Source organism: Rhododendron vialii, chromosome 9a, assembly GCF_030253575.1.
Source record: "Rhododendron vialii isolate Sample 1 chromosome 9a, ASM3025357v1".
Taxonomy (NCBI): Eukaryota; Viridiplantae; Streptophyta; class Magnoliopsida; order Ericales; family Ericaceae; genus Rhododendron; species Rhododendron vialii.
Window position 1 is genome coordinate 40,228,042 of NC_080565.1, and position 54,839 is coordinate 40,282,880.

General features: G+C 38.6%; 6 protein-coding genes, 1 long non-coding RNA gene and 1 other non-coding gene across 15 annotated transcripts; 2 read left to right on the top strand and 6 right to left on the bottom strand.

The window, feature by feature from the left end:
• Positions 1 to 922: 922 nt before the first annotated feature.
• On the bottom strand, positions 923 to 12,527 carry LOC131300962 (4-coumarate--CoA ligase 2). The gene is made up of 6 exons (XM_058327038.1): positions 11,165 to 12,527; positions 2,651 to 2,849; positions 2,362 to 2,507; positions 2,079 to 2,146; positions 1,581 to 1,683; positions 923 to 1,343 (listed from the first exon to the last, which is right to left on the bottom strand). The coding sequence occupies exons 1-6, from the start codon at positions 12,260 to 12,262 to the stop codon at positions 1,209 to 1,211; spliced, it is 1,749 nt and encodes a 582-aa protein (XP_058183021.1). The 5' UTR covers positions 12,263 to 12,527; the 3' UTR covers positions 923 to 1,208.
• A 5,932-nt stretch (positions 12,528 to 18,459) lies between these two features.
• LOC131300963 (FAS1 domain-containing protein SELMODRAFT_448915-like) lies at positions 18,460 to 19,428 on the bottom strand. Its single transcript, XM_058327039.1, has one exon. The coding sequence runs from the start codon at positions 19,373 to 19,375 to the stop codon at positions 18,572 to 18,574; it is 804 nt and encodes a 267-aa protein (XP_058183022.1). The 5' UTR covers positions 19,376 to 19,428; the 3' UTR covers positions 18,460 to 18,571.
• Positions 19,429 to 20,104: 676 nt separating this feature from the next.
• Positions 20,105 to 23,752, bottom strand: LOC131300964 (TOM1-like protein 1). Its single transcript, XM_058327040.1, has 3 exons — positions 23,012 to 23,752; positions 22,562 to 22,807; positions 20,105 to 20,721 (listed from the first exon to the last, which is right to left on the bottom strand). The coding sequence occupies exons 1-3, from the start codon at positions 23,531 to 23,533 to the stop codon at positions 20,296 to 20,298; spliced, it is 1,194 nt and encodes a 397-aa protein (XP_058183023.1). The 5' UTR covers positions 23,534 to 23,752; the 3' UTR covers positions 20,105 to 20,295.
• Positions 23,753 to 25,527: 1,775 nt separating this feature from the next.
• LOC131300966 (uncharacterized) lies at positions 25,528 to 31,456 on the top strand. 2 transcript variants are annotated; one of them, XM_058327044.1, is made up of 8 exons: positions 25,528 to 25,782; positions 28,332 to 28,562; positions 28,662 to 28,720; positions 29,152 to 29,211; positions 29,303 to 29,372; positions 30,500 to 30,569; positions 30,912 to 30,938; positions 31,171 to 31,456. In XM_058327044.1, exons 2-8 carry the CDS (start codon positions 28,353 to 28,355, stop codon positions 31,218 to 31,220), a joined length of 546 nt encoding a protein of 181 aa, XP_058183027.1. In that variant the 5' UTR covers positions 25,528 to 25,782; positions 28,332 to 28,352; the 3' UTR covers positions 31,221 to 31,456. The 2 variants fall into 2 exon arrangements, with proteins under 2 accessions (XP_058183027.1, XP_058183028.1); XM_058327045.1 differs by having other exon boundaries at positions 25,547 to 25,795; positions 28,344 to 28,562.
• Positions 31,457 to 32,812: 1,356 nt separating this feature from the next.
• TRNAY-GUA (transfer RNA tyrosine (anticodon GUA)) lies at positions 32,813 to 32,907 on the bottom strand. The gene is made up of 2 exons: positions 32,871 to 32,907; positions 32,813 to 32,848 (listed from the first exon to the last, which is right to left on the bottom strand). It is a non-coding gene; the product is annotated as a tRNA-Tyr (tRNA).
• A 2,715-nt stretch (positions 32,908 to 35,622) lies between these two features.
• On the bottom strand, positions 35,623 to 40,641 carry LOC131300965 (heat stress transcription factor A-1b-like). 3 transcript variants are annotated; one of them, XM_058327043.1, is made up of 3 exons: positions 40,205 to 40,641; positions 36,479 to 37,851; positions 35,623 to 35,938 (listed from the first exon to the last, which is right to left on the bottom strand). In XM_058327043.1, the coding sequence occupies exons 1-2, from the start codon at positions 40,604 to 40,606 to the stop codon at positions 36,520 to 36,522; spliced, it is 1,734 nt and encodes a 577-aa protein (XP_058183026.1). In that variant the 5' UTR covers positions 40,607 to 40,641; the 3' UTR covers positions 35,623 to 35,938; positions 36,479 to 36,519. The 3 variants fall into 3 exon arrangements, with proteins under 3 accessions (XP_058183026.1, XP_058183025.1, XP_058183024.1); XM_058327042.1 differs by having other exon boundaries at positions 35,623 to 36,080; XM_058327041.1 differs by lacking the exon at positions 35,623 to 35,938 and having other exon boundaries at positions 36,082 to 37,851.
• A 2,207-nt stretch (positions 40,642 to 42,848) lies between these two features.
• LOC131301493 (uncharacterized) lies at positions 42,849 to 52,090 on the top strand. 5 transcript variants are annotated; one of them, XR_009191301.1, is made up of 5 exons: positions 43,145 to 43,260; positions 44,670 to 44,830; positions 48,943 to 49,196; positions 49,287 to 49,440; positions 50,960 to 52,090. It is a non-coding gene; the product is annotated as an uncharacterized LOC131301493 (long non-coding RNA). The 5 variants fall into 5 exon arrangements; XR_009191300.1 differs by having other exon boundaries at positions 42,849 to 43,260; positions 44,670 to 49,196; XR_009191302.1 differs by lacking the exon at positions 44,670 to 44,830.
• On the bottom strand, positions 51,700 to 52,653 carry LOC131301492 (norbelladine synthase-like). Its single transcript, XM_058327833.1, is given in 3 exon segments — positions 51,700 to 52,020; positions 52,023 to 52,085; positions 52,177 to 52,653. Coding segments are annotated over 3 exon segments (468 nt in total). The 5' UTR covers positions 52,361 to 52,653; the 3' UTR covers positions 51,700 to 51,799.
• Positions 52,654 to 54,839: the final 2,186 nt, after the last annotated feature.

Sequence of the window (54,839 nt, forward strand, 5' to 3'; positions counted from 1 at the left end):
TTGAGCGTATATTTTGTCAAAAAGTGATGTCTTGGTGAAAATTTGGAGTTGTCAAGTATCGAACTTGGGTCTTAGAGAACACAAAAACATGCAAAAAAAAAAAACCATTGCACCTAAGCAAGTTCTTTGTTCAGTGTGGACTAAAACTTATATGCTCGTATAAAGAAACTATTTTATTAATCCACTAAACGATTTGGCCTAAGACCACCAAATACATTGGGCCGGCCATGTAGGTATTCGTTGTTTGTGGCAGCGAGGAATGAGGGTTTCTCTCTACTCCACGGACCGGCTGGCCTTCGGCTTTAGATACCAGATCTTTGGAGGAGGTGTCCATTGGCGTTTTGTCGTGAGCTTTGATTTGGTTGTCTACGCCACCTTGAGGTGGCGGATAAAAAAAAAAAAACCTGAGGCGACTTATTGTCTAGATTTCTAACTCCACTATGTCGGATTTTGTTGTCTATTGTGCAGAGAATTTTGAGGCTTGTGTTTAGGATTTAGACATAAGCTCCTCCCTTGTGTTTATTGTATATATCATTAGTGTATCGGGCTTGATTGTAACTCTTTATCTCTGCATTCGGATGAAAACCTTGTAAGTGTCGGATAACGTTTATTGAATGAAATCTATGCTCTGGATTAAAAAAAATTATAGACTCCTTCAGTACTCCATTGAGGAGTGCAGTGCGTGCTGTAAGATTTCGCAAATTAATTACTGTACTTGATCACACACACCCAGGTACTGTCATATTCCAAACTAAAAAATAACCATGCATGATGCATGGGCCACCTGTTTGGCCTAATTACAAGGGACATCTGAATTATGCCTGCAGTACTTGGTGAATGATATGTTCCTTAATTACCTTCAGTAGTTACACGGCACTTCCACAATTAAATCATAGGAGAATTTCAAAAACGATCGAACGGCTCAAGTAATTTTGGTATATGACATTTCGCGAGCTTCCACTATTCCAAAATATAAAATGGCATGATGATGATATACATCAAAACTTGATGATTCAAACAAATTAATGGTGAAACACAGAGAAGAAGATCATCAACACGAATTGACACAACGTTACAAATAATGGTTGGCAATGAATGTGTTTAATTACCCCTTGAGTATCCATCCATTTGAAGCCAAGTCAACTAAGACTGGAGGGCTTGTGCTTGCCCAACAGTAAAAATCGAACAATGAAGTACTACAGTAATTTCTAGGAGGGAATGTCGTGGGAACCAGCAGCTGTGGCAAGTTTAGCTCTGAGATCTTTTCTCAAAATCTTTCCAGAAGGAGACTTTGGAATAGCGTGGACGAAGTAGACCCTGTGCAGTCTCTTGTAAAACACCACCTGGCCGGTAGCAGAAACAAAAAAAAACAAAAAAAAGGACTTTCATTACATTACTCACTCCATCAATTAAGATGCATGTTCATGACACAAAAGGATTTGTGTTTTAGGTAAAATATATAACAACCATTAATTACTTAATTCCCTGTGCTCCAATTGGTAATATATCTTTCCGTGGGAGCTAGGAAATTGAAGAATATAGATAGAGATTTAATCAATTAATGATATATGCAGACATACTTGTTTGGCTATGAATTCTTTAACAGCCTCTTCTGTAAGCTCAAACCCACGCGACCGAACCACAAATGCAACAGGAAGTTCACCAGCAACCTCATCTTTTTGCCTGCGCGTTTAAATCAATCCACACGTACATGCATATAGGCTCTTAGTTTAATCAATTTGTAGCAGCATGATGGTTACATCAGTGTATAAGTTGCACTACTTGTTGATGAATGAAGACTAAAGTGTTCTTTTACATCGATCTTAAAATTGTTAATGAGGTATCTAAGAACAGTATTACCCCGGGTACTTAAGCATACCAGACGCACTCACATAGATGATCAATCACATGTGTTCAAACCAGGGCCGGCCTGATTAATTTTGAAGTTTGGCTACATATACATGATTGACATGCAAGTTGAGGGTAGATTGAGTTATATAGTTACATCTTAGATTTACATGCATTTGATGGTTATATATGAGTTGTTAATTTAATGATTTGCATTTAGTAATACTTACGAGACAACAGCGGCATCTGCAATAGATGGGTGGCTAACAAGAAGGGCCTCGAGCTCGGCTGGCGGCACCTGTAAACGTGACATGCAAAAAGATCAGTCTGATCAATGGAGCAAGCAAACTCACGAAATTGATTAGCTAGCCATGCCAGGCAGTTAGCTAGCTAGCATTCACATGCATATTAATTTGCAATAAAACAAGATATTGTAATGCCGCAATGTGAGTGAAACAAAAAATTAACAAAACGGAAGAGCGAGTGTTAGGGAACTAAAACAAAATAACATGCCTGGAAGCCTTTGAATTTGATGAGCTCCTTAACTCTATCAACAATAAAAACTTCATCATCGTCGTCGACGTAGCCTATATCCCCGGTGTGGAGCCAACCATCCGCATCAATGGTGGTAGCCGTGGCATCATCATCATTTAAGTATCCTATAGTTCATTTAGAAAACACGATGTTCATATTAATAATTTATCCCAAATATATATTAATTGCCATTTACTATAATTAGTTGGCATTTGACATCATAACATCGAGATATGGAAGACAAAGAAATTACTGAGTACTATAAAACCTTTCATAATTTGGAGACCACGTATGCAAATCTCTCCTGGTTGGTTGTGGGGAAGGGAGGAACCAGTTTCCGGGTCAATGACTTTGAGCTCGGCGTTCCTTACTACAGTCCCGCAAGACCCAGATTTTGTTTGGAAAGGTTGCTTCGCAAATGCTAGGCTCATTGATAATACTGGTCCTGCCTCTGTCATTCCATAACCCTATTGTGTGACATTGGAAAAGATGCATGCATGCACATTAATAAATAAATAAATAAATAAAAAGTTAGTTAATTAGCTTAATAAGGTTAATAATTACAGTAGTATCGATCGGCCAATGCAAGAGGATCATCAAGTTAAGCAACTCCCAATATTCAACCAATTAAACAAACAAAAATACACATAGTAAGAGCTGGTGTTGCATGGATGCACGAAATTCTAGCTTTTTTTTGATATAACAACTGGTTTGAGGATTGTAAATATAATTGTAATTCATTAGTTAAATTCCCACCTTCGATTCCATTTCATAGTAAGGTAGCAGTATTACTAGTCTACTCCCCTGATTAATTAACAACATATTAGTCCAAAATCTAAATGAAACAATCTCATAGGAGCTTTAGTTGTGTCTGAAGAAGTCTATCAGATTAGATTGAGGTCCAAGAGAAAAGGAAGTAAGAATCAAACAGACTAGAAGAAAATTAAGAATGAAAGACAAACAAATTAAAAGAAACGAAAAATAAAAGAAGGGGCATGCAATTGGTTGTTCCCCGGCCTTTGGTTCAGGACTCCCATGCAGGGCTCAAGTACACTACTACAATACTATATCGTGTCCGTGTGGGTTTTAGTTACCAACTCAACAGCTAGCTACGGAGTATTACACCCCCTCTAGCTCTATCTTTCTCAGTAGTCATACTACTGATTTTACTACCGAGACAGTACTGATAAACAGGGGAGAGAGAGCGCTCTTGGTCTCATAAAAATGATAAAATGACAAAAGTAGTACTCCAGTTCACCCAGTAAAGCCAGCCTATCAGTACTCACCAAATTACTACTAACCATTCGATCTTAATTCTTAACTATGGCCGGGTGTCATTTAACCCCGTGCCTAAAAAGTCAATTTCAAGTTCAAAAATCATGTGTTTATGCAAATAATTTTTTTATCAATATGGATCTTGTTTGATATATCTCATTGAGACCTTTTATATGGTGCAAAAAAAATTGAAAAATTATTTTTTATTTAAATTATTTTTGAATTTGAAAATATAAAATAAACATTTATTTATTAAAAATGTGTTCTGAAATGGGGTAATTTCTCTTGCAAATCAGTTGGCACTCATTTCAAAAGTACCCCTCCCTCAGCCACCTTTAATTTCGGAGACATTGCAATGCAGGGCCACCACACAATTCAATTCATTTACACTGCTGCTGCTGCTGCTGCTGTGTTTGTTTGCAATACGTACCCACAAGGCAAGGCAGCCAGGCCACAATAGATTAGATACCCACTGCACTGTGTACTGGTACTGGTACGTACGTCCCAAGTCCACATAGTTTCTCCTAGTTGACCTATCTCAATACGCTTGACTGACTAAAAGTCTAACACATGAGATCATAATCCATTTAATTAATTGGAGGATTTCACCCCCGCACATACGAGCAAGTGGAATCACAATCACATAATAGATAATTGCACTTTATGCCACAATGAATGTAGAATATCATATCATCTTCTAATGGGTCCCAGCATTTTTTTTTTTTTTTTTTACACGGTAGGATAGTAGTTTGTTAATAAGTTTGATTACTAAGTGGGGTTCTATTGAACCCGCAATCTCACCCTCAGGACTCTAACCCAAGGGAAAAGACCAACCAGGCACAAGGTTGTGGGCCGTAGCATTAGCCATGCCCAAATGTTGGAATTTTTTCCACTTTTTGGTCAATGAACTGAACAGCGGGGACCAAAAGAAAAAAATGAACTCTACTGGACTGAACAGCACATGTGAACAATTTATACTGGAGTATAAAATAGGAGCAATATAGAACGATAATTACTTCATGGAGGATATTAGCTCAAGGGACACAAAAATAAGCTATCAAAATTTCATTGATAATTTGACAATGTGATGTAGAACACGTGGAGGCCCAATTTCATAATCAATTGGACCGGTCGAAGTCTCGGAAGCCCAAACATTGTTTAATTGCAAATTACCCGATTGGGCAACTTTCGGACGAGCTCGGATCGGGCCTAAACTTAGTGAGCTGACTTATTTTCGCGCTGCGATCAATACTCATCAACCTAGGTTGATGATCAATGGTATTTTCTGGCCTAATTTCTTCGTTTAGGCTTCCAATTGGACATTTTTGCAGTTTTAGAAAATATTTGTTTCGTTAATACTACCTCCGTCCCAGTTTGTTTGTCTTATTTCGACATGCGTGCCTTTTAAAAATTTATCTATATCTCATAATCTATAATGTTTTACATAATTTTGAAAACATCATATTTTAGATCTAATTGAGATCTATCAAATAAGATCCATATTGCACATAAAAAATATTATACATTAAAACATATAGATAATTTTGTAAGAGGTCCCAAATAGTGAAATGGGACAAACAAATCGGGACGGAGGGAAATTTTAGCGTATAATTCCGTAGAAGTTGATTCTTTTTGAAAAAGTCATGTTTTTCTTTCCTTTTTCCAATTTTATTAGTATTTTTTTCCAAATTTTGGGAATTTTCGTTTTTGAGTTAAAGTTTTGTTAAGGTTACGCCTTTTTTCTATAAAGGGGTTGTAACCTAATGTTTATGCAGTTTTTTATCAATAATATTCAGAGTTTGTCTCTTTCTCTCGTGGACTCGAGTTTATCATTTGTTCGATTAGTACGCAACTACTCTCTTTGTCAATTCTGTTGCGTCAAGTGATATCAGAGCCACGCTTTGCCTGGTTTGATGGCACCAAACATAAAAGAAGACACACGCATTGACGTTGGTCATGGGCTTACTGGCCTAAGAAGGATGGTGGAGGATCAACAGGCACAATTGACCGAGATCCGTTAGGATACTCACACTCAGTTCGCTAAGATCCGTGAGTTGCTGCAGGAGTTGACTCTACAAAATCGCCGAAGGCAAGAAAGGGTTGAGAAGGAATGCGCGGTCAACCTCGTAACCAGGATCGGGAGTGCACCAAAGGATTTGCCCGAGGCCCACCCAGTGATCGACGGGTTGCAAGGCATCTTCGTCATTGTGCTGATACCGAAGATTCTGAACCTGAAGATGAAGAAGAGGCACATGGAGCGCCATTCAGCACGGCAATAACAGTGGTTTGATGATTACAAAGTGAAGGTGGATCTTCCCACGTTCAATGGTAATCTGCATATTGAGGACTTTCTTAACTGGCTTTCTGAGGTTGAGAGATTTCTTAATATGATGGAGGTTTTTGAGACTAAACTGGTGAAGTTGGTCGCCGATAAGTTGAAGGGCGGCGCTACAGTTTGGTGGGATCAGTTACAAACGAAACGATACAGGCAGGGAAAAGAGCCAGTAAGGACATGGTGCTGGATGAAGCAACTGATGATGGAGAGATTATTGCCGCCTGATTATGATCAACATCTATTTTGGTCATATCAAAACTGTTCACAGGGATCTAAGTCTGTGTTTGACTACACAACTGAATTTAGTCGACTTTCAGACTGTAATAATCTGAATAAGACCGAAGGTCAGCGCGTAGCCAGATATATGAATGGATTGAAGCCTTCAATTCAGGAGAGAATTGGGTTACAAGTTGTGTGGGATGTCAAGGAAGCCTATAATCTAGCTTTGAAGGCCGAGCAGTTTGAGCGTAAACTGACCAGTTTGGGATTTTGCCGTGGTCCGGGGGAGTCGTTTGTTCTTTCTTTTGAAAAGGGGAAGGAAAAGCAGCCAGCGGTTCCAGCGTTTCAATCAAAGGGTGTTGCTAGTGGTGGAACGAAGTTTGGAGGACCTAATCAGACGGGTAGCTCTAATAATAGAAACGTGGCCAAGGATCCGAACCCTTACGCCAAACCGAGGGGTGACAAGTGCTTTCGGTGTAACAAACCTGATCACTTGTCTAATGCATGCCCAGATAGGAAGGTGGGCCAAGTAGAAGAAGGCGGGCCTGTTGAAGAAGGTTCTGAGGATGATCTTGATGATGTGGATTATGCTGAAGAAGATGGGGAACGGGTCAATTATGTGTTTCAACGGGTGCTGTTCGCGCCAAAATCAGAGGGTTCTAGCCAACGTCACAACATATTTCGGTCGCGTTGTTCAATCAACCAGAAAGTTTGTGATTTAATTGTGAACAATGGGAGTTGTGAGAATTTTGTGGCAAGGAGACTAGTGGAGCATCTAAGGTTGCCAACAGAATCCCATCCCGCGCCTTATAACATTGGATGAATCAAAAAGGGCTTTACGGTGAAGGTAACTCAAATTTATAAACTTCTTCTTTCAATTGGGAAATTTTATAGAGCAGAAGTTACTTGTGATGTTATTGAGATGGAAGCTAGTCATGTATTGTAAGGTAGGCCCTGGCAGTTTGATGTAGACGTTGTTTATAAGGGTTGTGACAACACTTACTGTTTTACTTGGGAGTCCCATAAGGTTGTTATGGTATCCACCAATCATAAGGTGTCTGTCAAGCCTTCTAAAGTAGACGGGTCCTCGTTTTTAACCATTGCTAGTTCTGAAGCTGAGTTTGTTGCAGGTTTGAAAGAGTCTGAACAGGTTTATACAATGCAATGGTGGTAAAATCGTTGGTTGTGCACGGAATGAATGGGGCAATGATTTGAATGCCTAAATAGATACAACCATTACTGGAAGAGTTTGAGGAGCTGGTTGTTGATGATGTGCCTAATGAGCTCCCTCCCATGAGGGATATTCAGCATCAGATTGATTTGGTGCCTGGGGTAAGTTTATCCAATTTACCACATTATCGTATGAGTTAAGAGAATGAGATCTTGAGAGAAAAGGTAGAAGAGCTTTTGCAGAAAGAGCATATCCAAGAGAGTCTGAGTCCTTGTGGTGTTCTAGCTTTGTTAATGCCAAAGAAGGATGGTAGTTGGCATATGTGTGTTGATAGTCAAGCTATTAACAAGATTACCATCAAGTACAGGTTTCCTATTCCGCATTTGGATGATATGCTGGATATGTTGTATGGGTCGAAGTGGTTTTCAAAAATCAATATGCGAAATGGGTACCATTAGATTCGTATTCTACTGGGCGATGAGTGGAAGACATCGTTCAAAACCAAGGATGGCTTTTACGAGTGGCTGGTTATGCCATTTGGCATTTTCTAATGCGCCAAGTACTTTTATGCAGATTGTGAATCAAATTTTACGGCCTTTCATTGGAAAGTTTGTCATCATTTATTTCGACGACATACTAATCTATAGTAAGTCCGAGGAGGAGCACGTGCGCCAAGTGTTGATGGTGCTGCAAGAAAATAAGTTGTATATTCACCTCAAGAAGTGCAGTTTCTTGACTAACAGCTTATTGTTCTTAGATTATGTGGTTAGTTCTGATGGGATTCATATGGATGAAGATAAGGTTCGAGCCATTCGTGACTGGCCGACGCCGAAATTTGTTACCGAGGTTCGAAGCTTCCATGGGTTGGCCACTTTCTATCGGTGTTTTATTCGGAATTTCAGTTCTATTGTGGCACCAATCACTAAGTGTTTGAAGAAAGAGAAGTTCTTATGAGGAGAGGAAGCGCTTCATGGTGATTAAGGAGAAGTTGTGCACAGCGCCGGTTTTGGGACTACCTAGCTTTGAATAGATTTTTGAAGTTGAGTGCGATGCTATTGGGATTGGTATTGGGGCTGTTCTGTCCCAAGAAAAAAGATCGGTGGCTTTCTTTAGTGAGAAGTTAAGTGAAGCAAGGCAGAAGTGGAGTACGTATGATCAGGAATTCTATGTTGTGGTGCGCGCTTTCAAACATTGGGAGCATTATCTGATTCAAAGGGGGTTTGTTTTGTATACTGATCATTAAGTGCTGAAATTTATCAATAGTCAGAAGAAGCTAGATAGTATGCACGTGCGTTGGGTGACGTTTTTGCAGAAATTTCCTTTTACTATTCGGCATAGTCTGGGGTAACAAATCGTGTGGCTGATGCTTTGAGTCATCAAGTTGATCTATTGGTGACTTTGGCCTATGAGATTGTGGGCTTTGAATTTTTGAAGAAGCTGTACCCAGAGGATGATGACTTTAAAAGGATTTGGGATGTATGTGTGCAAAATCAACCTATGAGTGATTTCCATATTACTTATGGGTATTTGTTTCGAGCCAATCTTTTGTGTATTCCAAAGCCTTCCTTAAGGGAAACCTTAATCCGAGACTTTTACATGGCGGATGATTAAGTGGTCACTTAGGGAGGGATAAAATTGTGGCCAGTTTGGAGGAACGGTATTATTGGCTTCAGTTGAAGCGAGATGCTGTGAATTTTTTGAGGAAGTGCTACATTTGTCAGGTGTCTAAAGGTCAGTCCTAAAACACTGGTCTTTACACGCCTTAGCCTGTTCCTAATAGCATCCGGAAGGACTTGTCGATGGATTTCGTGTTGGGTCTACCTTGTACTCAACGAGGAGTAGATTTTGTGTTTATGGTAGTGGACATGTTTTCGAAGAAGGTGCACTTTATTGCTTGCCGAAAAACATCTGATGCTTCTCATGTGGCACGTTTGTTTTTCCATGAGGTGGTCCGTTTGCATGGGGTGCCGCAGTCCATTTCTTTTGACCGTGATGTGAAGTTTCTTAGCCATTTTGGGTAACTTGTGGAAGATGTTCGGTCGTCGCTAAAAAGGAGCTTCACTGCACATCTACAAACGGATGGCCAAACTGAGGTGACTAATCGGAGTTTAGGAAATTTGATTCGTAGTATTTATGGGGACAACTCGAAATAGTGGGATTTTGCTTTACTGTAAGCAGAGTTTGCTTTCAATAGTACAGTTCACAATGCCACGGAAAAATCACCTTTTTCTTTGGTATATGTGACCCCTCCAAAGCATGTGGTGGATTTGGTTCAGTTTTCACGAGGGCCTGGAATTAGTGTTGCAACTGAAGCAATGGGTAAGGAGGCTCAAGAGGTGCAAGAGTATGTGAAACAGAAGTTGGCTGAGACGAATGTGAAGTACAAACGGGTTGCTGATAAACGCAGGCGTGAGAAATTGTTTCAGGAAGGTGATTCTGTTATGGTCTTTTTACGAAAGGAGAGGTTTCCAGTGTGAACCTACAATAAGTTGAAACCAAGGAAGTATGGTCCGTACAAGGTTTTGAAAAAAATTGGTGACAATGCTTATGTGATTGATCTGCCTGAGACTATGAAGATTTCTAAGGTTTTCAATGTTGTTGATCTATATGAGTATCATGCTGAGGAGCCACTTTATCCAGATTTGAACTCAGGGTTGAGTTCTTTCGAAGTAGAGGAGATTGATGTAAAATATGTGGAGGCCCAATTTCACGATCAATTGGACCGGTCGAAACCTCAGAAGCCCAAACGTTATTTAATTGCAAATTACCCGATTAGGCAACTTTCAGATGAGCTCAGATCGGACTCAAACTTGATGGGCTGACTTATTTTCGCGTTGCGGTCAATCTAGGTTGATGATTAATGGTGTTTTCTAGCTTAATTCCTTCGTTTAAGCCTCCAATTGGACGTTTTTGCCGTTTTAGAAAATATTTGTTTTGTTAATAACTTTTAGCGTATAATTCCGTATAAGTTGATTCTTTTTGGGAAAGTTATGTTTTTCTTTCCTTTTTCCAATTTTATTATTTTCCCCAAATTTTGAAAATTTTCATTTTTGAGTTAGGGTTTTGTAGGGGTAGGCCTTTTTCCTGTTAAATGGGTTGTGTTTATGCAACTTTTTATTAATAATATTCAGACTTTGTCTCTTTCTTTTGTGGATTCAAGTTTATCATTTGTTCGATTAGTATGCAACTAATCTCTCCTTATTAATTCCGCTGCGTCACAATGCATGCATGAGATAATAATAGTTAAAGACAACGGATAATCAAAATTTGATTACTTAGAGCATCCGCAATGGTAATAATCAAAATCAATAATCAAAATGTGCCACGTCAGGATTTGATTATCCATTTAGTTCATAATCAAACTTAACAACCTCTACCTTCACATTGGTTATTTTTGCATCCCTAACCAAAAAAAACCCCACAATACAAAATGCACATTTGTCCAATCACAAACAAATTTCAATTACGCACCCGACCACACCAAATTATTCGTCTCGATGAGACGATTCCAATGTGGGGTGTTTTTGAGTTATTGAGTTTTAAGTTTGGTTATTGAGTTTTTTGGTTATTGATAAAAGTTGTTAAGTTTGGTTATGGAATAGATGAAATTTGATTATTTACTAAAAGACTTATAACTTTGCTTATTACAATGTGGGGTGTTTTTTTGAACATTATTGTTAAGTTTGATTATTCAAACTCATTTGCTTATTACAATGTGGATGCTCTTATAGGAGTACGTAACCAGAGTATCAAGTGGATACTGAGTTAGTGCGATTGGTTACCTGACCAAAAACGGCTTGGGGCACTCTGCTCCGGAGAGCCTGTTCCAGCTCCTTACCTAGCGGTGCCGCTCCCGACAACACCGTCCTGATGGAGCTCAAATCGAAGCCCTCCACCATTGGATTCTTCGCCAACGCCAGAACTAGCGGCGGCACCACCGCGGCTACCGACACCCGGTACCTCTGTATCAGCTCCAGCAGTGCCCCTATCTCAAACTTCTGCATCAAAAGCACTCCGGACCCTGTTCTCAGCGAACACAACAGCACCGAATTCAACGAGAATATGTGAAACAGGGGAAGCACGCACAACACCACATCCTCTGTTTTCAAAAACAAATTGGGGTTCTCTCCGTCTACTTGTTGAGCCACGCTCGTAATCAAACTCTTGTGAGTCAAGACCACGCCCTTTGGTAACCCCGTGGTCCCCGATGAAAAAGGAAGAGCCACGGCGTCGTTTGAATCTATGGAAACCGTTGGGATTTCGGTTTCGTTTGCCTCGGATAGAACAGAGAAGTGGAGGCAGTTCTCCGGGGGGTCATCGATCGTGATCACAGTGAATTCCTCGCCGAGTTTTGGGAAATTATCACCTGCGTCCCGGAGCTTATCGACATATTGGGAGTGGGTAATGATGAGTTTGGCCTTGGATGCGTAGAATTGCTTGAAAACCTCAGCTGGGGTGTAAAAAGGGTTGGCGGTGGTGGTAACTGCTCCAATCATTGAAGCGCCCATGAAGGAGAAGACGAATTCGGCGCAGTTTTGGAGAAGGAGCATAATTACGTCGCCTTTTTGAAGGCCGAGGTTGGATAATCCGGCAGCGACTTTTTGGGAAATGAGATGGGTTTCGGCGAAGGAGTAGGTCTTATTAGTGGAGCCTAGTATGAGGCAGGCCCTGTCCGAGAATTGGGAGATATTCTCGAAACAGTAAGTGTGCAGAGGGAGGTGATTGGAGATGGGTATGTCGGGAAGCTTTGATCTGAAAACATAATTATGGATTTCAGAAGAAGATGATGATGAGGATTGGTTTTGGTGAGAATTAGTGATTTCTAAATTAGCCGGGGAGAGCTCTGGTTTTTGGGTTTCAACAGAGGCGACTTGTAACATTGTTGCCGTGATTTTGTGTATCTCACCACCTGTGTTTCAAGCTCTAACTGATGATAGTATTATGGAGTACCAATGAAGAAGAGCAAGAGAGAGATAGAGAGAGAGAGAGAGAGTAATGGGGTAATCAAGGAAAAGTTAAATAAATAGTTAGAAGGGTTGTGTTGGGGGGAAGATGGCGGGTAGGTAGAGTAGGGAGGGGATATGTGTGGAAGGTGAGAAAGAAAGGAGGGGTAGCTTGGCCTTCTATTTTAGTTAGTAAGTAGTAAATATGGAGAGTGGAGAGGGAGAGATGAGAAGAGTAGAGTGAAGCACGCCGATCTCGCGCTCAATAACCAATTGTTTTTTTTCCCTTCCTCGTCAACGCTCTTACCTACCTACCTCTCTCTCTCTCTCTCTCTCTCTCTCTCTCTCGCTCTCTCCATTACTACAACAAAAAAAAAAACCTGTCGAGTCCACAAATTGAGTGTTAGGCGGCAATTAGAGTTTGTTTTTTTGGGTCTGGGGTGATAGGGTTTTGTTGGTCTTTAATCAACGTTTGGGTCTCGGGTATTTTTAGAGATTAAGTAATTTTAATTTCTTTGTACTCCTGCCATTTTAATTTTTGTAATTTTCGAATTCAAAGATTAATAAAAAAAATTGCTGATAAAAAAAAAATTGAGGACTTCAAAAAAGTAGGAGTACATTTTTGTCAAAAGATTAAAACTTTTTTTTTCACAAATTAGAAGATATCGATGAATTCTTTCAATTTGTGGAAGATAATTTCAAATTTATTTGACCCAAAAAATTATTATTTTGAAGTTTGCGTTTTGCCCCACGGCCTCTATTTTTAAAACGGACGTACGTAAGTATGAAACTACTGGTATATGGGTTCTCTACTATCCTTTTCAGGACTGGAGCTAGGATGCATTAGATGCATTCTGCATTGATGCCCCGCAAAATTCTCATCTTAGTTAACAACTGTCTTAAACAACCAAAAAATTATGGAATGATCTCTCTCTCTCTCTCTCTCGTTGTCCCCATACATCTTCTCAAGACGAATGTTATACCATTGAATGGTTAAAGTGATTTAAAATGCGTAATGTGTTATGCATGATATGGCGAAAACGCTATGTCTTATTTTGCTAAATGTTATACTATTTTTGTGGTTTCAAAACGTCAAGCCATTTTGTGATTTTTGTTACTCTATTTGGGAAATATTTTTTTTTTTTTTGCTTTCTTATGGTTAATGTTATGCTATTAAGTGATTAATATTATAAGAGGACTAGTGCTTGCCCGTGCCTACAGCACTACTCACTCCGATTGGAATTGAAATACTCTTTAAATCTTGATAGTGGCTCAAAACATTATTTCAATTTTTAGGTAGCTATAAATTGCTGAAAATTAACCTCTCTTTTTTTGAACGGTGAAGTTTTTTTTTATTATCGATATGTAGTAAGCGAATACGCAAACAGTGTAGTGAAGAAATTAGCAACTCATGAAATTATGCAGAACGCTGTTCAAAAGGGGGAAAAAAACCCCCCACAAAATCTCTATAGCTCTACAAAATAGAAAATAGCATTTATATAACAAATACGTGGTGGGCAACAGAAAATACCTCTCCAGATTTTGGGACCCACACACACTTGCACCTCAAGTGTGTGTGGGTCCTACCACTCATGTGAGTGTGAGTGTGTGTTTGGGTGTGTAAGTGTATGTGGTGCTAGCAAGATTGTTTTAACAAATACATGGTGGGCAACAAAAAATACCTCTCCCGATTTGATTTCTCCCGAGGGATTTGACTGTCGAGGAGGAGTGGACGGTGGACGGTCCTAGTGCTCGGTAGTCCAAGGGGGGAGCCCCTTCCCCAAAGATAGTCAACCCATAGGGGAGGAAAGGTCTCGTAGAAAGGAAGCAATGAGAATTGCTTTCCCCCTTTTTTGTTTTCACACACACGGAGAGAGAGAGAGAGAGAGAGCTGTGAAATTTGAATTCTGATTTTTTTTCCCTCTTAGACAACAGATGTCATTTATGTAATATGATGGGTAAATGTGGATGCTTTCATAAAATGTGAAAAAATGTATCTCAACTCTTGGATCAAACAAATCTGAACCATTACAACAACTTATCCCCACACCCTTCTGTTTTATAATAGAGATACAGTATATCCCAAACGAGAGTGGTACCATGCATAGATTCTCCAAAAATCGTTATGTCTGATTGTTCAATTTCTTAACAAAAGTTTATGCGCAGATTTCCGTGCAATGGAGGTTTTTTTTTCTGTTTTGGGGGGGGGGCGGGGGGGGGGGGTTGGTGTGGCCTTTGACAGTGAGAGGTGTTTGGGTCAACTTACGCGCATCTCATTAATGTCTTTTTCGGATCAATCAAAAGCAGATCATCCAAGCCGGAACTAGTTAATTTACAAGAAATTACTTTTTTTGGCGGTTTGGCCGGCCCCAAGAATCATGCACTGGTCGATTGTGTGGAGAACAAATCTATCAACCAATTGGACTAATCTTTGGGCCATGGAGATGATTTTTAATAGGGAATGACTTCGGTGTCTCAACCTATTTTGGAGACACCGTAATTTTTGGTATAACAATATCATTGTGAGTATAACCAAAACCTCAAACATAACCAAAACCATAACAAGGCGGTTGATTTTTGGTTATACCTTGTTATGGTTCTGTTATTCTGATAATGGTTGAAGCAAATGTAGTTGAATTACTCATTGATGTCTAGTGAAGATAAGATAATACATCATACACGTGATATTTCAAAACAAAAGTACTCCTGTTTTGATTACGTTGCCATTTACTTCTAGTGAAGATAACCTTCAATATGTACGATTTAGTAGGAAGTTCTATAGTAGTAAATGGTTCTCACTCCAGTATCCAAGGATAGCTCATGCACCATTATAAAGTGCATTATGCTTCAAAGTATGTACCCGACGGAATATAATCTCAAGGCGTGCTCAAGTGACAACAAAAATGAGCAGTCTAGATATTCTGAGTTCAAAACTTGGCAACTGCTTGGGGCTAGGCTGGCGTGGATGGCCCGCCTGCCTTTTGCTGAGGACGGGGATGAGTTGCCTTTTGCCTACCTTTTTCCTAGTCTCAATGTAGGTGGCCTGTCTTTTGCCGAGGAGGGAAATAGTCGAGATATGCGTAAATTGGCCAGGACACTCCTGATCGTCGAATAAAAATACAAAATCCCAACAAAATATCGTATAGTAATGCCGATCAATCTATAGACGCGCGAATAGACATATGGTTTTGTTTGTTCAGCACGAAATAATGTACAACGTCAATAAGCGTAGATGGCATTGGCAACCTGAGTTTGAGGAGTAGTGCATTGTGCATTTTTAACAACTACATTCATATATTAGGAGGGCCAGGATTTGATTTCGATTTTAGTTTATTAATATTATTATTATATAATGGGTTGGTTTTTTCTCCCACGTAACGGGCACTTTTGATTAATGTATATCGTATACTTTTTGGTAATTATGTTTGTTTTCATGATCATTTTCCCCCGGCCCTTTCTATACCGTACGACTGTGTTTTTCTTTCCTTGCTGGATTTGCATGTTAAATATTAACGATACACTATTTACCGGACGGGCCAGCTGACCAGTAGAAATTTCAGTCTATTTGGAGAATATGAGCCATATTTGTCTCTTCAAGATGTTTTTCATTTTTATCCCATTAACTTGTGGCAGCTTCCTAGCTCCTACCTTCTAGGAAATATGAAGACGTACATGCAGTAATTCATTCTTTCATGCTTAGGAAGAAAAGTGGGATCTAATCATGCATGCTTAGAGTATTTGAAAAGGACCCCACACACACATATATGAGGAAAATGATCTGCCTAGAAATCCATAAAAATACGAGATTTAGTCTATCTAGTCCATTTAGTTTAGCGGAAATGCACCCTAAATATTCACGAGGCAATGTGAATATATATATATATATATATATATATATATATCGGAATGGTTCAAGGGACACCCTAAAAAAACTTAATATATATACACATACACCAACTAAAATACTATTTAGCATAAACAACTTAATTCACTATTATCATTGGCCTATAGTGACTCCATTTAGTTTAGCGAAAACACACCCTCACATCATCTGAAGTGGAACATGCAACTTGTGTCTCTGTATATATATATATATATATACATACACACACACCCCCTGATGGTCAAGATGCAGTGGGGATGTATGCAGATTGTGGGGGGGCGCTAATAAGTACGTTGGAAAGTTTGGTGGTGGAGGAGCATGCGTGGAAGGTTGGCAGACATGCATTGCAGATTGGTTGCGGGGGTAGACGGGCAAATCTTCATACAAGTTACAACCACCACTGATCGATCGATATATATATATATATATATAACACTCCAGTACTAGTTTGTAATTCCAATTAGTCAAAGCATTTGAGTCCATATATATATATGTGACCCCAAAAAAATACTCCCTATATATATTACATGCTGCCTGCATGCCTGTCTCGGTTTATTTGCGAATCCTTTGTGCTTGTCAATTAATGTGATGTCTACAAACCAAGTTTAATTTCGTTAGTCGTTTTAAAGTTTCTTAAGAAATATTTGAGAAAGAATTAATTTGTTCGGGTTCAAAAATCAACTTAATTGCAACTTTAAAGAAAACGAGTTGTTTCAGGCTTTCAGCTAAAGTCGTCTGCCAATCCAATTGTTTGTCATTCTCTATTTTTGGTTGTTAGATTATCTCTTCTTCAAAGGCCCTATTTGTCTACCAGTCCAATACAATTATTAGACTTATTTTGACGTACGTGTTCAGCCTTAACCTCAACATATTGTGAGTCGCTATTTCATAGAAGGGTTCAACCCATGCTTGCTCTGAGCTAGCCTCTGACCCAACTAATTAATTACTCTCTCTCTCTCTCTCTCTCTCTCTCTCTCTCTCTCTCTCTCTCTCAGAAGGGTTCAACCCATGCTTGCTCTGAGCTAGCCTCTGACCCAACTAATTAATTACTCTCTCTCTCTCTCTCTCTCTCTCTCTCTCTCTCTCTCTTCAAACCCAGACTAACCGATGCGTGAACTTCGACATAATGTTTACAACCCATTTAATAGGGTGCTTTTTTCTCTCTTCCTTCCCTCTGTTGAAAAGAAACTCCTGGAATGCCCTCACAATTCATATTTAAGAAATAATAGTACTCCGTACTAGTTAGCATCTATCTGCTTAGTTTAGTTGGAGTTTTTGAACTACAGCGGCTCTACATTGTTGAATCAATAGTCACATGAACACCCTTTTTTTTTCCTTTGCTATAATACATGTAAAATTTTCAAATTAGCCCACCTTTGAACACCCAGCACACATGAAAATGCGGGATTAGCCCACCTTTAAACACCCTGTTCACATGAAAATGATACCTAGTCCACGTGTAAATGAACACCCACCCACAAACCATTATTTACTCCATTACTTTTTACATCCCATTACTTTACTACTAGGAATAACAAAATAAAAAAATCAAAATAAAGGGGTGGTAAAAAGAAAAATGGGGAATTGCTAGATCTATGTGGAGATGAGTGAATGAATGATTGCTTGGTTACATTGAGAGTGATGCATGTATTTGATATCATAGATGATGAAGCTATTATGCAACGATTTCTAAACATGAAAAATCGTCGAGCACAATTGTAATAGCTCATATACTTTGCTATTTTTTTGTTGCATTGTGGATATTAATTTATAATCTTTTGCTTATATATAGTTGTGATTTTTTGAGGTAGTATAGTGCAATTTGTGAACATCCTTCGAAGATTCCCTGGAGCCGCCACTTACTACAAATACATGCTTATAAACTGAACCGGGCTTAGAAACTTGATCGCGACATATATATAGAGAGAGAGTATTGATTTTCGAACTAAAAAAATCTCACGTAACATCAAGCATCTACGATTAATAAGGAAGTTCTCGTTCGGTTTGGATGAGGCAATGCAACACGCCATCATACTGGTAGCTAGAAATGCGACCCAAATAGGAATAAGTTTCGAATTATATTGCAACTTATGTATACTCTTACTAGTATCTTTTATGAGAAAAAAAAAATTTAACATTTGAAGGACTTCCTCGTTGAGTCTGCGTTCCAACAATTCAACAAAAGCGCGTGCGCAGTGTGAACCTCATTACATTGCTTATATGAGTGCCCCTCTTTTTATGTTTTACTATATATATTGAGAACTCATCATCATGTTAATTCTTGACCAACGTACAGTTTACTACCCACGCTTAATTCAATTAGAGCACAAATACAAGTTTTCCAAACCCAAAAGTTCCTTCATTCATATAGATAACCCTATCGCTAACAAAACCAGACATCCCGTCATTGTCAAATCCAAAGTTGAAAATCCTCCAAGAAGCAGCCGCTTGCAAGATCCTGATTTTTGTGTACTACTGCCGCCGTCATCAAGATCAGATGGCGGCAGGGCCTCCAAAGGTTTCAAATTAACTCCACCCAGTGGTGGTGCAGGAAGAGGTGATGGCAACAACGGGGCAGGACTCGAACTACTAGAGCACGTTGGCAAAGGAAGTGTGCTAGTGTTGTGGTTTTCTGGTGTCATTGTGGCTTCTACTACCCCATCTATGCCATGACATCTTATGGAAGATCCAGCAGTGCATACATTGGGCCTAACGATCCGGACGTTGTTTAGATAGAAATTCCCCCAACCATTGTTGGAAACCTTGAGCATCAACTCGGGCTTTCCTGTTGGAATAAGGGAACTCGTCGGGAAATGACGAAGCTGGTCGAAAAGAAGAGGCGATGGGATGGAATGGAGGAGCAAGAAATCGGAAACAGCATTCTCCGGCATTAGGGTTTTGGCTAGTGCCCAGTCGTTGGGCATCAAGAAGGTGACGTTCCCTTGGATTAGGTTTGCAGGGGCCATGTTGATTAGCATGACAAAGGTGAAGTAGTTGGCATTCTGCATCTCTTCAGTGGCCAAAAAAAGGTCTTGGTTTCTAGACGGAATAGTGTTTGTAGGGGCCGATGATGAGACGAGTGCCGTGAGAAGAGCTAACAAGGATATGGAAGTGGTCGCCATCCGGATGTGGGAGGTCTTGCAAAGGGATAACATTATCGGTAGCATGTTGTCTCTGTACTTGATCTTCTTAAGAGTGATTGTTAAGAGGTTTAGGGGTCGTGAATTGCGGGGTTAGCTTTAAAATGCATTCCTGCTGATTCAACAAACTTTGGTCATGTTTCTTGCATGAGTACCAGTTTAAAAAAACAGAAAAAAGGGTGAACCTCAAAATGCCACATGAATTTGGGCAAAACAAATTTAGTACATAAAGCATATGATCCTCATCCTCAGGGATTTGTAGACACTTCCGGCTACTTCTCACTTTCTTTTGTAAAGATATTGATACCTTTACCAGGAGAGCAAATTGAAACTTGATATCGTAGTTAGAACATTTCATGATTTATTAAGAATCGACTTATGTGATGAAAGTGGTTCGGATAAAGTTCAAATATTTTCTCAGATAATTAAAGCACCCCATAGCTATAGAATCATCGTTCAACCACCATGCATGGTTCGTTTCTCAAACTACACGAAGTGCCTCTTTCTCAGTTTGTTAATTAGTTTGCAGTAATTCTCAATCAATGCAGGATGGTTGCACAGTATCGTTGTTCTTTCTCGCTTTCCTCTTGGAAACGGTAATAACAAGAGAGGGAGGCAAAGGCACCCAGCCTCCTTGAAACCTAGTGGGTTGTCTTGTTTCTATCAACTAGGTCAAGGGGTCAGGGCCTGGTAAGTCAATACGAAGAGCCGCAAAAAAGGAAGAAAGAAAGAGAGAGAATGAGTTGAAGGGTAAGATTGCAGAAATTCCATCACATATAAAACTTCAATATAGTCATTTCTTCTATGGCTCCGCAGCTAATTTATCTCGCCAAATCCAGACATCAATTACTTACAAAAATAAGCATGAAAAAAATAGTAGCGAACTCCCAAAATTGTACGATGACAAAGGGAAAAAGGAATCACCAATTCTGTCTATGGAAAGAAACTCAAAATGAGATCAGATCATCTTTTGGAGGTTGCTGTTTCTTTGTATCCTGCCTGGATTCAGATGTACCGCCAGTTTTTTTGCCAAAAACCATCTCATCAAAATCATCCATCATGTCATCCTTGTTTCCTACCTGGACTCCACCAGCTCGAGAACTTGATGATTTTCTGATTAGACCATCTTCTGTCCCCACACTGGGTGAATCTTCAGGCTCAACAGCTACTGGTATCATTGCAGGTTCTGGTTCCCTTGGAACTGCAGAAGGTTTCTTCAAATCTTCATATTTCGAAAGGACTTTCTGGATTTCATCATTGATGTTCAAGGCCTCGAAGAGCACGGCCTCATCATCTCCGGAAGTCTCAATGATTCTCTGGACAGTATATTTTGACTGATGACACTGGTCTACAAGTGCGATGGTCAAGTCATCCTGCCAAAAAAAATCGGCAGTGAACAAATCATTGAAGCTGTGACACTATTGATCTCCAAATTTGTCCCAAAAAAACACACTATTGACGGTTCATGCATTAAACAAAATCATTTGTTATGCTTTGTTAACCACATGCACACTGAACGCTAAGTCAATTAATAAACTGGCCACAACCCAACAACTTGCAGTTTAAAAACGTGTAGAGGGACATATGGTGAAGCACTGGCAAAGGCCCTAGAATAAGATCAAGAACAAAATCATTAGCTTTCTCTAATAAGAATGAGGGATGCACGATGATATGGCCAATAATTGCAGAGAAAAAGGGAATATGAATTGATTGGTGTGATTTTAACTTTTCTGCTCTTTTGATTCATGCATTGCCTGGTTAAGAGAGAGAGGTTAAGTCATGAAGCCTTATTGTACACGTATCTCGTGGGCCCGCTCACTAGAGAGAAGACAAGGATTGAACTATTAACGGAAATACGGCAATTTCAAGCTGCTCTTACACATCAATAACGTGAGATAGCTTTTTGTCTCACTGACTTGCGTCTTGCTTATGAGGGTGTCATGGACTTGTAAATCTTACAATAGCAAATCAACAATCCAGTTTGAACAAGTAAATTTACTGAAAAGATAAAAACTTACAAGAAACTGTCGAAGACTAGGCAGATAAGTGGAAGATATTAATCCTAATTCAAATATGTTCAGTCGGTATTTCAATTTCCCACTTCTAGTACAAGCAGGTTAAAACAATAAGCTTCTTATGACTGAATTTTGGACGAGAGCAACTGTAAAGGAGCACTGCAGGAGCCATAGATCATAGACACAGTAATACTAACAAGTAATTTCAGTAAAGAAGAAGAATATATTTTGGAATACGACACCAAGCCCTAAAAAATAGCAACTGGTCGGTGAATGAAAATAAATGATGTAGAACACGTGGAGGCCCAATTCCATGATCAGCTGGACCGAGCCAAGCCTCGAAAGTCCAAACAGTGTTTAATTTCAGATTACCCAAATTGGCTAAATTCGGACGAGCTCGGAATAGGCCCAAACTTGGTGGGCTGACTTATTTTCGCGCTCCGGTCAATACTCATTAACCCTAAGTTGATATCGATGGTGCTTTTCGGCCTAATTCCTTCGTTTAGGCCTTCAATTGCGTTATTTTGCCGTTTTAGGAAAGATTTGTTTCGTTAATAACTCTTAAACCGTAATTTCTTTTAAGTTGATTCTTTTTGGGAAAGTCTTGTTTTTCTTTCCCGTTTTCAGTTTTAGGAAAAGCCCCAAATTCTGGGACTTTTTATTTTCCAAGTTTATTTTTAGGGTTTCTAGGGTTTTAGCCTATTTAAGGGTTTGTAACCTAGAGTTTATGCAGCTTTTTGATCAATAATATTCAAAGATTCTCTCTTTCTTTCTTGTGCACAAGATTTGCTTGTTGCGACGAGTTGTTTATCTCGTTTGGACTAGTACGCTAACTAGTCTCTTGTGAATTCCACTGCGTCAATAAAAGAGCCCACATGACTTGCAACAAATGATCATCAATAAAGTAGGATCATTCAAGTTTCTTACATAGTAGTTAGGTAACAGAAATACCAAGCAAAGGTCATTATCTCTGATCCAAAAAAGAAAAGAAAAGGCCATTATCCTGCATGACCAACAATACTTGACGAGGCCAATAAGGGAATCAAGCAATCTTAACAATGAAAAGAATCTGATGGATATTTTATACCAACCTTGTAAGCATTTGGCATACAGAATTCTCAGAAGATTGCATTGGACATCAACTAAAATTATGACATCCACATTACAACTACCTACAACAACATTGAATTGATATTACCTTCAAAGCATCTTGTGGAGGTGAAGAGGATAAAACTGTTGTGAGAAGCTCAATACTGTTTCGTGCTACATCAAATGCTTCCTTTATTAGTTCAACTGAAAAGAATTCTCCACGCACATCGTGATTATTTTGTTGGCCAACAATAGTAATTGGTTCTGAAGCGGTGACAGAACGAGGAGGAGTAAATATAGGAGCCAAACTCTCACTATCCCGGCCAGGGAAGCGTATACCCCTTGCTTTCAAACTCTATAAACCATATAACAACCATGAAAATGTTAAAACCAGTACACATTTCAGAACTATTTTAACAATGTGAAATCACTCCATTTCTAGTTATTATATTACTAAACCGAATCAACATTTTTTTTCGCCAGCTAGGGTCGAATAGTTAACAAACTGGAGTGGATGTGCAAAAAGAACAGAACAATGCATGTGAAGGGTAAGGGATACCTTGTAAGTCTCTTCGTAAACAGGCAAATAACGAAGGTCATCAGAGGAGTCCCCCCAAGCTTCGATCAGCATCAGAGCCTTGTTACGGTTCTCAACAAGAGTGTCCGGATCGTCGATCAACTTCACCATCTCATCGACTACCCTCTCCGATGCAACCTCCGAGAATGCCTTGTCGCAGTTCTTAACAACGGTTTCGAGCAAAACCAAAGCCAGGAACTGAACCCTAGGGCTCTTCAAACTGTTGATCCGGTTCTTTATTGCACGGATCAATTCCAAACTGTTGATCTTGTCGTGATTAATCATGTCACAGAGTTCAAGATTGGTGGCCCAATCGGGTTCGTCAAGTGTATCGGCCGTCGCTTCCTCGACAAACTTATCGGCCTCGTTCTGGCCTTGGAAGAGCTCCCTCATTTTGAAACTCATAGAGGACATGCCAGCACTCACCTTTCGACCAACTTCAGCTCCTCCAATCCTCAGTTTCTCACCGAAAGCGCTCACTTTCTCCATCAAATCCTCACTCATCTTTGAATTTCCCTTGAAACCCCAGTTTGTATCAAATTTCCAGGACCGACGTCTACTGAGGAAACCATAAAACCTAGAATGTTTAATCAAACCTAGAAGGCTAGAATCCCTAATTGAAAGTTCACGAAGGTCCTTCAATTATCATTTTTTCCCAAAATACTTCCTAATGGAGTATTAAATTGCTTATACAAAACCTCTCAATTATATGGAATAAAAAATTTGCTAACTCTGTCAACGAAATGACGATTTTATCCCTTAAAAATATACATGTTGATCCCTTCATTTATAAAAAATATCCACGCTGACTCTTTCATCTTATCGAACTTTTTGACAGAAAAATGTTGATTCATTAACGATTATAATTGAGGAGATCTATATGAGCAATTTCAAATATTAAAATTTTTTTGTAAGAAAAATAAATAGTTGAGGAACTTCCCGTGTACTTTCACCATTTTTTAATACCCAATTTTTCTCATCGGGGACGGGTTTTACTACTTCTGAAAAAAAATATAAGCAAACACACACGTATATGACTGGTTGTTTTTTAAAGTAATTTCACTCTTCTCTCGTTGTCTTAAACTTATATTTTCTCCTGCGCATTAAATTATCAGGAAAGAAAAAAATGAGATAATATGGAGGGTGTGAAACTTAATTACGCACAATGTGAGGTTTTATGATACTAGCAGTATTTCTAAAAGATGTATAGCGCGTGTTATTAGATTGGATCGAAATGCAATCGACTACGAAAAAGATACACTATAAGTAAGAGTGGACAAATCTCAAGTAAATATAATATATAACATTTCTCTGAAAAAAAGTCTCAATCTCTAATTTAAGAGGTCAAACTGAATATCAATCTACTCCAAATTCCTTCATATAATGATTACTTGACATATTTATTTGAAATTAGTTGAGGAGTAATTTATTTTTCCAACAAGTGTGATGTGAAATTAGTTGAGGAGTTCAGACACATACTAAGAGCTAATAAGGACGTGACCTCTCTGGTTCATGCTACTTAGGTTTTATTCTTTTATATTAGCCATAGATAATAGGAGTAACATAAAGGTAATAGGAGTAAAAATAAATAAATGCAATAATTTGGCATGCATTTTGGTACTATAAATTGGAAGAAAAATTTGTTTAAAAACCTTACACTCGAGAATAATCACATGCAAATACTTCTTCAGAATAAAGTGAAAAGCCATGGTATTTAAAGATACCAAACATGGAGGGTTGTTTTCGGTTGGAAATAAGTTTTGAAAGAGAAGTCGTGGTTTATAAGTTAGTTGTTTCCACTAACAAATAAAAGTTATTTCTATTAAGCAATAAGTTGTAATATGGATATGCGAGCGAAAATTGTTGAAAAATATTAAATTGTTTCTACTAAGCAATAACTTATTGCTAAGTGTGAACATAAGCTAAAATGCCAAAATTTATGTTGCTTATCTCCGATTCTTACCCATTTTAATATACATACTCAAAATTTGAGTATAAAGGCTAAAAACTCATATTTAATATCATATCCATTTGTCTAACCATTTTGAGTTTTACCTATTTCTTCGGTTCAAATTTGGGAAGACTCAAATCCATACCTATTTTTTTAATCACTCTTTTTATTCTCATTAATTACAAATGTATTATTCATTAACTACAAGTATGTCATTTTTTTTTGAACAGCCTACAAGTATGTCATTTAATTAAAAGATTTGGGTAAAAACATAGATTTAACATGATGCTAAAATGAGGGGAAGTGCTACAATACACTCCCTTATTTTGGTGTGTATCATATGCACATTCATTAAAACATATCAAAATATTATGATTCTCAAAATGTTATGAATGTATTACTAAAAAGTTACGTATTGTTAGTATAAAAGTTACGATACGAAATAAAATGTTATGAATGACTAATCCTAAAAATAATTTTTTATAAAATAACATAATATAAACAACACAATAGGTACATGTAATAAAGGCCTTAAACGAGTGTGTATCGAAAACTGCCCGAAATGACATACTCCTTGTTGGAGGGCTGCCTGTGAAGAACAAGAGACGGAAAGAACCCTGAGAAGCAGCAAACTGCAGACTGACAGCCCTCACTCCCACCCACGCCTTCTTCTTGGATTCATCTCTCTCTCTCTCTCTCTCTCGATTCAAATCAACAAGAGAGAGTCCTATGCTATGCGTATTTGATTGAGAGATAGATCATCAGTCGATGAATGCAGTTTCTTTAGCCACGTCGCAGCCAGGTACTACTCCGTCGTGCTAGTGTTTTTCTACCTTACTTCTACCTTTTTAATTACTGTAAAGTTTGAGTTTTAGCTCCCGAGCGAGTCGCTCTGATCAATACTTGGCTTCTTGTATTTGTTACCATTGTTATAGAGTTTTCAGTCTAGTTTGATTATCTGGTTACTTACAATTCGGACGTTTGAAGTCCTAGGAAAAAGTTCCGTTCTTTGATTGGGAAGATGTTCATATCCATTGTTTCCTTTCCCACCTCTTTATTAAGGCTTTATCGGCAATGCAAGAGGGCATTAAAGCATATGGGTTGATGGGTTGGTCTATTGGAATGCCAAAAAAATTTACATTTCAAATTGGGATTAAAGATTGCGTGCTAACGTTCATACACAATAGATTGTAACTACGCATATTGGAATTTTTACCACAAATTGCAATGGTAGTGTTGTGACCAAAAACACCGCATCAGTTACTAATGGCAAACCAAACCAAAACAAACTTAGCTTTGTGTCTGAATCAATTGGAGTCTGTTACATGCATTTCTTTATTTTCTGCGATTTTTCTCTTTCAAGGGCGAAACTTTTGGGGCTAGCATGTGAACAATTGCACATAGAAGTATGACATGATCAAGTCAAAATAATGACCCATTCCCTGCTACACCTAGAAAGTTAAGAAAAAGAAGAGTTAGAGCATAAAGGATTTAGGTTTGTTTTAGATATCATGGAACACAATGCCCTTGACAGGACTCAATGGAAAAGGGGATTCATGGGGCCGACCCTGAATGATTGGGACTTAAGGCTCGGTTTGTTTTTGTTAGAGCAGGAAGGAATTGCTATGGAATACTTAAGTAAGTATTATCTGTAACTAGACCCACCCATGGGTTGTCAATATGGTAAGGGCGAACCTGCGCTTACAACATAGCAGGGTTTGATTCCCCCCGGAGACAAACCATGATTTAAGTGGGGGGGCCATGGCGGTGGGTTGCTATGCTAGTCTCTCCCGAGGTTTGAATTGCGCATGGATGCTAAGCTCACCTATAGGGCGTGATCAATTTGAGAATTGGACAGTAAACATGTGTATTGAACCAAATTTATGGTCAAAAAGCCTTTGGTGCCTGTTTGCTGCAGGCTCATCAACATGGCAAACGACAATTGGGCAGGAACCCTCAACTCTTCTCGAAAGTTGAAACTATCCTAATATGGATCTAATTGCTCGCAACGATCCGTGTTCTTTACGTCTTTTGGCCTGCCACCAAAACATGGTTGAATCGTCAAGATCTTTGAAGCACGCGTACGGGTATTGAGTACGGTTATAGTTACGGTACTGGTACTTTGATACGGAAAAACCTAGAAAAAGCTGGGTACGTGCACGACTATGTGTGCGTGTGTGTATATATGTTATATATATATATAGTTCTTTCTTTTTTACAATTTAGAGGAATGCATGACATGCAGTATGTCTAAAATAGAATACTCTTCTGGATGGGGTGCGGCTTAAGTATATATTGGGGAATGGCAAAAACTGTTGAAAAAGTTTCCATCACGCATTTCGCCCACCCAGTAAACTTAAGAAGTACCATGCAAAGTACTAGTACCTGGTGGCTGGTACGCTATCTGTACAACCCATGCTTCATAGGTCAATATACATGGAAGCCATATTCACCCAATATGCTGGAAATTTATATTGCGATAATGCTTGACCGTAAAAGTTATATTTAAGAGGGACTGGGGGATCACCAAATTCCTGTTCAATTGCTAATTTGGTTCCACTCCCCCATCCCAACCTGCTGATCACCCACGGTGGTTGGAGAGAAAGCTATCTAAGAACATTCAAATAAAGTTCAAGGCCTAACTCACCCTTGGGCCTTGTCGGGTCGCTACATATTTGTATCGGTTGCTAATGGTGAATATTATGTCAGAAGCTAAACAATTAGGCCTTGTTTCCAGTTAGATCAAAACTAATGTAAAGTTGGCACATACTAGGTTTCCATGCCAGGTTGAACTGTCTTCCATTTAGTGCTTCTGTGTATTTTCCACTTAAAATAGGAAGGTTTTGATGTCAAATTGATTTTGCATCTAGAATCTTGAAATCCTCATCCCGACAGGATTTGCAAGTTATCATTGTACTTCTCTGGAGTTCATAGATTTGATGTTGACCAAATAGAGATTATGAGAGGATGGATGTTAATTTGTATACATTATGGAAGTTACACAATTGCATACTGCTGTTGCGATATCCAAATTTTTTGGGGAAGATGAGTTACAGACTGCCATTATTATTTCTAGGGTTGCTAAAGCCATATTTTTGTATGCGTTTAAAGGAATGCTTAGAGTGAAATGAAGAAAGCAATCAAATTTCTAGATGTCGAATTTAAGTGCCCGAGGTCTTCCAATATTTCTATACAATGATCCTGCCACCTAGTTTGTTTCTACGGTCATACAAGAACCCTTTCTAAGCCTGGATTTCATCTTCGTATGGCGAAATATTTATGAAGCTATTTGAAATCAAACGATGTTTAGAACTTGTGTACCTAGTGACGTATGGCTTGATAACTATGCAGGGTGTTTTTTAGCATTTGGAGATGATAGATATGACGTGGTTCAGTGCCCTTCTAGTAGGGGCAGGCTGTTTTGCTTTGGGGTACCTACTCAGTGCACGGTATCCTGCTTGCAAATTTGTCTCAACTAGAGTGGCTAAAGAGACCTCAGCTGTGGATGTAAACAAGAAGAGTTGGCCGAAAGAACCTCTTGAGATTGAAAAGCTGGCAGACATTCTAGAAGATTTCAAAATGGTTTCATGTCACTTTGCTCTCTCTCTATATAAAAATATATGTACGTATGCTATCTTAAGTTGAATTGACTAGAACCTGGCTTTCTTTTGATTAATGCAGGTTTTGGTGGTAAGGAATGACTTAAAGATGGGGAAAGGGAAGATTGCTGCTCAATGCAGGTGGGGATTAGTTCTCAGTCTACACGACTATGTTTCGCCTTTCCTCTTGGACATTTAATAAAAAACCAGCTGACATATTATCAGTTGCAACTTTCGAATTAATAATATGGGGTGTTAGTTTGGGACCATGTATGTTCAGACAGAAGAGAGGTGTTTGAGAAGAAAATTTCGAATTAAGTGAGCATGAAAGGCGTTAGGTATCATACACGTACTGTGTGATGGATAAAACACCTTGCAATTTGTAGAAGAGGGGAGTTAGATGGTTGAAATGCCAAGGGTTTCATACTTTCTTATAACCTTTGCCACCTTATTATTCACAATTCGAGAAAGCCTATTGAGCTTTGGTTTATCATGCTTTATTTGCATTCTCCTTGGAATGTTTTTCTGACCTTTTCTGATCTGTTCGTGACAAAATTTATCCTGGTGTTTAGTCATGCGACTTTGGGTCTCTACAAGAAGCTCCTCCGTCGGGCACCCAAATCTTTGAACAGGTACTTTTCATATTAATTGAGGATTTATTTTGGGTCAACGTGTCATGTTGTCAACCTATCTTTGGTCGGACCTGGCTTTGTCCATTTGCAGGTGGGAGATGTGCGGGCAGGTCAAAGTGGTTGTGAAAATCGAAAACGAAGAAGATTTGTTAGTTCTACAGGTTAGTATGACATAAATCATTGTGATTGCACCTAAACTGCATTTTTTATGAACTCTATCGTCTGTCATGTCACTTAGGAGAATGCTTTGTAGCAAAGGAAAATATACATTCTCCATACCCTTTGCCTGTATGGCTCGCTTTCATCTGTGATTGCCTTCACTTTTTGCTTGTCAAAGAGCAAAGGAACTTCTATGTGAGCGCTTGTTTCAAATCTTGTAGTCGTTGACTTTGGGCCTCCTCTTCAAGTTTGTGTGTCATTCTTAAAAATTATCCCCCATTTCTTTATGCTTCTTGGGCCTCCTTGTTACTTCCCCTCTTATCTTGTTTTGATTATTTGCAATGTGGACTACATTTGGGCAACGGTTATGGAAATTTGTTGCAAATATTACAGAAAACTTCCCCGTAGCCCTTCATTTGCCACTCCTTATTAACCATAGATTACTGAGACGAGGCGTTATTGAAGAAGAGTTGACCCACATGTGTATGTACTTGTTTACGGATTTTTTTGGTTGGCTGAAATGTATGTCTCCATGTCTTTGGTCTCTATGGGTCAGCATCGTTAGTGACAAATGAACCAATCGTACATCTCTATGTGTTTCGAGGATCCAGCTATGCTAGTCAAGACCAAGGTATCCGGAGCCTTAGCCTCGAGCTTATGCACTCAAGGATACCTTGTCTGGTAAGTAAATCTCCATTTGAGCATGTCCCTAAGTCTTAGCCCTTGCACCTGAAGTTCCCCCCAAATGGCACCATGATGATACCAGTCTAGGTAAGGACTCCGGAATAGAGATAGAGACCCCTTGTGATTGGTGTTCCTTGCTCAGTGATGAACTGATGGGGCTTGAGTCATAATTTGTCTTTTTACGACCTTACCTATTTGGGGTCAGCTAATGTTGAGGCATGTTGCCGATTAAAAAAAAATATGTTGAGGCATGTTGTATTGTAATCAATTTATCTGTTTTTTGTGTGTGTTTGTCATTTGCCACTTCTTTTTTGCTGAGGAAAAGGTCTCTTGTTTTCTCTTACATGGTTATGCATAAAGCATTTATCCCTTCCGCTTTATTGTAGTTTCTTTGTCCCTGTGTGATTTCTTGTCATGAGCTCATCCTTTTGTTCAACCTTGACAGGAAAGGGCGCAATCACTAAACTTACCAACGCATATCACAATTGATGCAGGGAGGACACAAATTGCTCCTAGTGAGTTGCAAATTAGCTCTCTTCAATATTGTAGCTTTTGTTTGCTGTAAGGTGGTTTGGTAGATATGTGGTTCGATGGATTCTAAGTTCTACGGTTTTCAGCGTAGTAGATATTGTGACTTGCTTGGAGCTAGTATTGGAATCTATGTTTAAGAACCGTAGTTGGGTTGTTTCCACAAGTTACATGGAGAAAAGCTAATATTGATAGGGTTAATGTTTCTGTAGTAAAGTGGCAGAAAGTCCATTCAATTGATTCTTGCAGCCGATTTTGCATTTTCGTTTAAGCCTTATGATTCAATTTGCAGTTTTCTTACTGTTTCTCATTCTGCTTTTTTCCTTCAGATTCGAGGACAGTAATGGCTATCATGGGTAAGTTTGTTTCTTCTCAAATTATTTTGAACCTTGTAGTCGTACTATTGATAATTACAACTGCTGTTTGTCATTAGCCCCTTAAGATAGGCTTTTTCCATGAGAAGAAATCACACACTTAATCTGACCATTACTGTATGGCAATAAAATTTCTCCATCGTCATAGACAAGTCTTATCAAGTTACATTTCTCTCCTGAAGTTTGTCGGACTAATATGCTTGTATAATTGCAGGGCCTGCCGACATGGTTGATGACGTGACTGGTGGACTAAAGCTTTTGTAGTGAATGCCGTCATTGATATGGCTGGGAGAGTTACGTTATCATTTGTGGTGGTAAAGAAAATTCTGTAATGGTTTCATTCAGTGATGGAAACATGTTCTGTTCAAGCGAGATGATCAGCGGTAGGGAAGTTGAATCATTAATGTAATTTGCAACCGAGCGAATGATGTGTTTCTGCAAGACCTTTTGACATATTTTGAGTTTCTCATCATGAATGCAATCGTCACATTTATGTAAAACTCAGGATGGGTTCGGAGCTCTGATTGGCACCGCTGAGGCTCTGATAAGATAGAAGATTCCCAAATCCGTTTAAGACATTGGCGGTTTTAAGCAAAGCTACAAGCCTACGACGACCAGACTTCTGTGTACATCAGGTGTGATTGCAACACACACACACACACACACACACACACACACACACACACATATATATATATATATATATAGAGAGAGAGAGAGAGAGAGAGAGAGACCCCTTTTACCGTTTCCCCTTCCGACTGGTCTTGGTTGCTGGTTCAACATCGCCTTTCTACACAAGATAATCTACACCATCGTATTGTCCCTTCGGACTCCTGTCTTACATGATTGCCCACGGGCAGCTGAAATCTGGGTGAATCTTGGTTTTCCTCTCCTCCATTTCACGGATCCTCTCCAGGTTTGGGTCACTCACCCGCATCCTTGGGCCTTGGCTCTCACCATTCTGGGTACACTGGAGCCTCATCTTCCCCTTTGCCTATTGGCAAATTTGGTGTCAAAGAAACAAATGTTTGTCTGATTTCAACTCGGGTTCTAACCAACCTATGCAAGTCACCAAACTCATTTTAGCTCAATCACTGGAATGGTTTTACACGGTGAAACAAACAAGCCAGAGGAGGAGGAATAACATTTTTGTTAATTGGTCACCACCTCCTATAGGTGTTTTCAAACTCTACATGGATGGGGCGGTAAATCTTGATATAGGTATAGCTGCGACAAGTGGTCTAATTAGGGATCAAAGGGGCCAATGGCAAGGCTTGTTTTCATCGAAAAATGGAAGCTAATTCGAGTCTCATGGCAGAAATGTCAACGATTAGGGACGGCCTAAACTTTGCTATTATGGAAAACATTCACAGGTTGGAAGTCGAGGTGGATGGTCTTGGAGCCATCCATCTAATCTCTGCCTCTAATATTGACAATCATTCACTTAACAATGTCATACATGATTTTTTCTTTTGATTAGTCAAGCAATGTCATACATGATTGTAGGTTCCTAATGTGGAGATTTTACGAGATAAGGTTAAAGCATATCCACTGTGAAGCAAACTAGCTAATGCGCCTTTGCTCTTGCCAATGATGCTCCAATTAATTTTAGTGGGAGAGATACATATCTATTTTGATATTCTTTTATGTATTGTTAATTTGTTTCATGCAGACTCTATTGGGAAACAATATTCCTAGAATGTACTGTTTTAATTTTCTTTAATGAAAGTTCCGTTTAACCAAAAAGAAATAGAGTTGCACTAGAGGGTAATGAGGAAAAGGAGTACCATTGAAATCTGGAGAGAGAGAGAGAGATCTAGAGGGAAAGCACTAGGATTTAAAAAAGGGAAAAAAATTCCGACCTGCCGGATTCGAACCAGCGACCTAAGGATAAGCTGTGGGCCCTGCAACCAACTACAGTCCTCCGCTCTACCAACTGAGCTAAGGTCGGTTTGTTGCCAACAGATGCAACATTTATAAATTTTAATTACAGTAAGTTTAAATTCTTTCCACGGGCAATCAATCCCATGAGTTTTCTGCCATTGTAGTTCTGGGCCTCACTGTGCGTTTTATACTGTCATGAGTAGAACCGTTCTTTTTGTAAGACTGCAAAAACATATGTTCACACAAAAAAAGTAATTTGATCGGATATCTATATCTATAGATAGATCAAAAATTGAATATATGTATATAAAATGCGCCGCTGTGGATAATTTAACTTAAAATTATTGAAAAAACCAGACCTTCCATTTTATACCAATCGATCTCCAATCAAACTGAATTTTTTGCGTGGATATAATACTCTGCAGGCCCTAATAGATGAATGGTTCAGATTACAACAAAAAACGCATAGAGGGGTCCACAATAGCCGTGTGGAACCCACGGTTTCTGTCTTTATTCTTTTGTGCATCATCTTAAAAGAGAGAGCTAATTATGGTGGCTCATTCAATTCAATTAACAAATGCATGCAACCCCTTTGTATCCGAGAAACTAAATTTTCTCTTTTACGAATACTTTTAGGAAAATTCTAAAATCAGCCCAATGAGTTGACAATAGTAAGTGTGTGAATGTGTATTAAAGAATATATAAAATACATATGAATACGTGTTTTTCTTGTGGTTTACTGGGCTGACAATAGCAAGACCGATGCTTTTAAGATTGAAAAATATATCCTACATGCGTGCATTTTTCTTCTTAGGTTCAAAGAAGGCTGAAGTTTGGGAGAGTGTGGGCATGCCATACATTGATATACACAGCTTGATAGTGCATTGAAACCCAGCAAATTTGTGTGAAAAAAACTGACTGTTTCAGATGGAAGGGATCGGGAGACGTCTGCAACTGATCAAGTTTGCTACCTTGATGAGATTTCCATTCCAGACCCCAACCAAATAGGCATAAATAAAGCAGCAATTTCGGAAGATGCAATTTCCCTTTGACAGAGCTACAATTTGACAAGTGGCTTGAGACTAGATTATTAGTTGCACATGCATCTTACTCCATACATACGCGTTTAACATTTGGAATACAAATAAACAAAAGCTCCATCTATGCAATCCATCCAACGATATATGGAAAACATTCGTCATAAATGTCATCTACCCGTATCTAACAGGTTTAAAGGGCTTGCAATCCCTAGGCAAGATTCAGCAAATCATCTGATAAAGCCGGCCCTATGCCCCGAATGGGCTCGGAAGATTACTCATTTCTAGTAGAGCAGCTTAATTTATGCGATTGAGGTTTAGGTTGGATTGATAATAGCCCTTCCATGTGTTTCATAATGTAATTCATCTCACTCCATACCGATGCTGATTCTGGTTGGTTATTCGCATTAACAACTAAACTGATTAAAGTGCTCTCGCGATGTTAACTTAGCAAAAAAATATAGATAATTAAAAAAAAAATGAAAGGCAGAAAATGACTTAACTATCTTACTAGTCACAGTTTTAAGATAATATGGTACCACAATTTTGCGACAATGACAATTTTCAAAAAGTCTACAACCACAAACTTATCATTCAGGTAAATATACACACTCATATTTATTTGTGGGCCTCACACACTATGAATGTGTAGTGTAGATCTCATGTGAGTGAGTGTATTTGTGGTTATAAAAGAATTGGACAACTTCTTATCCCAATAGTTTAAATTGAATCAGTTGGTAGTAAATTGGAGTCCTTTCTTCTGGAAGGCGGCCAAGTTAGTTATCAAGAATGGTCTGCTTGGTGTTCCAATTGCAGTTATCAAGAATGGTCTGCTAGGTGTTCCAATTGCATCACTTTCCCGATAAATGTCACATTGATCATTTAATTACCTTATGACAAATGGGTCCAATCGATCCGCATACATTGACTTATGAATCCAAAACACTAAGACCCCGTTTGTTTTTGGGTACAAACAGGGCCTAACAGTTTGTTTGATAAAATTTTGAAGGAGATTTTTTAAGTAATAAGTGAAGAGAAATAAATAGAGAGATGAGAGTGCAAGTGAAAAAGAGAACTTATTGAAAACCTTGCTGATAGAGAGGGGGGGCGATTCTGAGTTCTGACCATTAGATTTAACTATGATGAACATGACAGCAACCCAAAAAATGCCTGCATAACAATCTACGAGAAAATCAAGTTAAAAGCCCGTAGGGCTGTTTGACTATCGAATTATAGAGGATGTACTTCTTTGGAGAACATGCATGAAGTACAAAGACGAGATTGGATTAGGGCCATTAGGCCGGAGTGGTACTACTCATCTTCCGGTAAATAAAGGAGCTTCCTTTTAATTTCATTCTTTATCGCACCTGAACTAAATCAAACATAGTACAACCAATTCCATATAATGTCATCTACTAAACCCAAAACCTGCCCAAACCACAAATGCACATGGACAAACACACTCACAGAAACACTTGCAATGTGTAGACCCCGCACCTACTCACACAAGCACTTGCAGGCAAATATCCTCTCCTTTCGAATCATCTTTAGGCATACCTTATCCTAATGATCATTTCTAGTCTTCGTAAAGTTTATGGCATAACAAGAACATCCTCAACAAAAATAACTTAGCCATCTCCATGAATGCAAAATTGAATTAGAGTGGTGGATTTCATTAGATGCGTTTCACCAATGTGTCCAACCCCACTTAGATAAAAGCTCATGGATGCTCTCCAGCACTGAAGTTGAATTCAAAGCGGGTTTCACAGCTGGTGTTATAAGTGGGGCCAGTAGTAATCCATCGCAAAACATTTACATGGGGTACTCGATACAATTCATCCTTCAAATCAATCCTCTCACCGAGGACTAATTATTTACCAGAATACATGAAAGCGTGTCATTGCATCATAAAGCAGTGCTAATATAAAGGACACTGCATGAGCTATGTCTGAGAGGTCTATGAACTACAGACAAAAAGCCAACATTTTTAAAGCATCAACCACAAACCGGCCATCTAGGCGTTGAACAAAAGCATCGTCCAAGCAGTTGCAGAACATTGACCTGTACAGAACCATATTAAAGGTAGAAATCTCAACAGGTTTTTGCTTGTCTGAAACACAACTCAGGCCTTTGGGTTCCACTTCCACATCAATAGAGGTCTAGGATTAGGAAATTAATCAGCAAGAAGATTGTGAACAAGTCTCTAAATGAAACAAGAAAACTTCATTAGAGAAACTGATGCTTCTCTAGAACAGGACATACAAAAACTGCACATTCTCGAAATCAAAGCAACAGTAAATACAAATGACGTTTTACACGAACCCACAAGGTGACTAAGAGATGATATGCTAGGAAAAATATTGTGTCGCTATGAAAACTGATGAGAATCACAGCAACACCAAAACTGATAGGTTAAAAGTATACTCTAATCAGATTAATTATCGGTTGACTGTCCCGCAGTCACTGAAGTGGGTGGAGATGATCATCAAGCGCTCCTCCACCCACTCTTAAATCTGATTGTAGTACTCTGATTTCCCTATGTCGTACGCAACATCCTCAAAGTTACAGAAGTACATAGCTGATCTAGAATTTTTAAATTACCTCTAGATGACACATGCAGATACACAATAAAGAAGGCAAGGTCACCCCATTTGGGCCTCTGATGCAAGAAGTCCCATTTGTTCCGTAAGATGATTCATACGCTGGGTCTTGTCCAATCCAATTTCCCAACCTGTCGGTAGATCCTCTTCCTTGCCAATACTGCCTTCCACTTCATTTGAACCAATCTCATCTGCATTCCCAGTAAGTGGGCTCACTGAAAGAAACTGTTCCCAGAAAGCATCATTTATCCCTGGAAGCTTGGGAATCTCATCCACCATAACATCAACCTCAGTGTCAGAAGAGAGATCATTAGTCACAACAGGCATTGGACCATTGATGAATCCAGACATTAAATTCCTATATTCTGTGTTCCCAGTATCTGATTCCCCAAAGTTCAACCCAGAGACTTCAAATGTGCTTTCTGGCAAGATTCCCCACACTTCGGAGAAATCAAACAGAACTTTATCTTCTGCCAAACTACTGTTAATTTCGGGGAACTGAGCTACTTTAATTGGGCCAGATGCCATGGAAGGGGAAGATTCGATGTCAGAAACTGCAGCTGAGGGACAGCTGAAAGGTAAACCTATCTCTGCTGATAAGCAAGACTCTGAAGACATTGGTAGAACCTCTGAAAGGGTCACTCCAGAAGTTCGACTGGAAGAGCTACCCCTACCTAATGCACTGGATGGAGAAGGTACGCTACCAATCAGGAGATTGGGGTGGTTGACAGTAGATTCCAACCTAGGAGATGCATTGAGATTCAAGATTTGCAGCAGCATTGCTTTTGCTGCTTCATTCATTAAAGGTTGATAATTGACAATCTGTCCATCAGGTGAGGTAGGGCCAAATTTGCAGACTGAATTACTTTCTTCTTCCTTGTTTGGGAGTCTCCTTTTCTTGTTAACTTTAGGATTGGACCTGTTGTTTTCATTCGGCTGTTGTACTAGCTGAGCTAGGAAGCCAGGGTTCTGCATGGCCTTTGCAAGGAATGACATGGTTTGCTTTTGCCGCTGCTCCATCACTTGAACACGCTGCCCAACAGCTTGCAACTGGTGATCGGTTGCTTGCTGCTTCTGCATCAATCTGACCAGCTCCTGCATAAGGACATTCTTATCCCTTCTTAATCTTTCAACCTCTTCCTCAAGCCCAAACTTCCCAACTTCAACACAAGACACGACTGATTTCCCCTGGACTTGAGGAACTGATTTCCCCTGGACTTGAGGAACTGATTTCCCTTGGAATTGAGGAGCTTGTTGATAGTTATTTACATGGACAGGTTTCCTTCTGCTTATGATCTTCAGAAGGTGTTTCTGACCTCTAAGAAACCCTTCATTTGCAAACTCCCAGCGATCTGGATCAACCTTCCTGAAACCCTGATTGATAAAGCAGAAAAGAAAAGAAACTAAATCTAAAATAGAAAGATACAGTCAATTCATGACATGACAATCATATCAATGAAATTAAGAAGAGAACTATGGAAGTACTTCAATCTCAACTTACCAATTGCAAGTAGGAATTCTGCGTATCTTGGAAAGCATGGTGTTTATTCATGGAGTGGAGCTTGCGATATCAAGTTTGTATGATAAATTAATGCAATCTCTAGAAGACGCAGGTTGAAGCTAATTGCACATACAATGGTAGCTTGGTATTATTTGCGTAATCTTAAGAATGCAGTGGTCTAAAAGGCTACGCAAGGCGCAGCCAAAATGCCTCCAACACTTTGGTGCAGTATGTGAAGCGCGCGCGAGGTTTCTGAGGTGTGCACATCACGGCAACATCCATGAGGTGAGCCTCAGTGTCTTTTTCTAGATTGCTCAAGATTTTCTCTCAACCATTGATTTTTAAATTTTAAGGGTTTACAAGTTGGGAAAACGCTAGATATTTGCACAAAACAAAAGGAAATCTATAGTTCAATAGTGAACTCTGGAGAAAGTTGGAGGATTCTAAAGTTGAGCGCTGCATTACGAGTTATTTATGAATGTCAGGTTTGTGTTGGTATTTGCTGATTTGAACACTTCCAAGTGGAATCATACTATCATGAAGGATCAAAATATTTGCTTATGTTGAATATTCTGCCTGTATTACAACTGTATTTCTCTACAAATTGCGCCTCTCTCTAATAAGGCATGGGCCTCGCCTCACCCCATGGTGTAACTAGAGCTTTTTAAAACAATGATTTAACCCACAAACTATAATGCTGTCTTGTAGTATTTGTAAGCTAAGTGTTCCCAGGGCATAAATCTAACCATTTGTTAACATGAAAAAATTAAACCTTTTTCTAAAGAAAAATAGGAGAATATGAACATAAATTCTGTATGGCAAAATGCACAAATTATAATACGAAACTTATACTAGAAGGGTTATTGAACCTGAACCATAAACGCAACACAATTTAAAGGAAGGCCACTAAAAATGATAGAGAGAAGACATAGCAAGTTAGCAACAAAGGTTAGATCAACAATGGTCTTTACAGTGGTCAAAATAGAAAACTGCTAACTACCCAGAAAAGTTATGCATCTGTGTTTTCTAAATAGGAATATAACTAGTTCATGCTTTACATCTTCTGTTGAAAAAATAGCACATAAGTTCCATGAACACGCACCTGGCCTTTGGCTTACGGGGTAACCTGGTAGACTTGATGTTCAGCTTGAATATTGTATGGCACAAGGTCCATAAGACGCGCTTATAAAATTAAATTGAGTGCTAATGCTCATACAAAGTGCAAGCACAGACAAAAACCCTGACATAATCAGATAATAAAGTTCCATCAGCACAACCGCTTTATCTAATATAAGGTGACAAGCATCCTCAAGAGGTGATTCTAAATATCCAACCATTAACTTGTCGCAGCATTGGAGAAAAAACATCTTGCACTCTGGCTGACTTTGATAAAGCAGTTGACGTTGTTGGAGAGTGTCAACAATAATTTATGGAGTTAAATTATTTCCATCACACCATTAATGTTGCCGGGACAACTTCACAACCATTTTCTGAATTGATTAGTTACATCCTATATTTTTTGGTACCACAACAGTGTTATGTCCCGAACCTTCCAGATTCCCTATAGGCTGTTTTTTTTTTTTTGATCCGCTATAGGCTGTATTTTGATCATGAAAATGTGGAGGGTTTTACCAAGGGAAAGGAAACATGCGGAAACCAATGAATAAATTTCAGCTCTCACTTTATTAGCTTCTTGCCTTTTCCTTCACCTTTTTCCTTTCACTCAATAAATCCCTCCCAAAATCCTTGATCCAAACACATCCTTAGGCAACCAACCTTTCCCAGGAAACCCAACCCCCTTGATAGACAACGTTATGTGTATTTTTTTTTCTTTCAAAAATTCTTGGAATCAAGCTGTAATTAAGAGGGTTTCAGTCAGAATTGGAAACCGCTTACCCAAATTTTCAGTCTATACAGAAATAAGCAGTTTGACAACAGTAACCTTTTTCAGTTTAACTGAACATTTTCGTGTGGTGAGACAAAGAGTTCCACAAACTCTACCGGATGATAAAGTTCAAGATGTGTCATGTGTTACAAAAGAAGGCGAGCTGCTTGATCCCAGCATCTTCAAACTTGAAAGTGGAAACATTAAAACGTAATTCCTAAAGCAACAACTTTACTTGGAGTTGGATGCAATAAGAGAGTCAACAAGATCAAAAAAGACATCAATCGAGTAGTTATTAGGTATTCAACTAGAGAGAGATATCGGGGGATTAGCTAACTCACATAAGTATTCAACTGTCTGACGAAGCTAGAGAAGTTGTTGTGCTTGAAGTACTTAGGCAAGAGATGTCTAGAAAACTCAGGCACGTTCCAGACAGCAAAGCTGTTGTTACTTTTACTCCACGACACAATCGAATCCGTGGATGGATCGTCGACCATGTCATATGTTTTGCTAAGAAAAGGAGGCGGAGAATTCGAAATTCCGCTCGTCGCCGCTGAGGTTGGAATCATCGCTGCGGCTTGGCCGCCTCCTCCTCCTCCTCTTCCGTCCATGAAATGATTAACAACAAAGTAGTAAGGGCAAAAAGAGGGGAGGTAGGTAAGGTTATAACAGGAGGAGGCAAAGGGGGGCTGCCGGGAATTTTTCCTGGCCGAAGCGGTGGAGTGAAGAAAGAGGAAGAGCATTGCGTCTGCACGCCACGCGAGACAGACAAGGATCTAAGCGGACGCAGGAACAAACGCGTTTAGCCCTATTTAGATTCCGAAAAAATCTAAAAAAATATTCATAAATTTTTAAATATTTTTTTTATGGGATCCTATTCGCCCCTACTTATTCAAAAGTAATACTTATCGATATCTATTGGAGCTGATTTTTTACAAGGCCCCATAAAATAAAATTCAAAAATTTATGAATATTTTTTTAGATTTTTTCGGAATCCAAATGGAGCCAAACGCATTTGTTCCTGCGAATTGTCCCTGCTCTTAGTTTTTTTTTTAACAAACTTACTTACTAGAGGTACCATACTAGTAACAAAAAGCGTTAGAATCACATATTCAAACTAAAAAATAATATAAATAAAAAATAATTTTTTAATTTTTTTACCATATTAAATATCTTGAGATCTTTTAAATAAAATTCATATTGTATATTTTTAAATTTTAGGAGAAATTATACTTTGCCCCCTTAAACTATCACCCGGCCACACTTTGCCCCCTCCAACTACTCAATTGAACACTTAACCCCCTTTAACTATTATTTCGCTGCCACCCTAACCCTTCCGTTTGTTGTCTGTTAAGGTTTTGGATAGAAAATTTTTCCAGGCTATTATTTTTTAAACCCAAAGACAAAATTACCCTCTCCTTCTCTTTCTAGCATACACAACCATCTCAAAGATGAAATTTTTCAGACTTTACACAAACCCATCTCTCTCTCTCTCTCTCTCTCTCTCTCTCTCTCTCTCTCTCTCTCTCCATTGACCAGTTCATTTTCTTCTTCCCTTAGCGGAATACAATTCAGTCCATACCATTTTTTTTTGTATATAATTCGATTTTTGGTTAAAAAATGAAGTGTTCCAAATTTCAATTCGTTTGAACAGGTGGAAAAATTTTAGTTTTCTGATCATTTTATCCTAAAATAGTTATAATTAAATTTTGACTCTAGGGCTCTCGTTGATTAGCCCTAAGAGATATTTGATTTTACGACTTTCTTAGGGTTAATCAACGAGAGTCCTATAGTCAAAATTTAATTATAACCATTTAGGATAAAATGATCAGAAAACTAAAATTTTTCCACCTGTTCAAACGAATTGAAATTTGGAACACTTCATTTTTTAACCTCTTTAGACAGTTTATATATTAAAAAATATAGTTAAAAAATGAAGTGTTCCAAATTTCAATCCGTTTAAACCGGTGGAAATATTTTAGTTTTCTGATCATTTTATCCTAAATGGTCATAATTAAATTTTGAATATAGGGTTCTTGTTGATTAACTCTAAGAAAGTCATAGAATCAAATATCTCTTAGGGTTAATCAACGAGAGCCCTAGAGTCAAAATTTAACTATGATCATTTAGGATAAAAATGATTAGAAAACTAAAATCTTTCCACCGGTTCAAACAGATTGAAATTTGAAACACTTAATTTTTTTTCCTTTTTAGACAGTTTATATATTAAAATATATGGTTAAAAAATTAAGTGTTCCAAATTTCAATCCGTTTGAACCGGTGAAAAGAATTTAGTATTTTTATCATTTTATCCTAAATGGTCATAATTAAATTTTCACTCTAAGGCTCTCGTTGATTAACTCTAAGAAAGTCGTAGAATCAAATATCTCTTAGGGTTAATCAACGAGAGCCCTATAGTCAAAATTTAATTATGACCATTTAGAATAAAATAATTAGAAAACGAAAATCTTTCCACCGGTTCAAACAGATTGAAATTTAGAACACTTAATTTTTTAACAAAAACTGAATTTTATAAATAAAAAAAATGGTATGGACTGGAATTGTAGCTTTTAGGGTTGTGGAAATCGTATTGTGCGTTGGGGAAATCTGTAGGAGTATCATGTATGTATATCTACCTGTATTGTGTAAGGGTATTTATGTAACTTAGCTCAAAACGTTAACAGAGTTAAATGGGTGGCAGCGAAATCATAGTTAAAGGGAGTTAAGTGTTCGATTGAGTAGTTGGAGGGGGAAAAATGTGGCCGGGTGATAGTTTAATGGGGCAAAGTATAATTTCCCCTAAATTTTAATAAGCCCATCATTTTGAGCTTAAAATTGTATTCTTAAAATAAGCACTTATTTCACGTTTCGGAATGGGGCCCAACCCAGTAGTAAGCATTTCCTATCGATATTCGATGCACGACTGGATGGTCTCCATGGAGCTCCTAAATTTAGCACGTAGTAACTAGTCTGAGAGAAAGAGAGGTGGAATAATTATGAAGACAAAGAAGAGTCTAGTCACGAGTGTACGAGGTGATCATGGTGCTTGCAAAGGGTGGGTTACAGAGAAATTATGGTATTTTTTGTTGCACGAAAGGAGTTGTTGTGCAACTTTTGCCGGTAGACAACGTTTTGCAGATGGGCAGGTGAAGAGAAAAAAGGTGCAATTTGTAATGCAGCTGTATTCATTCTAATAGGATGTCATTTCTAGAATCTAAAGGGTCTCAATGCAGTTCTTATAAAAGCCAAGCATGGTCAACGTAATTCCCCCAACTTATTTTCCTTCCATATTTTCTTATTTTCCCCCAGACACCACCTGCCCCCCTCCCTATTGCATCCGTGGCCTCGGACTCTCTCTCTCTCTCTCTGACGCACCCAGTTTAGGTCACTCGACCAGGTAATTTCGCTCGAGTTTGATTTATAGATCTCATCAAACATCGAATTTCATGTGGCATTTTTCTCTTGCTCTTATTAGCCGAAGATGATTATTTACATCAGCCATATGATTTCTGTGAAGACCTTGGATTTTTTAGTTTGAGCTTCCATTGTTTGATACATGTAATCAATCATTTGAAGTTCTGCTTTAAACTGACAATGGCTATTGATATATTTGGATTTTTCTGGATAAAACGCCAAGAAATTACTATTTCTCTTGTTTGAGATAGCTAGATTATTATAATGACTATAGTACTATACTATATCCCATCTCCATAGTTTAGTTTGGGCTGGCTTGAATTTTTTCATAGAAAAGCAATTGAGCTCATAGTTGGTGTTTCAGACATATGTTTTTAAAGTTTTTAGCAATCAAACAAAAAAAACTGTACAGGCTAAAGAAGCAAAGACAAAAAACAAGAAGAGTTTGAGCTTGTAATAAGCAATGGCGGAGCAACAAAATTCGGAGGGGGCCGAACTGTGAAAGAAATTTTGGTTTGATGATTTTTCAAGACGAAATCCAGTCACTCAAGTTTTTGCAGAACGATTTTGATAAATTGAACAAGTAATCTCTAGTATTGTTGCTATCGTCTCATTCGACGACACGCAGTATCATTACTGCATGGTATCACTTACTCTTACCGCATGGTATCACTTACTATAATTTAGTGTGCTTGAAATTGGGTGGAGCTGGGGCCACTCCCGACTCCACAATAGTTCTGCGACCAGCATTTGTTAATTCTAATAGCTATTGTATTGCTTTGAAAGATTGGAGTTTAAACCTTAGCCAAAGTTTATGATTCTTGAATGTAAAAGATGGTATTTAGAACTTTTAAGTGGTTGACCAATAAAATGTTGGTGTTCAAAGCTTAACTCAATAACTAATTGCAATAAATTAGAAATATAAAACTTATGTGAATTAGCGGTATTAGTCTAGAAATACAAGAAGGTATAGATGAATTTGAGGCCAGGCCGCAAGAGAGAAATCTCTTGTGAATCCCCTAGTCCTGGCGTGAATGGTTTATCTTTGACCCAGCCAGAGAGGGGAATAGTTGAGGTGCGTGCTAGCCTTGACATCTTGTCCTTCAACCAAAAAAAGATATGAATTTGTGCCCAAAAAATTATACAAAAACTATTTGTGATACAATTAAGTACTGGACAACACAATGTATTCGGCAGGCAAGTACAAGTTAGATCAAGGTTTGAACTTGTTATGGACTGGTTCACTAGAAAGAAGAGAACTTGGATGGAGTGCTGATAAGCACCCAATAATGTATATTCTTGCTGCTTAAGTCCTTAGTTTTATTGTATTTACGTTTATAAAGTTAATGTTTTATGTGATATTGCACGTAAGGTAGGTTTTGTGTGTTTCAGGTAATTCGTATAAATAAGGCGCGTTTGAACGCCAAGGAATGCTTCGAGTGCAACTAAGTATCCAAGGCCACGTGCCACCCTGTTGTTGTACCCGAAAAGTCATGTAAAGATGGTTTAGAGGTTGCTCGGGATGCCTAAGGGTCAAGGGAATTGAAGGAGATGTGAGGATTTTACCAAAGCTATTCATTTTTCGACCAACTGAGGATATAATCGTTATATCTTTTGATCTACAAATTATTTTTGATCGAAACCACTTGGGTTAGAAAGTAGACGCGACAAGCTTTCCAACAGTTCAAATAACACCCAAATCCGAATTCGGGAGTGTCCAGAGCGAGCCCGCGAAGTTCAGCCAAACAAATCTTCCTTAATGGCCCGGGTATTGATACTAGTTTTCATAGGTGTCAATATCAAGCACCTTAAATGATACCGGATTTTTCAAATGGGACGAAAGAAAAGTAAAAAAGGGATAAAATTATAAACGCTCACCACCCAAGTTAGGAAATCAACGGGATACAGATATCACCACCCGAGGATTTAACTAAGGATACAGGGCATAGGGATCGCTCACCACTCAAAGGAATCCACCTAAGAGATACAGAAACGATGAACAAGAAGATAAACGTCTCACTAGCCAAAGGCTATATTTTAATTCAACACACAACTTAGGATTTCATTCATAGCAACACAATTTATAGGCAACTTGGAACAACCCTCCAAGAATAGGAAAAGACACTTAACATTTTCAAGACACAAATTAAAAAGGACTTGACCAAAGAGTAATTGATATATGTGTTTGACTCTTGAAAACATAAAGACACTAAGAAACTTAAAAATAACATAAAAACATTCCTAGAGAAATTAAGGACACCATGAGAAATGCAAAAGGCTGACTCGATACTTGTTACATGAAAATAATTTAATATTGTTACTTTTGTGCCGAACACAAAATTGAGAATATAACAAATCAACAAGCGATAAACAAGAACACAAGGATATACGTGGTTTCGCTCAAGCACAAAGCAACAACGTACTCCACGGGGAAAAGAGCAAGAGGATTCATTATAAACAGGGAGAGAAACAAAGAGCCTGCTATACCCGTAACTCTACTTGAAGCACCAAACAGATATCTAGAAACAAATCTCTGGTGGAACCCAAGAGGGAGACACAAACCCTCAGTGGAACCCTAAAAGATGAACAAAACCCTAATATTTAAGCCCTTGAACAAAAGGCCATAATACTATTAGCCCTCAAACCCTTTATTTATAATAGGGTACAAAAACGGGAACAACATAATAAACCAATGTGGGACAAAATATTCAAGGCATTCCCAACAGTTACGAAACTCCATTGTCAAACTCCCCTGGTTGAAAAAGACTCGCCCTGGAGTCTTCGTTGGAAGTTTTGGGCTTGGTTTACTTTTTTTTTTTCTTCTTTCTCTTGTGCAGACGATTCTCTTGTATAGGAGTAAGTTCCTCATGACCATTGAAAGCCTCTCCCGCTTCCTTTTCTTTACTTGCAGATATAACTTTACGCGTTGACAGTTCACCTTTAATTCATAAAAATTTTCTGGACCTCGATAGACGATACTCCTTTCCTGTTCTTCATTTTCTTGATTTCCCGCAACTAAATTGTTATTCGATGGGAGACCTTGTTGGATTAAAACTTTTGTACAACCCTCAACATCGAAACTAGGATTGCATTGCTCAATAGCCAGTGAAGGCGTGGATAATCAAGAATCCATCTTCATTATACTCATCGTACATTGGAGGCAAACTGAATTCTACTTGTGGTTGTGGAATTGTTGAATCTTTAACGAAAAAAATTCCTTCCAACATGTTTTGATCTTCAAACGCCATGGGATGAATGAAAACTCAACAGGATGGATAGCTGTGCTCTGATACCAAACTGATACCGGATTTTTCCGATGGAACGGAAGAAAAGTAAAAAAGGGATAAAATTATAAACGCTCACCACCCAAGTTAGGAAATCAACGGGATACAGATATCACCACCCGAGGATTTAACTAAGGATACAGGGCGTAGGGATCACTCACCACTCAAAGGAATCCACCTAAGAGATACAGAAACGATGAACAAGAAGATAAACTTCTCACTAGCCAAAGGCTATATTTTAATTCAACACACAACTTAGGATTTCATTCATAGCAACACAATTTATAGGCAACTTGGAACAGCCCTCCAAGAATAGGAAAAGACACTTAACATTTTCAAGACACAAATTAAAAAGGACGTGACCAAAGAGTAATTGATATATGTGTTTGACTCTTGAAAACATAAAGACACTTAGAAACTTAAAAATAACATAAAAACATTCCTAGAGAAATTAAGGACTCCATGAGAAATGCAAAAGGTTGACTCAATACTTGTTACGAGAAAATAATTTAATATTGTTACGAAACTCCGTTGTCGTTAAATCACTCAGAAACTGAACAGGCCCGGTTTTGAGGTATTGATACCAAAGCCCTTCGTCCAGATTTTTGCTCACTTTATGCCACTTTTCCATTTATGAAAAGTTTCCACTTATGGAATGTTTTGGAATATTTTAGGGACCTTTTGGTCTTTTGTAAGGGATATTTTGCAAGCCATATAAATAAGCTTGTATGCCATATATGATAGATAGTTAGCTTTAGGCCTAAGTTAGATTTTTTATGCTTTAAGTCTTTTTTGCTTTCTAGGATTTCCATTGTTGTTCTTCCAAGCTTTTCAAGTTATTTCCTTAAGAACTCAAGTAAGTATTTGTCGTACGTTAATTTCCCATTTGTTAATGTTGTAGCTACGGCTTGGATCTTCGTTAATATCAAGTTTATTTCAGTTTTTATCGGTTAAATCTCATGGCTTATTTTCCTATTATGTCTTGTTCTTTTACTATGTGTGAGTAGTTTATAAGGTTGGGTCATGGGGTGATTTTTTCCCCATGACTTAGTGGTTTGAATGGTTTATCTATAACTTGATCATGGTTTAGTAAGGAAATGCTCAAATCTCTTATTTTCGGCCAAACCTTAAAGTTGTTACCCTTTTTGATTGTGTGTTGGCCAGAGTTTTAACCTGTTTGTCGCACACGATGCTTGGTGCTTTAACGCTCCATGCGTTTGAACTAAAAGTTTACTAAACGAGTTTAAGCCATTTCCAAACTAAATCCATGATTATGCTTGACTTAAACGTTGAGTGCTTCGGGTTCAAGATTTTCTACGTCTTGACCTTGAGTTGTTAGAAAGAAATGATTAAAACGGCTAAGTCATCGGGTGGTTTGATCTCCTAGACCTTGCCGCCTGTTTTATCTAAGTTCAAACCTCATTTCTAGTCTTTTTACAATAGTTTTCCACTTTTCAAAGCAAAACCGACAGTTGGCCGTCCAAACGCCACAAACCTCACATAAAGCCTACAATCCGAACTAGGTATATTCGAACTCCCTGTGGTACGATCTCGGTCTTACCAAGTTATTCTGCAAACGACTCGAAGCCCTACGCTTTGGGCTATACATCCAGGCGTACCATCTTCCATCGTAAGCAAGTGCTTTGGTGAGAAAGAAAGAATTATGGTTCCTCACCAAGTTTCACTAAAACAAGTGATAGGATTCTCATTTCTTTATTTTGGTTACCAAACCCCTCCATCCAGACAGATTGCTTGGCATTTCCCCCCGCAGGATATGGCCTGCTTTCTCCAGCCAAAATGACTGAACAGAACTATGATTTTCTGTTTTTGGATTGTTGTTGCAATCAAGTTTGTGGTTTGTGATATGTGTGCTTGAATTGTTGGAGGGCATATTGCTTTATTTTACTGAAAGATTGAGGAAAATAATAATTAGCTTCAATTATTACTGCTGTTTGGACTTAGATGCCCTAGGTACAAATTTTTTTTGCATTCGCATCTAGGAAAAAAAAGATTCAAACACCAGTTACTTGTTTCTATTTCCTAGTGAAGCGAGCAATGGGAAAATGTAAGCAAATTGAAGCACAATGACGGACTTTTGAATATTGTATCACACGTTCGATTCGTAAGCTTTTTAGATCATTTGCTGTAAGTATGAACTTGAAGTGGGGAGATACAATGATTGTTTGTCTTGCAGTGTTCTGTTACAGAAAGTAGCTACAACTTTCATAGAGAGATACACGATATATGTATCCCCAGGCTTGATGTACATAAAGCCATCAAACCTGTTGTCTTTCAACTAGTGTGCCTGCTCAATTGTCTTTCTGATTTAGGATGGTGTTGTATGTGTGGCTCAGCTTCTCACTTTTAGTGTCACTGTATAGTATGGTTTGCAATCACAAGGAATCAGTCGAAAGGAAAATTACTTTACTGGGTACCAGCTTCTACCATCCTCAATGATGAAGCATAAATGGACATAGTTCTTCTGGTAATAGTGCAATTTTTCGCTGGGGATTGATACAACGTTTTCAATGGATGACTTGAAAAGTGTCCCCCATTCATCCATATCCTATAGATCTATCCGACCCTCTAATTTAGAGGCGCTCGAGAAAATCCATTGTGATCTATTCCCTATTAGGTAAGTTGATCTCATCTTATGCTTTCAGATGATCAGCTTTAGATGATGTGGTTGCTTTCTTTAACAAGAAGCATATTTTGTCTTTCACAGGTATGAGTCGGAGTTCTTCCATAATATTGTAAATGGCCATAACATTGTGTCTTGGGGAGCTGTTGACTGCAGCCGATCCAATGGAAAAAATGATGATCTTATCGGATTTGTTGGATTTGTTACAGCATGGATAGTTCCGGCAAAAGGGAGTGAGGTGAGCCCTTAATGATCTGAAAAGAACCGAGTTATTATATTAGGAATCAGCTTTTCTTTACAAGAGACCTGGCACTTGTACTATGTTTCTTTTTCTTTTATTTTGGGTACTTACTTGTACAATGTTTCAAAGGCTGTATTTTAAGTCATGCAATATTGGCTTTGCAGAAAGAAGATTTGTTCAGATTTGACTTCTAAAAAACAGATCAAACCCTAATTTACGTTCTAACTTTGGGAGTAGTAGAATCTTATAGAAACTTTTGTATAGGCAAGTTTTTTTTACTACTTTTTGGACACGCCTTGAAGTTATTTCGCTCCAGTATCAATAATTTGTTTATTACTTTTGATTTTCAGCTTCTTCACTTGTTGAGGAGGTTATCAAATATGCCTCAAGTATTCCAATGTGCCAAGCAGTTTACCTCCATGTGATTTCTCATAATAATCCCACCTTCCATTTGTACCAGAAAATGTCCTTCCAATGTGTTTGAAGACTGCATGGTTTTTACTTCATTAATGGCCAGCATTATGATTCATTCTTGTTTGTCTTCTACCTAAATGGTGGTCGATCTCCTTGCTCACCATTGCAAGTAAAGTTTTGTTTTCTTGAAGTCACTTATCAAAACATGAATTCCCTCTTGTGATGATGCAAAGTTAGACCACAGTTGTTTAAGGTTCAAAGTGCGCTTTTTGGCTAGGTATCATAGAACCTAAGTGCGAGGAAAATACATAAGATTGAGCCCAAGTCAAGTAAGGCACACGTGTGACAAACGATAATCATGCACATTCCAAACGAATGAGATGCGTGCATATTTAATGTACTTACAGTTAGAGTATTTGATACTTTGACACATCATGGGGATTTTGTATTTGTTTCCAAACCAACCCGGTGGCTAGATATGTGGTTGGAAGATGTAAGTCTTTTGATTGGAGTAATTTGGTACATAGTTCTGAACACTAAGAGCCAAGAACTAGAATTAGCTATTTCAAGCAATCTAGCACAAGCTTATGAATATATGATACCGAACTTTGGAAGTGATAAAGACGGTGTCCTTTAGATGCAATGAATAGATGGCATATCAATCAGGGTAAGATGTTTACAAAATAGACAAAGATTAAAAGATATGCCTTTTTGAGCCTGTAACCTGTTAAAAAGGCATGGGCTTTAGCTCTTGGTTCAAGCATGCCTAGGAATTGTTTCGGGGCCTAGGTGCACCTTCAGTGGTGAATGACAGATGGGAAGCTAGTTTTTCTTTTCTGACAGAAGAGGAGCTCTTTGGTTTATATTTGAAAGAGAATCTAGCAGCCCTAACATCAATTTTGAGGAGCTTGATTAACATCATCATAATTGCGTCATCAGTTTGACTAAGTTCGAACGCACATGACTGCATGGGCTCGTTGTGTGAATATTATGTAGGTTTATCCAATAGATGACAAATATGTGTTCTTGGGGCTGCCAGGATTGCTGACGATATTAAGGCTGTGCCACGGGTGCCAAATCTAATCAGTTGCAGCTTTTGCAGGGAGCTTGTTACGCTCATTGTGACTTATCTGAAGAATGGACTTAAGCTGGTTGCTGCGAAGCTATGGAATGACAAAGGGAAGATCTCTAGATGGGCTAATAATGAAGAAACATGTTGCCTTTTAACAGCAGGGCAAAGCAAAAGCATCCTTATGGCTGAAGGTGGCAGGTTCCAGTGTGTGTAGTCATTTCATTTGATGAGGTTATGTTATTGGGATGGGCTCACCGCTCATGGTCATAAGTTATTCTGTTTGTCTTTTCCTCCCTCTTACCCGCTCCCCTTCCCTCTACCTTCAATCGTGTGTCCCCACGCGGAGAAATAGTTTATCAGCGTGACTCATTATATGCTCTCCATTTTAGGGTTGTGTTAACCTGTATTAATTTAGGCCAATCATAAAGATGAGTACATTGTGAATTTCTGAGTGCTCATAATAGCTTAGATCCATTTCAGGATGATTTTCAGCTGCCTCCTTGTTTCTCTTATTGTTTCCTGATCGAAATGGTGTATTGTTCACATTCCCATTCTCGAGTTAAAGGATGAACTGTTGCACTATCAGCATCAGTTATATAGAAGATTTTGTGCAGATTCAGAGAATGCAAACAATACAATGCTTTTTGAATCCAAATAACATCCACCTTTGGTTTAGGAAAGAGGAAATATGATAGATGTTCATACTGCATTATCTACTGATATATACTAATGTGGACGGTTTGAGAACAACAGATGGATAGACATGAATGTAAAAACAATTGGCAGAGTGCAGATTTTGAAGGTCAAGGAATAATCAGCAGTACAGTTTAGTAGCCTTGTTCATACGTGATTTTTTTATTCAACTCTTAATTAAGTGTTATTGTTTGTGAGGTAATTGGTGGCAGCTTCCATAAGCGTCACCAGCATCTGGATACTGACCATTGAATCGTTAGCAGCAGAATCTTCCTTGAGATCATACTCAATCGTGGATCTGGTGATGCACAATTCCTTGCCTTTCTCAATGACTTCGAATTGGACCTGATACAGAGTAAATCCCACATCAAGGTATCCTCCTTCCACCGCCTCTCTACTTTCACTCGTTTCTCATCATCAACCTTGGTAAACTAATCCTTGTATGAGCTAAAACCACACGTGCCTAGTTCAATGTATGGAACAGTTCCGTTTTAAACGAAGTTCTGTTCAAAAAATAAATAAAAAATAAAACATATCTATGTACTTACACATACCTGGTAAAAAAACAAATTTGAGGACGGTTCCAACTTTTCCGTCACCTTGAACAACTTCAACTCTGTCAATAACGCTATTGGGCTGTTCTGCAGCGAGCTTGGCAAGTTGGAGAGTGCCATACAATTCCCATGCTTGGCTTGCCGGTACGTTAACTTCTATCTCTTGTGAAATGGTTCCGAACATTTTGCCTCGTTGGTGGTGGTGGTGGGATGGGTTGGAGACAGAGCTCGTTAACTATTGGTTGTTTTTGGATGAGTTTCTCTCTAATTTTAGGTGTTGTGCATATACACCAAACAGTGGTGTACAAACAAGCCTAGTAGGCCCTCCCTATAATATAACGAGTGAAACTTGGCCCCCGAAGAATGGATTCCCCTAAAGGAATGAAGCAGTCGGCTGGCTGGGAAGGCGTTATTACCTGCCTGCCTGGTGGTATGGCAAATAAGTTAATAAGTTGGAGATGTACATTCTTGTGCAACCTCAGACCTCGACTTTTGGTTGTTGACGTTCCACGTTCGAGACTAAATATGCACGTGTTGTAGGGGTAAATTACACTGCCACCCCCTCTATTTGTTTGGAATCACACTGCCACCCCTCTTACTTTTAAAAATTACATTGTCCTTCCGTATTTTATAATTTTATCGTTTTCGTCCAGCTGTTAGTTGACTGAAGTCTGGACAGTAATTAATGATGTCACCAAAAATAAGGCATAAAATGCCAATTTTTGCCTTTAGTCCCTAGTCCCTCTTCCCCTCATACCATTCCGTCCCTAGTCCCTCATCCCCTCTAGTACCTAGGATTGGGCTCCCGCCCAGAATTCATTCCCTCTAGTCCAATCTAGTTTGGGCCATTTGTGGCCCCTTCTAGGCTCACCACAATTATTGAAACCATTCACTTTTCAGAGCCCGCTGAGAATATCAACCACGTCGAAAATCACGTTGATCGGACACTGTTTAATGTGATTTCGAAATGCATTAAGTTTATTAAAAAAAAGTGTGCGACACTGGATTGTTATCCATTTGACCCAATTATCTAAAGCTTAATGCATTTAAAAATTCTATCAAACATTATTTGATCAATGTGATTCTCTGCGTGGTCGATGTTTTTGGCGAGCTCTAAAAAGTGAATGGTTCTGATCATTGTTCCGGGCCCACATATGGCCCATCCATCCTCTTTCTCTTCCATTGCAAAGCCAACAACTAACCACCCACCTTATATTTTTCCACTTACAACTGTACGATTAAAACAAAGATCAATCCCCAATTTTAACCCATCTTCATCAAAAATCTACTTTGTCAAAAACCCACATACCCAAAATCAAAAACTGAAATCTCCAATTTGCGTGCACAATCTTCAGTGATCATGAATTTGAAGAGGGGTATCAATTGAGAAGGGGGTTATGGGGGACTAGGACTGGGGTTGAAGAGAGGTCGTGGTGTAGAAGCATGCAGCCATGGTATAGGGTTAATGATGGTGATGTTGGTAGGTTTGTTCAGAGGGTGGGTGAGTTATCAAAAAAAGTGAAACTATATAGGGGTTGCAGCTATGGTGGTGGTGGTTTTGCTATGACGGTGGAAGTTTGATGTGGTAGTGGCGGTGAAAGGGAACTGCGGTAGAGTTGATTTGGCTGGCAAGAAGAGAGAATAAAGAGATGAGTTTTTAGTTTGTGAAACCAAAAAAAGAATCCCAAAGCACGAATGGAAATCCCATCAAAATGAATCGCACCAGAGCATGGGTGGGATGTGGGAATTAAGTGGGATAAACGGGGCTTTGAGCCCTTTGTAAGTGTTGTTGCTAATAGGCATGAAAAAAAAATTATTCGTATGATTTCACGTAAAAGGCATGCAATTAATAGGGCGGGGGACCGTATTTGCCAAGGCCTCCATAATTATATCACTACCTCCCAATTTGGCAGCCCAGGCCAGTGTCCATCTCAAATCTAACTTTTAAAATTTGGATAAATTTTTGCGGCCATCCCATCCTATATATAGAAGAATTTCCCTCTAATTTTATCAATTTTGTTCTGCAATACACTCGGAGTCAAATATTATGGGTCCATTGATAAGGTAAATGAGCAAGTAATAGACGCCAGGCATATGGATTTATTAGGTGGAGTTTCGGAAAATGATGTGACCACCCACGGAGTTCACAAGCATGTGTATATACGACATATAAACGTAACTATCCGATGTCGGCATCTATACCTACAAATTAGTTTACAAAAGCAATAAATAATATCCAACAAATCCACTAAGTTTTATCTCTCTTATATACAATGAAAGAAATAATAGGGACACGACGCACAAGTGATTGAATTACGGGCTGGCTACATCTACTTTCACAGAAGTGGAGATAATGGATGCCTAGGATACTCTTGAATAGAGGTAGCTTTGATAATTGGCCAAATTAACTAGATTATATGAGTAATATATTAGTAGCAGCGGCTAGTAGGTAAGTTGGGAAAATATCATCACATCGCATATGACAAGACACTACTATGTCTGGGTGGGGTAGGTGAGTGGGTGGGTGTTCTTTCTATATCCACACTATTGTTCAGTGGTGTCGACTCTTAACCTACTAGTACAGTGGTACTACTGCATAGTATAGACATAGAAAGAACATGGTAGGACCAACAATAATGGAACCGTTTACCAAAAAAAACAAT

What these genes read in the sequence shown, in the direction of transcription:
- LOC131300962 (XM_058327038.1), bottom strand. Translation starts at nt 12,262, where the DNA reads ATGTTACAAGTCGCCTCTGTTGAAACCCAAAAACCAGAGCTCTCCCCG. An exon ending in CCCAAGCCGTTTTTGGTCAG is followed by an intron (nt 2,850 to 11,164) that starts GTAACCAATCGC and finishes GTCACACAATAG; the next exon opens with GGTTATGGAATGACAGAGGC. An exon ending in TCAAATTCAAAGGCTTCCAG is followed by an intron (nt 2,147 to 2,361) that starts GCATGTTATTTT and finishes TCACGTTTACAG; the next exon opens with GTGCCGCCAGCCGAGCTCGA.
- LOC131300963 (XM_058327039.1), bottom strand. Translation starts at nt 19,375, where the DNA reads ATGCTACCGATAATGTTATCCCTTTGCAAGACCTCCCACATCCGGATG.
- LOC131300964 (XM_058327040.1), bottom strand. Translation starts at nt 23,533, where the DNA reads ATGAGTGAGGATTTGATGGAGAAAGTGAGCGCTTTCGGTGAGAAACTG. An exon ending in TTTACGAAGAGACTTACAAG is followed by an intron (nt 22,808 to 23,011) that starts GTATCCCTTACC and finishes TATGGTTTATAG; the next exon opens with AGTTTGAAAGCAAGGGGTAT. An exon ending in CTCCACAAGATGCTTTGAAG is followed by an intron (nt 20,722 to 22,561) that starts GTAATATCAATT and finishes TTTTTTTGGCAG; the next exon opens with GATGACTTGACCATCGCACT.
- LOC131300966 (XM_058327044.1), top strand. Translation starts at nt 28,353, where the DNA reads ATGATAGATATGACGTGGTTCAGTGCCCTTCTAGTAGGGGCAGGCTGT. An exon ending in TTCTAGAAGATTTCAAAATG is followed by an intron (nt 28,563 to 28,661) that starts GTTTCATGTCAC and finishes TGATTAATGCAG; the next exon opens with GTTTTGGTGGTAAGGAATGA. An exon ending in GACAGTAATGGCTATCATGG is followed by an intron (nt 30,939 to 31,170) that starts GTAAGTTTGTTT and finishes GTATAATTGCAG; the next exon opens with GGCCTGCCGACATGGTTGAT.
- LOC131300965 (XM_058327043.1), bottom strand. Translation starts at nt 40,606, where the DNA reads ATGCTCTTCCTCTTTCTTCACTCCACCGCTTCGGCCAGGAAAAATTCC. An exon ending in TCAGACAGTTGAATACTTAT is followed by an intron (nt 37,852 to 40,204) that starts GTGAGTTAGCTA and finishes TTTATCAATCAG; the next exon opens with GGTTTCAGGAAGGTTGATCC.